Below are 72089 nucleotides of genomic sequence, written 5' to 3'. Positions count from 1 at the left end.
GGGATGTTGTTTTTTATGAGTCCATCTTCCCCTTCTCTCTTTCATCAGTGTCAGCTCCCTCCTCTTCCATGCCTTCTACTGCTGTACAACATGATTGCTTTAATATGCTTCCCTCTTGTCCTTCTTAGAGTGTCATAACTCCTCCAAGGTATTTTTCTATTACACCTACTTTAATGTCACCTAGCCACACCATGAATTCACCTCACACCATGTCCTTACATTCTGTTCCTAGTACTACTTCACCACAAACATCATCTCCATCCACTTCAAGAGTTGATCAACCCTCTACACCTACATTAAGACCTAAACAAAGAGTATCTAATAGAATCTCTAAAGTTCCATCCTACTTGTCTGATTATGTTTGTTCTGTGCCCAATCTGAAACCATCTCAGACTGTTGAAGTCACTCAGACTAACTCACCCTTCTCTCTCAATGCCTTCTTCACCCAATGTAAGCACATAACTTCTAATGTCTTGAGTCTTAACATTCAGCAAATTATAAGAAGTGTTTGTCATGATAGAGAGCCACTATCTTATGAAAAAACAACAAGTAATCCTGCTTGACAACATGCCATGACATAAGAATTTGAGACACTTCATGCAAATGACACTTGGACATTAGTTCCATTACTTGTTGGCAAGCAAGCCATAAGCTGCAGGTGGGTGTATAAGATTAAACACAAAGCAAATGAGAGTGTAGAGAGATACAAAGCTAGATTAGTTATGAAAGGATATACACGGAAGGCAGGAATAGATTACACATAAATTTTCTCTCCAGTATTAAAGATGACTACTGTTAGAGCTTTAATTGCTACTGCTGCTAAGAAGCACTCAGAGATCTTTTAGCTGAATGTGAACAATGCTTTCCTCCATGGGGATCTACATGAAGTTTCCCCAAGGCCTTGCAGTGTCCTCCCCTGGTTTAGTTTGTAGACTGAACAAGTCACTTTATGGTTTAAAGTATGCTAGCAGACAATGGTATGCTAAACTCATTGAAGCCGTGTGTTACAAAGGCTATAGCCACTCCATGCATGATTACTCTTTGTTCTACAAGAAGACTGATAATTATGTAGTTTTTATGGGAGTTTATGCAGATGATGTCCTGCTTACAGGAAATGATCTTGCTGAGATTCAACTGTTGAAAGCTTTCCTGCATGATTAATTCAAAATCAAAGATTTAGGGAGATTTAACTACTTCTTGGGACTTGAAGTGTTCTACAGAGAAAATGGGATTCTAATCTCTCAGAGAAAGTTTGTCATTAATCTTCTTAAAGAATATGATTGTTTACACTACACAAGTCTCTCATCTCCTCTTGACCCCTCAGTTAAATTGAAAGCTAAGAAATGAGTACCTTTTTCTAATCCCACCTTTTACAGAAAGTTGGCTAGGAAGTTAAACCTCCTCACCAATACTAGACTAGATATACCTTATGGAGTGCACCACTTGAGCCAATACATGCAAGATCCTAGAGAGCCTCATCTTCAGGTTGCTTATCACATGCTCAAGTACTTGCTTAGGGATCCTACTTTGGGAATCTTCATGTCAAGTAATGTTGACTTCTCAGTTCAAGCCTATTGTGATTCTGATTGGGCTGCCTGCCCTGATTCTAGGAACTTCATGTCAGGTTATATTGTTTTATTGGGTAACAACCCCATTAGCTGAAAATCCAAGAAGCAAGAGACCATTTCTCTTTCTTCGGTAAAAGTAGAATACAGGTCTATCAGGAAGGTTGTTGGTGAACTTGTCTAGCTGCATTGAGTGCTTACAGAGTTGATTGTTCCCCTTGCTTTTCCTATTCCTGTGTTTTGTGACAGTCAGTCAGCCCTCCATATTGCTAGAAATCTCGTGTTCCATGAGCGGACTAAGTACATTGAAATCGACTGCCACTTTGTGAGATCCAAGCTCTAAGAAGGTCTCATTTCACTTCATCACATAAGGACTGGTGATCAGCTAGCTGACATCCTCACCAAGTCCCTCACTGGGATCAAACATGCTACCGTTCTAGGCAAGTTGGTTGTGCTCCCCTCACCTCCAAATTGGGGGGGGGAGGTATTGAGACTATATTTATTCAAATATTAGTTACTACTGTAGCTGCGACAGTTAGTTGTTAATCTCTGGAGCATTAGCTGTTATCGGTTAGTTGTTAGTTGTAGCTTAGCTGTCATTTTCTAGTTAGTTAGTTAGTTAGTGCTTCTTGTATATAACAGACACACTGCACCATAATGAAGTTGAGTTTCATTTTCCTCAAGTAGAGACTGTAGACCATAGATTTGTGTCAAGAAAATAAAATCAAGACTGAAAATATTGCAACAATCATAGTATTTTATTTCAAATATTTAAGTGTTACAATCTCTATGAATCTTCAGATTCTTCTTTTCAATATAAATTCAAGGGCCTTTGAGCTTGATCTTGAATTTGAATTTGATTTATCCGTCGCGAACGCTTTGACTGTCGCCGCGAATTTTATCACGAACAAGTAGATTTGATCTTGAACGCCTTGTATTTGATTTGACTTCGTTCTTGATCTTGAATACTTGAAAATTGTGTTGAAGTACTTGAATGCTTGAACACTTGCAGTTTGCAGAGAATTGTGGCCTTTGATCCACAAGCTCCCTCGTGTCTTTTTGTTATAATTTCTGGCGTCCGTTTCTGAGTTATGAAGACCCCTATTTATAGTTGTGGGAGAAAAGAGTTGCGATGAGAACAAACTCTTTCCGACCAATGAGATTGAAGCGTGACAAGGTCGTATTTGATTGGCCGGAACTTGTCATATGCATATGTAGCAGTTTCATTGGCCTTTTAATTTGACTTAGCATGTCTTGTCATTTTGACGCATGGTACAATCCTATTGGCTCTTCCGTTTGACTTGGCCTGCCACGTCATTTGACACGTGGCATCAAACATGGCCTCTAGGAAGATGACATATTGGGTCTAATGAAGTGAGCTCATCATTTGTAGCCTAACTAAATGGGCTAACACAATAAATTTGGACTTATTTAATTAACTCATACGTATTGGAACTATATAATTTATTCAATTATATTGGCCCATAATATTTTAGTTGGACTAGAATATCTTAAATTTAAAATACGGTCCAAATTATTTTATGGATTTAAATTTAATAAATTTTGCATTCATACAAATGCCCCTACTTTGAGACTTGTTAGAGTGTGAACTTTAAAGACTAGACTTGAAGTATTAGTAAAAAAACAATTCGTATTTTTCCATTTCCAAATGCTTTCACGGATGCATGCATCTTCCAAATGTATCTTAACGTAACTCATTCTGTCCAATTAAGAAAAGAACTTATGAATGGACCATAAGTATTTGCTCACTTTAGAAGTAGCACCTTGAATAAAATAATTTGATTGCCATGGTCCTTTTTGGTCATTGAATCTAATGACCAAACGTAACCACCTTCTCTGCTTTTGAAATTTTTACGTATTAATTCCTTTAAAGATCACACGTAAGCATTATTCTCTAGCCAATTTGTACAGACTTTATCACATAGTTTGATATCGATTTTTTTTCCCAATTCCAACTCGGCATCAAACTGCTTCAGTTGGCTTCTATTTGGATACGGTAAAGTCAAGCTACCAATTCCATATTGGAAACAGATAGAAGTTGCCGCCTTTAACCTGATCCCACATCGAGAATCTGTTCTCAACAGCTGCCTCGAAGAATCTATATAAGCCTCACGCTTACATATTTATTAAGCATCAATCTGCAATTTCCACACTTGCTTGAATCCATATTTGTCAGGTAAAGCCTTTCTTCCTTCTTCTTCCGCGTCATTACTACTCTTTTTGTAGTCTTCTTTCTTTTGTAGGCAATGTAAGCGACTTCTCCAGGATACCAAGAATATAAAAAGTTCGAGATGAGACCTTTAAAATTCATGGCGAAGAACATCTTTAAAAATGATGGCGAAAACCCTTAAAAGTTCGCGGCAAAGACCCTTAAAAGCTTGCGGTCAAGATCTTTAAAAGTTCACAGTGACGACTTTTAAAAGTTCGCAGTGAAGACCTTTAAAATTTGTGGCGAAGACCCATAAAAGTTCGCGCAAAGACCCTTAAAAGCTTGTGATCAAAATCTTTAAAAGTTCACAATGACGACCTTTAAAAGTTCGCAATGAATACCTTTAAAATTTGTGATGAAATCCATAAAAGTTCGCGCAAAGTTCCTTAAAATCTTGTGTTAGGAATCTTTAAAAGTTGGTAGTGAGAACCTTTAAAAGTTTTCCACAAACACCTTTAAAAGTTCAAGACATATGCCTTTTAAAGGTTCGGAACAAAAACCTTAAAATTCGGATGCCTTTAAAAGTTAGAGACAAACACATTTAAAAGTTCGCAACAAAAACCTTTTTTTAGAAAGGTTTGACACGAGCATACTTTTTTTTAAAATATCTTTTGAACTCATGTGACTGAATTTAGAATAAAACTCTAAGCTGCCTACGTACCTCAGTGAAGAGGATCAAGTCATACCGTAGTTCAGAATGAGTGATTTTTTTTAATTGTACTAAATTTTGCTTGGGCCGCCTCTTTCGAGGTTTTCAACCTAGCAGACTCTTTTTATTTGGTGGGCCGTACACAATTTGTACTCTTGTGAGCCAGGAGTATAGGAACATGCAATTTAGGCTCGTACATCAAGGAGCGTAGCGACTTGCAATTTAAGCTCGTGTTTTGAGGAGATTTGCAACTTGAAGATTTTGATCGGATTTGAAGAGCTTTATAAGTTGAAGATTTAGCTCAAAATTGAAGAGCTTTGCAACTTGAACACTTTGCTCGAATTTGAAGAGCTTTGCAACTTGAAAACTTTGCTGAATTTGAAGAGTTTTACGTTTTGAAGTTTGGCTCGAATTTGAAAAACTTTGCAATTTGAAGTCATTGCTCGACTTTGAAGAGCTTTTGACTTGAGTCTTTGCTCGTATTTGAAGAGCTTTGTGACTTGAACACTTTGCCCAAATTTGAAGAGATTTACAACTTGAAGACTTTGCTCGAATTCGAAGAGCTTTACGCCTTAAAGATTTAGTTCAAAATTGGGAAGTTTCATGACATACAATATATACTCATGTACCAAGAAGCATTATAGCTTGCAGTTTAGGCTCGTACGTTGAGGAGCATTACAACATACAGTTTAGGCTAGTGCATTGAGAAGCATTATAACTTGCAGTTTATGCTCGTGCGTTAAAGAGCGTTATAACTTGCAGTTTAGGCTCGTGCGTTAAGGAGCGTTACGACTTGCAGTTTAGGCTCATGCGTCATGGAGCATAGTGATATGCATAGACTATTCGGTTTGATTCTCGGATGAAAACTTGCCCCCATACTTGCCTTCTTGTTCTTCTTCTTCGTCGTAAGACTCAAAGATAGATAACTCTTGGTCTTCACTTGTCACCATACTTAGTTTCATATCATGAGCACGAGTTGCTAGTTCTTCAAATGTTTTGGGCTTTATGCCTTGTAATATATAGCGAAGACCCTAACACATGCCTTGAATGGACATTTCGATGCTAGAAGTTTCACTAAGGTGATCTTTGTAGTTGAAGTTTAAGCTCCTTCAGCGGTTGATAAAGTCAATAACTGGCTCATCCTCTCGTTAATGAGATCTTGTAAGTTCGATCATGCTTACAATGCGTCTTGTGCTATAGAAACGATTCAGAAACTCTTGCTCCAACTGCTCCCAACTATCGATGGAAACATATTCGAGATATGTGTACCAATCGAATGCATTACCTTTGAGACATCGCACAAAATTTTTGACAAGATAATTGCCATACATTCTAGGATTGTTGCAAGTTTCATCAAAGTGTGCTATATGTTGTCTCGAATTTCCCTGGTCGTCGAATTGTTGCAACTTAGGAGATTGATAACCAACATATATCTTCAAGTTATCAATTTTTTGAGTGTATGGCTTTGCATATGTGAGAGATAATTTGGACGACTCAGGCTTATCTATGATAGCCTCCATGATGAAGTCTTTTAATTTCTCAACAGGAATCAGACCTTCAGCAGAGACTTGAATGTCCTTGGTTGTCGTTGCTTGCTTTTTGGAGGAGTCTTCTTTCTCTTGTGATATTTGAAGATTTAAAGGTGTTTGTGTGGATTCTTCCTCTACTATGCTATCCAATGTATTTATTAGCTTGGAAAGTTTAGCATCTTGATCTTGCACGCGCTTTGATAAGCTTTCAACTGCTTTCGTCAAATTTGTAAGTTGTTCTTCTACAGTATAAGCTTCAATAACCATTGCTTGCATGATCGCCGTAGAGGATAAAGAATAATAAATATCATTGCTGGGATAGAGCTTAGAGGTCGCATTAATGGATATTAGAGGAGATCCAATGCTCAACTCATCATCATCGGCTTGCATGAAAGGTTTCTTGGACTTAGATAAACTAAGTTGAGCAAGAATCTTTTCAACCCTTTCGGCAACGTCGTTCCTTTTCTTGGTCGTTCTTACAGAAGATCTCACTACTTTTGAGGATGAAGATCCCAAAATAGGGGTTGATACAGATGACACTTGGAGTGCTTGTTGTCCTAAAGAGCTTGCTTTGCTCCTTGTAACTGGCTCAAAGCTTTCAAAGATAACATTGAGTATGCTTTCCACATCAGCATAGAACTTGGAATTACCAGCCTTAATGAGAGTTGATCTGGAGTTGATTTCTCTGTGAAGCTATTTCGATGTTTTTGAACTTTGGTGATTGAAAAGTTGAGATGATATAGAGATTGTCACACTGGCCGTGCCATAATTTCTAAACAATAAATTTTCAACATACAAAATATAAACTGCAATCATAACAGAGTAAACATTGTGGGTTACAACTCTGTTTATCCTTTGATTCTTCCTCCGAATTGTTCTCCGTGATTCGAGGGCTGGATCAACATATTCTCGAACGTAAGATGATACAGACCTCTCTGGATTATTTGATCTTCTTAAAGTATTTGATTATCAAGAAGGACATCTATTGATCATTGTATTATTTTATGCCTTGATCCCTTTGTGAATATCCGAGAATTTATGGGGGTTTTGAGACGCCTCTTCAAGGGAATATGCATCCCTTTATATAAGTGTGCGCTATGGTTTAGGGTAGAGTAACCTCCAAGAAACCCTGATAGACTCCTAGGATTTCAAGAGTCTTGTAGTATCTTGAATTTAGGATTTAGCTTGATCCTTTAAAATTTTGATGTCTACAAATGCCCCCTACTTCAAGGTTTGTCGGGGTGTAGGCTTGCCGAAACTTGAAGACGAGACTTGAAGTACTCGACCATTGCAACAAATGATTTTGAAACTTGGAGTTTTCGATTTACAGGAGGAAGAGATGAAAGGCAGAACTAATCCCACCGGGCGTGCCAATTTGTTTGCAATGAATTTCTGTAAGAAAATAAAACTGCAATTACAAACAACTATAAAGAAAAAATAATTTTATTGATAAACATTGCGGGTTACAACTCTGTTTATCCCTTAATTCTTTTCTTCGATTTATTATCCATAATTTGAGGGCCTTAGCGGTGTATTTATCGTATGTAGGATGATATACATCTTCTTGATGTATGATGATCAAGAACCATGTAGCAACACTCCATTTGGATCTTGAATGTTGCTAGAACTTTGAGCAAGACATATTTGACATGTCTTTGATCTCTTAATGAATATTCCAAGGGTTTTATGGAATTTCAGAGATCGTATATTTGATCTCTTTGTGCATATTCCAAGAGTTTATGGAATTGTTGAGATCATCTTTGAAGACCATATGTAACTTTATTTATAGACATGCATTAAGGTTTGGGTGGAGTAGCCACCACTAACCCTAATAGGCTCCTAATATTTCAAGAGTTGTCTTGAAATTAGGATTTATCTTGATTTGCTAAAATTTCAGTATCTACAAATGCCCTTACTTCAAGGTTTGTCGAGGTGTAGGCTTGCTGAAATTTGAAGACGAGACTTGAAGTACCCGACTATCACAACAGATAATCTTGAAACTTGTAGTTTTCGATTTGCAGGAAGAAGAGATGAAAGGCAGAACTGGTCCCACTGGGCGTGCCAGAATTTGTAGACAATCAATTTGTGTCAAGAAAAAAAAAAGACTGAATAATATTGCAACAATCGTAGTATTTTATTTCAAATATTTGAGTGTTACAATCTGTATGAATCCTATGGTTCTTCTTTTCAATATAAATTCAAGGGCCTTTGAGCTTGATCTTGAATTTGAATTTGATTTATCCGTCGCGAACGCTTTGACTGTTGCCACGAATTTTATCACGGACAAGTAGCCTTGATCTTGAACGCCTTGTATTTGATCTGACTTTGTTCTTGATCTTGAATATTTGAAATTTGTGTTGAAATGCTTGAATACTTGAACACTTACAGTTTGCAGAGAATTGTAGCCTTTGATCCACGAGCTCCCTTGTGTCTTCTTGTTATAATTTATGGTGTCCGTTTCTGAGTTATGAAAACCACTATTTATAGTTGTGGGAGAGAAAGTTGCGATGAGAACAAACTCTTTCCGATCAATGAGATTGAAACGTGACAAGACCGCATTTGATTGGCCGGAACATGTCACATGCACATGTGGCGCAGTTTCATTGGCCTTTTAATTTGACTTAGCATGTCTTGTCATTTCGACGCGTGGCATAATCCTATTGGCTCTTCCGTTTGACTTGGCGTGCCACATCATTTGACACGTGGCACCAAACATGACTTCTAGGAAGATAGCATATTGAGCCTAATGAAGTGAGCTCATCATTTGTAGCTCAACTAAATGGGTTAGCACAATAAATTTGAATTTATTTATTTAACTCATAGGTATTGGAATTATATAATTAACTCAATTATATTAGCCTATAGTATTTTAGTTGGACTAGAATATCTTAGAAGTTAAAATACCGTCCAAATTATTTTATGGATTTAAATCCAATAAATTTGGACTCCATGTGTTCTTCCTCGCTTCTCAGTCGATCTTCCGGTGGCTTTTCTCAGTTGTAGCTAGGAAGCTTTTGCATCCTTAGATTCCAAAACTCAACAATGTACGAAATTGACAGAGAGCAATAACGCTAATGTTTTAGGGACAATTTTGTCATTTCCTTGAATAAAAAGAGCGCGTCAAACAAATTCACCACTGTCGTGTCAAGTCAGTGCAGCTTCTTACTCAATTCCAATCTCCGGCTTGATTTCCAACTCTCCAATTTCTTCATGGCTTCTGCTGAGTCTTTTCCTCCTTCATCTTTACAAGCAGACAACCTCATTCATGTATTCTGGGACGAGGGCATGCTGAAACATGATACAGGAACTGGTGTTTTTGACACAGGAATGGATCCCGGTTTTCTTGATGTTTTGGAAAAGCACCCAGAAAATGCAGACAGGGTAAAGAACATGTTGTCCATTCTCAAAAGGGGTCCTATTTCACCTTTCATTTCTTGGCACCATGGCCGCCCTGCTCTTATCTCTGAATTGTTATCTTTCCACACCCAAGGTACCCCACTTGAACTTCCTTTCAGTTTTTTTTTTTTTTTTCTGTATAAACTTTTGATTTCTACAATTCTACGTGTTTTAGTCGAGTATATTGCTCTATCTAGGATAGTCTAGACTAGATTGTTACTCCACTCTCCCAAATTTGACTAAAAAAAAAAATTTCTTTCAAGAGTTGACTAATTTTTGTAGTGAAATATCATTCATAAATATTTGTCTTGAAGATAACATTATATAAGACTTATAAAATCCCAGCTAAAGTTAAATGTGATCGACCATTTGGAAGTGAAAGATAGAATCTTTTAGGTAAAACTTAAACTTTTAGGCATTTCTACCTAAAAACATTATGGGTTGTGAAGAGGGTCCTTTAGGGGATTAAAGTTTATATGAAAGTTGCTACAATTTTGAGATGTGAAATTTAAGTTTACAAATGCAGAATGTCCTGTGACCGAGGAAGTGAATTTCATTCTAATTGGGAATTAAACTGACTTTGCTCCTCATTCTAATTTGGAAACTGACAGGTGTGATAATTCTTAAAGCCAAAAGATTCGTCAAAGATCATTAAGGTAATTACCAGAAAAAATGAAGCATAGTATAGTAAAATTCCACGTCCAGATTATCTTCTAGTGCTTATTTACCACTAGTTTGAAAATTGAATTATATATCAAATTGAAGGCACATGGATTTATTCTAAGCTGCCAAAGCATGTGTAGCACAATCAGTATTGTTAAACAGAATGCAATTATGGAAAAGGAAGTAAGGATAGCACATTATAACCAACTTAAGGGGTTGATTGGTTTGAAGGAATTGGAAGAAACGAATTGATTTAAAGGAATAGAAATAAAGGAAATTAATGCAGAGAGGTGATGTATATTGAAGTTAAATTATTTGAGCTTTATTTACTGTTTCTTTTCCATCCCGACCAATCAATCCCTAGTAATTATGGACTATGTAAGGCACTCTAGCATATTGAATCAGTATGGTTAGTCAAGCACGCAAACCTTCATTAAAGAAACCCGGATAATCTCTCGAGTAAATACAGACCATGAGAACATACACAAACTTTAGGTATATTCTGTCATGAGTTGGCTTTTAGTAAATCCAAACGCTATTCTGGAATTTATTCTCAATCCAAAATTTAAGCCACTAAGCTTTTTCATTTTTAATTTGTCAGAATATGTAAATGAACTAATTGAAGCTGATAGAAATGGCGGGAAAGAAATATGTGGAGGGACATTCTTAAATCCTGGGTCATGGGATGCCGCACTTGTTGCTGCTGGTACTGCGTTATCAGCTATGAAGCATATAAGTGATGGACACGGGAAAATTGCTTATGCATTGGTCAGACCACCTGGTCATCATGCACAACCTACTCAAGCTGACGGATATTGCTTCCTTAACAATGCGGGTCTAGCTGTACAACTGGCTCTAGATAGTGGTTGTAGAAAAGTTGCTGTCCTTGACATTGATGTTCATTACGGGAATGGAACAGCAGAAGGATTTTATCGTTCTGATAGAGTTCTTACGATCTCACTGCATATGAATCATGGTTCTTGGGGCCCCTCTCATCCACAGAGTGGAACTGTAGATGAGCTTGGTGAGGGTGAAGGCTTTGGGTATAACCTGAATATACCTTTGCCAAATGGAACTGGAGACAAAGGGTATGGTTATGCCGTGCAACATTTAGTTGTTCCTGCTATAGAGAAATTTGAGCCTGATATGTTGGTTTTGGTTGTTGGGCAGGACTCAAGTGCTGTAAGTGCACTATCTTATTGCAGTTCAATGTTTTGTAATTTGTGATGGAATTTGAAAGGTATGTTGAAGTGAAGTTCATTAATCAATGCAATACCATCTTAAAAATGTGAAAAGAAGGCATATTCAGACATGAAAGATAGTTGTCGATTTGTGGTTGGTGTTAACACAGGCATATGCTTCGGATTATAGGTTGACCCATAGTAAATAGTTAAAGTTAAGTTGAGAGGAATTAGCAGAGCTCATCGAGCCGTGCATTTCTTGTTAATCTCCTAATAATGCTGGTCTATACTTTCTCAGACATAGGAGCTTGGGTGGCAGGCGGTTAAAGGTTCCTTAACCTCAATTACACAAGCACTCTACTTAGATGCTTAGAACTGCAGATTAGCTGTTTCAATACTCATTTTGACAAAGTTGAATTCTGTTTGAGTCCAAATATTTTAGTCCAAATGTCAAATGTGCATAACATGTGAGCGATGTTTTTGAGAACAGTCAACTAGTTTGCTTTAGTGGTTTTAGATTACTATTCAGTTCTCGAATTTTATCATGCACTAAATCAGCTAGGAGGCTGCAGGATATTCTACAGGAAGCTGCATTAAACTTTCTTATTTTGGCGTAATTTTGGGTGTAGACAAACTACAGTGTTGTTGAGCATATCTTATGCTTTTCTTCATAGGAAAGTTGGAAACTCCCTCAGAAGAGTTATTTATCAAGAAAAGAGTAGTCAGAGTTTGTAATATGAGTGGAATCCCATAACATGCAATGCAGGTATACCTACGTCTAGTGTTAGACGTCTTCTGCCCATTCTTGATGCTTGATTAGTTATCCTTTGCTTGGAGTTGGAGGCTACAGTCTCTTAGCTATCCTTATTTTTCTCATCCTGGCCCTGATGATAAATCGGCAGCTGGTTTTTCTCTCCTGTGAATATGCTTTCTGCCTAATTGCCTTAGACTTTCATCAACAGAACCAAACCATTAACTCCAGCTGATCCACCAACTTTTCTTTTTTCATTCACCTGTTGGTCATACTTCAACGATTCCTTTGACTTGAACTCTATGACCCCCGATGCAGAAGGCTGAAAACTGAATCTATCATCTATGTTTCTTTCATAGTTGATGTTAGTTAGCATTAACGCATTTATATTACTACAGCATGTCAAACTCAAGATAGGAATGTCAGTTCCAAAAGTTCTATGCATTTAATGTTAACTCTTTAGAGATGCAAATAATCACGTTTATTTATGTCATGGTAATAAATCAGGGTGAGTGGTGGATTGTTTAGTTTATAGAGCTATCATATTATGCTAACTCAAGAAACTTCTTCAACTCTGCTTGAATTTTCAGTTTGATCCAAATGGAAGGCAATGCTTGACGATGGAGGGTTACAGAGATATTGGGCGGACAATTCGTGGCATGGCTGATAAGTATAGCAATGGACGGCTCCTGATCGTCCAAGAAGGTGGATACCATGTTACATATGCAGCCTATTCTCTGCACGCGACTCTTGAAGGTGTGCTGAACGTTTCAGAACCTCTATTATCTGATCCTATTGCTTATTATCCTGAAGATGAATCATTTCCAACAAAGGTAATTGAAGCTATCAAAAAGTATCAAAAGGAGACTGTACCATTCCTTAAAGATGCTTAGTTGGGATCTCGTTCGGTTTGCTTATGAGCTCAAGCACTATATGTGTCCCAACAGCCTGTCTCATGTCACTGGATTTAGAACTCGGTAAATACTATCAACTTCTGGTGTGACAGCAACATTACATTTTTCCTGAAGTGTTACATAAAAGATTGTCCCAATAAGTCATCTACATATCAGCAAAATAGCGCGTTCAAATCAATTACCAGTTGATGATTCTTACTCATTTTCTCCTTTGAAAAGGCCTTCATATTCACCATATCAGTTGTTGGTTCTATTCTAATATCACTCTCATTCTGTAATTTGATTTAAAAAAATTAATATTTCAAACCTCTGTTTTTGAAGCTGATATATTGGACCCTCGGAGAATAGCATTGATTACCGTTGCTATTGTGACTTGTAGAAAAGTTCAAACTTGACTTACTCTAATTTTGCTATACTAGTACTATTCTTTAGCTTTTAAAATTCCACAATGTGCATTTCAACAAGGGCCTAATAGTGGACAAATTTGCTCCTTTTTTACTTTGCTTTTAAAAAGTTGAAGACTTTATTAATCATCTCATATGTTCTACTATAAGACTAGATAATAAACGCATTTAGTCCTTCTGTGTCTACTCGAGTGGTATTTACTATTTTCAGTTTGTGTTGAAAAATACAGTTGTCAATAGAATCTACTTTGCTGATTTGCCAACAGGAAAAGTAAAACGAACTCAGAACTTGGTCGAAAAAGAAAAGTGATCACTAGAGATAGAGAAGGAAATTTCCTAATCTCTTCATGTTAGCAGTCCCTTCAAGTATTTGAGATATTTTGGAATAGAAAATGACATACTACATCTCTAATAGAAAAATGAGAACTTCTAAAATAACCTAATTCAAGTTCTTTTCCCCAAAGAAGTATCGTTTTTTTTTTTTAGAATGAAAGAAGAATTCTCGTTCTATCGGAACATATTTTAAACTCCTTGTTCCATAAGTTTTAGGCCAAATTTAAGGCATCAACAGTAAAAGCGACGATATATTTCAAGAGTGAATCCCGAAGTAATTCCCTTATTATTATTAGTAGAAATTAAACATCACCAAATTATTCTTCTTAATTGAAAAATTCGAGAGTGGGCAAAACTGTATAACAACAAGAATATACTACATTTAGGAAAATATTTTTACACTAATGTTTTGAGGAATGTTCATTTTCAAAAAAATTGAGATAAGGAATAGTTCATTTTGCAAATTCTTTTAGGCACATGTTAAACGAAAAAAGAAAAGAAAAGAAACTAGGAGTAACATATACTATATGATAAATTCTATTGATTCATAGGAATTGAAAATCATACATCTTTAGTTGGCTGACAAAATTTGATAAAGATATTTCACCTAACTTTGTCTCCTCAAAAAAGTAAAAACATAAAGAAAGAAAAAAATATCAGCACTTCAGTTGCATGCATACGTAGAGGAATTTGGTTTTGACAGAGACGTATAAGCTACATACATACGTCTCAATAGTATACTCGCGGAAAATCTACAATTAAAGTATAAATATGTATGTATTACTTAATCATGATTAAATATTAAAAGAATATAAACAAAATATAAAACATATATCTTTGCATTAATTTATTGTTTCGATATAAATATTTGGTGCGAGAAAAAATCTTTCGTATGCTAACAATGTAGCATTGTTAGTTTGTTTTGTAAAATAATTTTTTTAGGCAATATTGGTACTTTTATTAGTTGATATTTAGTCATCCTTATATATCTATTAATCTGTCATTATACCTTTCGCTGTATAAAAAATTGTAATATGTTCTGTCAATTGGTTAATAGTGCATGCAGACGATTTTGTTTTCTCGAAATACATGTAGAAGATATTCTATTTATAAGACTCTGGACATCGCCAATTTACAGATTTCCTCATTTGAGTCTCATTTAAATAATTAACCATTTATTTAGAAAGAGATTTTAAAAATATAAATATTCAAAGAAAATGAGCGAAAAAGGTTATCTCTTTTGGATTGAAAACTTAGTAGTAAATAACTTTTTAAAAATCTAATTGAGTAACACGTGAAAATATTTTTTATCTCATCCGGTTAGAGATCTCGCTTATATTCTTATCTTTATTAATAAAGGTAAGTTTCCTTTTTTTCTCAAAAGAAGTTGAAAATTAAATGTACTTGACGCTGAGAGTCAACTAATTACTAATTGAATTAGTAATGAATTCATTTTTTGGTATATACTCGTAAAAAGTAATGCCCCTAGTGACAAGGAGCTAGGCCACCAAAAAAAAAAAGCTTTAAATGCAACCACCAAAAACTTTAATTAATGTGTATGTGTATTCTATGAAGTTGCTAAGGATGCGTGAAATTCCCGTTTTCGGACTTGTTATTTTCATATACAAATAGTCTCAACTTGGGGCGTACAAACTGAACCGGAAAATCACATCAAATCGAAAAGTTAAACCAAATTGATTAAAAAATTCGACTAGGTTTGGTTTAGTATTGAGTAAAAAAAATCCGAACCAAACCGATATATAAATATATAATTTATATATATATATATATATATAAAATTTTATATAGAATTTTCTTTTAAAATATCTAAAAATATTTGAGATTCTCGTACGTAATATAATATTTAATAGAATATGAAGTGCTCCATATTTATTAACCTTAAATAATGGGTTGTATGATCACTTTCTTATCAAGTGTTACTGAAGTGCGTCAATCTCTTTATTCTTCCATATTCATATGTCAAGATCTATTAAATTTTTATATTTTTTTAGAATTTGAAGTGATTATTATTATTTAGGTATCGTATTGATTTTTATGTTTAATTACTAAATTCGATTAACCATAAAAGTGTACATCAACAAAAAAATTATTGTCAGACGACTAAAGAGATAAGTATTATGTGTTGCTAAGTAAATTCTCCCATAAGAATATTTTAATAGATAATATGTTTATCAATTTTTAAAATTTTTACTAAACATATATTTACTTATAAAAAATTTAATAAAGTAATTGAAATAATATTTAAGTAATAAAAACCCGACAAAACCAAACCAATCCAAACCGATATAATTGATTTGGTTTGGTTTTGATAAAAACTGAACCAACTGGGTCCATGTACACCCCTAGTCCCAACATACAAGAATGAGTGTTCCCCTCCCCCTCCCCCAACCTCAACCTTCTATAGGGGTAGAACAAGAATTTGTATTTAGTAACTTTAACTTTTAACGTTTTTATTATTGAATTTATTGCACTTTAAAATTATTAAATTTCAAATTTAATTTTAAATTTAAGTTTAACTTGCGCGTGCATCTATCTTTTAGGTTAAAAATAGTGAAATTAATTGAAAAGTTGAAACCGTTAAAAACATACTATCTTTGCCGTTGCTCAGAAATTTCAGAAAGAAGAAACCTTGAAAAATAAAGAATATATTACTTCGAGAAAAGAATTTTAATCTAAACAGGAAAAAATTATACATACAATTTTGTTAGGTATAGTAACTTTTAAGCCTTTTATTGTTAACCTGGGTGATTTCATCGTAATGTTTCTTAGTACTCAATCTCTACTTCTAGACAACCGAAAAGACAAATATTCTTAACATCAAGGGACATTTTGTCCATAAAAATATTCACTTTTTTTCTGAATTTTTAAAAAATATGTTTTCGGAATTTCACAAATTTTATATCCAAATGCCCACTAAGTAGACTTCAATTCCGTATTGAATTTGGTCAGTTTTCAAAGTCATACTTAATAGTTTTCTAATATACTAAAGTCTTTCGTCGTGATCATATATTATTTCATCCAATTCCTTAATGCGGGCTTATGTTTAATAATGTAATTAGCTAATTTGTAGTTCTTTTTAAGGAGATGGTCAATTTAACTCGGGATAAACAAAGTCAGTCACTCAATTACAGTTTTTTTAAGGATAATGAGTGGATCAATCTATACCCACAATTTTAAATTTGAAATGTAATTGCAATTACACTATAGTCGTTAATCGTGTAAATAAAACTAAAGTAACTCTAATAATGAAAATTGAATAAAGAAATTATTTTTATGTAGAGAGAAAAAGACAAACAGAGAACATTGTCCAAAAAATTATGGACACGTCAACAAGCGACGCTCCAATATGGACCCATGGAAATTGGAAAGAAAATAAAAACATAAAAACAAAAAAGAAGAAGTTGATGTTGTCTCAATGCTGCTCTCATCGTAACTCGTCATCATTGTCCGAAACGCACAGTTGCCGACAACGCCAGTTCCTCCTTTGACCCAAAAATAGGCATGCCACTCGTTTTTCTTTTTCTTAAAAATAAAAATAGAGGGGCAAAGATTTATAAAATAAAAAGAAATCTGTGCATTCTTGCAAACAATGATTTGCAATTTTAATAGCATAGATGAAATCTTTCACATAATAATTAGTGTGAGTTTTAACTTTTCGTCTTTCGCTGAATTAGATAGACTATATAAATCCACGAACAAGAAAAATATTGAGTCCTTTTTTTTGGACCAACACAAACGAATGTATTATATTATATTAAGAATAAAGCCTAAAAACATGAAAAGATCTGCTGGAATATATATGAGTAATATTGTCCCCGTTCATGTGAAGAAATTCCAGGATTAAAGCGCCTATTTTCGGTATGAATTTAGAAATAAATTACTCATTAAAATTTATATGTATATAATGAAATTATATTAAAAATATTATGAGTCAACATAACTAATATAAAAAAAAAATTAAAAATTATAGTAATAAAAACAAACTTTTTGACTTCCAAACAATAAATAGGCAGGAAGAGTAGTATGTAGGGAGTCTATTTGTTGAAAAAAATACATGTGAATTAATTTTTGTCTATTCCATCCAATGAGGTTTGTTTCAACTTTCATTTAATAATTTACATTGAGATTCTTAAGATCTCACATCCATTTACACAATTAACTAGCAAAATCTAGATAGATTTCATGTAACAAAAGGAAAAAGTAAAAGAAGAAAACAGAAGTGTGAGTAATCAAAGGACAGAGAGAGAAAGAGGAACATAGAGTGTCATGAAATTGTACTTGCCTTTAGGGTTTGATCCACATGTAAAGGAGTGAAAACCCCTGCAGCTCAACTGTTCTTTAACTCACTTCTCTTCCAAAATTCACTCACATTCCTCCTTCTGTCCTTCATTCTTTTCTTTTTTTTTTTCTCCAAAAAAAGGTACCATTTTTTACAATTCAGTTATGTACTTTGATCCTTTAGATGATGTTTTTGTATGTAAGCATTTTCAAGATTATTAGTTCATCTGGGGTTTAGAATTCTTGAAAGGAAAGTATGGAATTTTATGATAATCTTGAATTCTCATGATGCATGAATATGGATTTTGATTCCAGAGGAGTTGTTGTATACTTATGTACATTTGCTGTAATTCTTGTAAATGTGGTTTTTTGTGTTACAAATCCGAATGATTTCAAGATTCTGAATGATTTCAGAAATGGATTAGAGAATCCTGAGCTCTTGAAATGGCCATCTAAGGGGAATGATCCATGTGGCCCTCCTGCATGGCCCCACGTGTTCTGTTCTAGTGACAGAGTGACTCAAATTCAGGTTCAGAGTTTAGGTTTAAAGGGTCCTTTACCTCAGAACTTGAATGAATTAGATAAGCTTCAAAATCTTGGCCTTCAGAAGAATGGTTTTAATGGTAAATTACCTACTTTTAGTGGATTATCTGAGTTGAAATATGGTTATTTGGATTGGAATCAATTTGATACAATCCCTGCAGATTTCTTTAATGGTCTTAGCAGTGTTCAAGTTTTGGCTTTGGATAATAATCCCTTTAATAAAACTGGATGGTCTATTCCAACTGAGTTGCAAGATTCAGCTCAGCTCACAGATTTTTCTTGCACGTCTTGCAATATAGTTGGACCATTGCCTGATTTTTTCGGAAAATTGCCTTCTCTTACTACTTTAAAGTTGGCATATAATAGCTTAACAGGTGAGATACCGGAGAGTTTTCGTGATTCAATGATTCAGATTTTGTGGTTGAATAATCCAGTTAATGGTGGTGGAATGACTGGTCCAATTGACATAATTGGTACTATGGACGAGCTTACGTCGTTATGGCTTCAGGGCAACAGTTTTAATGGATCTATTCCTGATACGATTGGTGATTTGGCTTCTTTGAAGCATCTTAATCTTAATGGAAATAAGCTCGTTGGTTTGATTCCGGAAGGATTGGCGAATCTAGACTTGGAAGACTTAGACTTGAACAATAATATGCTCATGGGTCCTATCCCAAAGTTTAAAGCTGCTAATGCTACATATTCCTCAAATTCTTTTTGTCAATCAACTCCTGGTGTTCCTTGTGCTCCTCAAGTTAATGCACTTTTAGATCTTCTTGGTGGTTGGAATTATCCGTCCCAGCTTGCTTCTAAATGGACTGGTAATGATCCATGTGCAGGTTCGTGGTTTGGAATCAGTTGCAATCCTAAAGGTCATGTTACGATTGTTAATCTACAGAAAAAGAACCTTACCGGTACGCTTAGTCCTTCACTTGCAAACTTGGATTCACTGCTTGAAGTTCACTTGGAAGGAAATAGTCTGCACGGTCCAATTCCAACAAACTTGACGCAGCTCCGATTTTTGAGATTGTTGGATTTAAGTGGGAATAATTTTGACCCTCCATTGCCTAAATTCAGGGATGGTGTGAAAGTCATTACAGATGGAAATGCTCATCTTGTTGCTAATGTAACTGTGGGCGCTCCTCCTCCGAGTATTGGCCCATTTCCTCCATTGAGCCATAGTCCTAAACCAAGTAAGGGGTTACCACTGAAAAACCCCTCGCCTAGTGATAATCGGCCAACATTATCAGATACACCACCTTCCCCAGAGATAAGGTCGGGATCAGGCTCAGACTCGAACAATAAGAAAACCGTTATCATTGTAATTGTGAGTGCAGCTTCTGCGGCCTTAATTCTTCTTGCGGTTGTTTTAGCTTTCAAGAGTAGAAAAAAACCAAAGAAGGCCGCTGGTACTACTGTCATCCACCCAAAAGACCCATTCAACAAAGATGACATTGTTAAGATCACGGTCTTAGAAGATCCTATGATGTACACTGCACAGAGTGGTACTACAACTACAAGTAGTGGTGGAACAGAAGGTACTCAATTGATCGATGGAAACCTTTCCATTTCAACCCAGGTCCTCCGAAAGGTAACCAGTAATTTTGCACCAGAAAATGAGCTTGGTCGTGGCGGCTTTGGAGTTGTTTACAAAGGTGAACTTGAACATGGAACTCATATTGCAGTGAAGAGAATGGAATCTGCGATTATCAATAGCAAGGCGTTGGATGAATTTCAGGCGGAAATAGCTGTGCTTTCTAAGGTTAGGCACCGCCATTTAGTTTCACTTTTGGGATACTCTATTGAAGGAAATGAGAGGCTTTTGGTATATGAATATATGTCAAAGGGCGCTCTGAGTAGACATCTTTTCCGCTGGAAGAGCCTGAACTTAGAGCCTTTATCATGGGCTAAGAGACTCAATATTGCTCTAGATGTTGCTCGAGGGATGGAGTACCTTCATAATCTGGCACACCAGAGCTTCATACATCGTGACCTCAAATCATCAAACATTCTTCTAGATGATGGTTTTAGAGCAAAAGTTTCTGATTTTGGATTAGTGAAACTTGCCCCTGACAAAGAAAGGTCTGTCGCTACAAGGCTTGCTGGAACATTTGGATACCTTGCTCCTGAATATGCTGGTAAGTGTCCATTTCTTTGCCATTGGTATCTCTTTCATATACACTCATTTTGACTGTTCTGATAATTACTGTTGTCATTTTAGCATCAGTTATAATTTTTTACTCTCTGGTAACCTGTTACATGAACACATCTTTACCTGAATGGATACAATACACTTTTAGTCCCTCTATATTTATATAAATGCATCAGCTCTCCAATGAGAATCCAGACTGTGCTGAACGGTGCCCTTCCTCCTTAGCGAAAATAGGACAGAGTAACTAATGAAGCAATTCTGTTATTCCTCTATGTTGTCATTGTGCCTACTAAATTGATATGCATCGGACGCTGATATATCAATCTCTCTTCATTCAGTCACATTCTCATTCTTTTCAATATCTTTGTTAAACAGTTCAAGTAGAAGGTATCACATCCTCTCTCCATATGACCATTCATAGCATAGTTATCTTGTCTCGTCAGAAGAAATAGAAACTCCGTCCCAATTAAGATACGTTTCTCTCGAGCCATGGTACTGAAATATGTCGCGTAAAACTGTTCAACAAGCATGGCATGCTGAACAGCTGCTTTAAAACTTCTTTTGAATTTTGGTGTAGAAACTATTGCTGACTCATTATTTTTACATTACCGTATATGATATATCTAAGTTCTCTGTCTAGTTAGTCACCTTTTTGCATCTATCCTAACTCCAATTTTACTTCTCTCCAGTAACCGGAAAAGTCACAACTAAAATAGATGTATTCAGCTTTGGGGTGGTGTTGATGGAACTTGTGACTGGACTAGCCGCCCTTGATGAGCAACGTTCTGAGGAAACTCGATATCTAGTTGAGTGGTTTTGGCAGATAAAATCGAATAAAGGAAATCTCATTGCTTCCGTTGACCCAGCTCTTGATGCGAAGGAAGATATCCATGAGAGCATTTGCACTATGGCTGAATTAGCCGGACATTGCACCGCCAGAGATCCTAATCATAGGCCTGACATGTCACACGTAGTGAATGTGCTTGGCCAACTTGTTGAGACTTGGAAACCTTTTGAAGAATCGGATGAATATGAAGGAATTGACTACTCTCTACCTCTGCCAGAAATGTTGAAGGACTGGCAGCATGAAGACACTGGAGATTTCACCGGTACTAGTCAGGATAGTCGAGGAAGCATTCCTGCCAAACCAACTGGATTTGCGGATTCATTTACCTCAAACGATGCTCGATAAGTGAACTTGGTTCTGAGCTACAAAAGTCATTGCTATTGGTTTTGCTTGAATTTTCAACATCAAATTTGCTTTCTGCTTGTGAAATAACTTATGGAGCATTGCGTCCGGTAAATGGTGAATATACAGATACTGAGTTGCCATGAATGAATGATCAAGTGATCAAACTGGTGTCATCCAGATATAGAGCAAAAACTTGAGAAATCCTTTGGTTTTTAATGTTGCTTATAGAGTTGTTTTGTTTTAAATGCTGCTTATTTTTAAGTTATATTTAGAATAGCTTGGTTCAAACTGTTGTATAAGTTATTTACATGATACTGTTGACAGTCTTTTTTGTTTTCTGAGGGTAAGCTATTGGAAACATATGTGCATGCATTTAAGGAGAGTGATGCTCAAAGTAATTATAATCAAATGTCTATTCTTGGATTTTCTTGATTAGAAAAACATCTTAGTTTGAATGGGCTAAATCATTTTACTAAGGTGCTTTTGAGTATTTTGACTTGAAACTATGATAGTTCCCAATTTACTTTAGCTGCTCTTCTTTTGAATTTGTTTATGAGATTGGGGGAATGAACCGGTACGAACTCATTTTAGTAAGTATTGAACATTTTTTGTCATAGAAAAGTCGGAAGGAATTTTGTTTTAGGACTAAAGTTATGAATAATTTTATAAAGTTACTCCCTGCCAGCATTCCGGAATCTAACAGGATTATTTATTTTATATAAATAATCAATGAGATATTCTATCAAAGGTTTCCGTAATTAACTGATTTAATTGATAGTAAGTTCCAGTTAGAGATTGGTAATTCAACATCAAGATGTGCACACAAATATTTGTGTTTTCCAGTTAGGGACGGGTCCAATGGAGCAGAGTGAATGTATAAAATTCATATAATCGACCTTAACTAATTTTAGGGTGATTGTACCAATAAGAGTTTATAAGTGTCAATTCGGCCATCTACATTTCAAATAAAGACGAGCATCTCTATTATTGTTTACAATTAATGGAATAAAAAGGTAAGCGGACAAGGCACGTGGAGCGGAGTGACACTATGGTATCATGACTTCAACTGTTCCGTTCCATTGTCATCCCAAGTTACAGTAGTTGGCCTAATGTGTAACCCTTGGGCTTAATAGTAGACCTAATGTGGTTCTATTTCAGTCACTTTATATGACAAAATAAGTTAGAGCACGAGGTAGGTTGCTGTTTAATTTGTTGATGAAACAATTGAAAAGGATTGCTCATCCGACAACTCTGATGTCCTTGTGAATGAAATGTTTCTTTCGTTCCATACCATAAAAAACTGTCGGTGCTCCTTTTGATTTGAGTCGAAAGTACGGAGTATTTCGATGAATAATGTTTGCATTTTTATACTACTCCTATTACCTTATTTTATATTACAGGTTAAAGTATGGTATATTTCTTTACTTTTTGTTATTTTTAATTGATGCCACACAAGTAAGCCACTCTATAATCGATAATTTGAAAGAGGAGATAATGACTGTATTTTACCTATTATTTAAAATAATTACAACGATAATTACCTTGAAATTCAGCCAACTTGCTAGCAAACTTCATAGAGTTGTCGGATGTAAAACGAGGAAATAATTAGATGTAAAATATAAGTAAAATACGAAATTGAATAACTGAAGCATGAATATCCGGTGACTCACGGATAAATTTCACAAATGCTCATATAACTATGATTTGTTTTCACTAAAGTTACATAACTTTGTTTTTTCACACAAAAATTATATAACTATGACTTTTTTTCACCAAAGTCATATAAAAATCATAAAATTTTTACTAACTCACACAAAAATCATAGTGATTAAAAAATATAATTTTTGAGTAGTATTTTCTTATTTTGTGATTTTTATTTTCTTATTTTCAGTCTAATAAATAATAATTCAATTAAAATAGGGATGAGTCAACCCGACCTGACCCACCCGATACTTATGTACAAAAATTAAAATAATATTAAAAGTGAATAGTAAATCCTTCAAAATATGATAGTTCTATCTTTTATTTTTCTTTTCAAGATTTTTATTCAAATCGATAATATTTTTGTCAGAATCTCATGCATTTCGAACTAAGTTTCTTATGGGGAAAGAATTCACTTTTAGTATTATTTTAACTTACGTATATGGGTATTGGGTTAGGTTGGGTTGGGTCATTCCTATTTTAAGGAAAAAATATAAAATTAATAGGCCGGTCGAAATTAATTGCATTTGCTAGTCAAAATATATATATAGAATGTGTATATTATATGTATATAATACACATATATAGAAAAATATATTTTATCAGCTATTATTTTTGAGAACGACTAAAAATATACTCATATTTCTCCTATTTTAATTGGATAATTATTTATTAGATTGAAATAAAAAATAAAAAAACGTAAAATAAGAAAATACTACCGTAAAATTTATTTTTCGACCACTATGATTTTTGTATGAGTTAGTGAAAGTTTTATGATTTTTGTGTGAGAAAACAAAGTTATATGACTTTGATGAAAAAAAATCATAATTATATATTTTTTGTGTGAGAAAACAAAGTTATACTTATGTCTTTGGTGAAAAAAAGTCATAGTTATATGACAATTTGTGAAATTTACCCGGTGACTCACTGTCTAGAGAGTGAAAACTATTTTGATAATTATTGGAGTTAAGTCATTTATGGTTTTTATTTGAATTCTGATTTTCGTATTTTTTAGGGGAGCCAGGATGTCTTTATTTTCATGCACAAAAGCTAATCGAACGTTATGGAGAAAAAGCAATGTGTTATAACTTATGTGTGTTGAGTTTTTTGTTTTTTAAGATGAAATAGTTTAAAATGAGGGTGAATGGGAAATGGAGGGAAAATAAAATTTTGAGTAAAATTTTTAAGTTTTCCCCTCTTGACAATGAGACATTGTCCCATATTGGAAGAGGAAAAGATTTTTGGTGGGTATATATATAATTGCTCTTCTTGTAGCTCTTAAAGAGTTAAGAAGAAAGTAAGCCTCGCGCCGTCGTCGTCGTCGCTCGCTCGGCTACGGCTTCGGCTTCGGCTTCGGTCAAACGATTGATTGATTAATTTTTTGGACCAAATTTATTTATTAATAGTAAATATTAACGTAAAATTATCCGCATTTGTAACGGATATTTTTCAATCCGTGTATTGACTATTTGGCAGCCGGATAATGCTCTTCCCACCATGAATGTGCTTGCTCCACAAACAAGCTAATGCTTGCTCTACCATGGAGGGTGGACGTTTGGTCTTCTTCAACACTGGCTGCTATATATATGTGCAGCAGATGTTGAAGAAAGACACTCAACACACAATACACAATTCGCTCAACAAATTAGCTATACATTGCACTCCTTCCTCTCAGCATTTCCATACGATTTTCTGAGTTTATACTCCTTCGTTCTGTATTGTTTTTAACTTCAAACAAAGTAACTGTAAGTGTGATTTGCTACCGAACTTTGTGTTCGCTGAAACACTGGGGTTTGAAGTACCGCTACACCATTGTGCTATTCGTTCTATCCTGGGAGGAAATAATCCATTACCTTGGGTACTAGGAGGGGATTAAATTCCTTAAGGAAACACTGTGAATTCAGTGGGCTCGAATTTATTACTGTTTCATTACGTTAACTTATATTTTGCAGAATTATTATTTACAAATACAGCAATATTGACGGGAATAACAATCTTAAGGAATTTAAATATTTATTTCTGTATTTGTGTTATTCTTATTATTCTGCAAACTAAAACTTTTGTGGTTTTGTGTACTCCCATTTTGGAGAGTAAAGCCTTCGTGGCGTTTAGTTGGAGTTAAAATCTACGTGATTTTTACTCTAGTTTGAAAACGTTTATTAAATGTTTGTTTGTGTCATTCTTTTACAGAAAAAAAAATGATGACTGAAAGCGAAAACCAAGCTGTTCCGATGGTGACTGCCAACGCATCGACAAGCCGAACACTGGCGTTGGCACCGGTAGAAAAACCCGGAAAATTTTTCGGGATTGATGTCAAGCGCTGGCAGCAGAAGATGTTCTTCTATCTAACTACGTTATGTCTACAGAAGTTCATCAAGGAAGATGTTCCTGATCTGCCAGATAAAACTCCAGAGAATGAACGTTTTCTCGTGATTGAAGCGTGGAAGCATTCTGATTTTTTATGCAAGAATTATATTCTTAGCGGATTGGATGATAATCTGTATAATGTATATAGTAGCGTGGAGACATCAAAAGAATTGTGGAATGCGCTTGAAAAGAAATATCAAACTGAAGATGCCGGGATGAAGAAATTCGTTGCCGCAGAATTTTTGGACTACAAAATGGTAGATAGCAAATCTGTTATTACCCAAGTCCAGGAATTGCAAGTGATTATTCATGATCTACTTGCTGAAGGTCTTGTCATCAATGAAGCATTCCAAGTAGCAGCAATGCTTGAGAAGTTGCCTCCGTTGTGGAAGGACTTCAAAAATTATTTGAAACATAAACGAAAGGAAATGTCCTTTGAAGATCTCATTGTTCGGTTGAGAATCGAAGAGGACAATAAAGCTGCTGAAAGGAGAGGCTGTGGAAATTCAACAATAATGGGAGCAAATATTGTTGAAGCTAACAAAAAGAGGAAGAAGGCTTCTGGTCCGAAATACAACCCAAGCAAGAAGCGGTTCAGTAGAAACTGCTACAACTGTGGGAAAACTGGACACAAGTCTACGGAGTGTCGTGCTCCGAAGAAAGACAAGAAAAGAGGTCAAGCAAACATGGTAGTAAACCATGATGATGTTGATAACTTGTGTGCCATGCTTTCTGAATGTAACTTGGTGGGAAATCCTAAACTGTGGTGGTTTGATTCAGGAGCCACTCGCCATGTTTGTGCAGTTAGAGAGGCTTTTGCTACTTATGCTCTTGCTGAACCCGGAGATACAGTTTATATGGGAAATGCTTCAACAACAAAAGTTGAAGGATATGGGAAGATATTTCTGAAAATGACTTCTGGCAAGGTCATGCCTTTGAACAATGTCCTTCATGTTCCCGAAATGAGAAAGAATTTAGTTTCTACTGGACTTCTTGTTAAGCACGGTTTTAAGTGCATTTTTGTGTCCAACAAGGTTGTCATTAGTAAGAATAAAATATTTGTAGGAAAAGGTTACCTCACCGAGGGCCTTTTCAATCTAAATGTAATGGTTGTGGAAAATAATAATAATATTTCAGCTTCTTCTTACTTACTTGAGTCAAATGATTTATGGCATGTACGTTTGGGTCATGTCAATTATAAAACCTTGCGGAAAATGATTAACTTGGAAGTACTGCCCAAGTTTGAATGCGAAAAATCAAAATGTCAAACATGTGTGGAATCTAAGTATGTTAAACATCCTTATAAGTCAGTTGAAAGGAATTCAAATCCTTTAGACTTAATTCACACAGATATTTGTGACATGAAGTCAATACCATCTCGCGGTGGAAAGAAGTATTTCATAACTTTTATTGACGATGGTACTCGATATTGCTATGTTTACTTACTGAATAGTAAAGATGAAGCAATAGACGCATTCAGGCAATACAAAAATGAAGTTGAAACGCAACTTAACAAGAAAGTAAAAATGATAAGAAGTGATAGGGGTGGTGAATATGAATCTCCTTTTGAAGAAATATGTTTAGAATATGGAATTATTCATCAAACAACAGCCCCTTACACGCCCCAATCTAATGGGATTGCGGAAAGAAAGAATCGCACATTAAAGGAGATGATGAATGCGTTGTTGATAAGTTCTGGTTTGCCACAGAACTTGTGAGGGGAAGCCATTCTTACGGCTAATCGAATATTAAATCGAGTGCCCCATAGCAAAACACAATCCATTCCATATAAAAAATGGAAAGGAAGGAAGCCCAATTTGAATTACTTTAAAGTTCGGGGGTGTTTGGCAAAAGTGCAAGTTCCTAAACCCAAAAGGGTAAAGATAGGACCGAAAACCGTTGATTGTGTTTTCATAGGATATGCGACAAATAGTAAAGCATATCGATTTCTGGTTCATAAATCAGAAAATCCCGACATTTATAATAATATGATTATAGAATCAGATAATGCTGAGTTCTTTGAAAATATATATCCGTATAAAAAGGAATATGAGTCGTTTGGTGAAGGATCTAAACAACCTCGGGAAGAAACAAAAGAAAGTACATGTATTCAGGAGAATCCAAGACGTAGTAAACGTCAAAGAACGTCTACTTCATTTGGACCAGATTTTGTGACTTTCTTATTGGAGAATGAGCCTCAAACATTTAAAGAAGCTATGACTTCTTCGGAATCATTGTTTTGGAAAAAGGCAGTCAATAGTGAAATAGAATCCATATTGAATAACCATACATGGGAATTGGTTGATCTTCCTCCTGAAAATAAACCTTTGGGTTCTAAATGGATTTTTAAGAGAAAAATCAAAGATGATGGCACTATTGATAAATTCAAGGCAAGGCTCGTAGTCAAAGGGTATAGACAACGAGAAGGTCTAGACTACTTTGATACATACTCTCCAGTTACAAGAATTACGTCCATACGGATGTTAGTAGCATTAGCTGCAGTGTATGGTCTTGAAATTCATCAAATGGATGTTAAGACGGCCTTCTTAAATGGAGAGTTGGAGGAAGAAATTTACATGGAACAACCTGAAGGGTTTGTGGTTCCAGGTAAAGAAAAGAAGGTATGTAGACTTGTTAAGTCTCTTTACGGACTAAAACAAGCACCCAAACAATGGCATGCGAAATTTGACCAAACAATGTTGTCAAATGGTTTTAAGATAAATGAATGTGATAAATGTGTGTACATTAAAAATGTTCCAAATCACATAGTCATTGTTTGCCTATATGTGGATGATATGCTGATAATGAGTAATGACATTGCCAACATAAATGCTACTAAGCGTATGCTCAATAGCAAGTTTGATATGAAAGACTTGGGAGTTGCTGATTTAATTCTGGGAATTAAGATCCATAAGACTCCTCAAGGTCTGGCATTGTCACAATCTCATTATATTAAGACAGTACTTGAAAAATTCAAGCACTTGGGCTTTAAAGTTGCAAAGACTCCAATTGACGTGAATCTTGCATTAGCAAAGAATAAAGGCCAAAGCATATCACAATTGGATTATGCTCGTGTGTTGGGATGCTTAATGTATATCATGAATTGTACACGACCAGATATAGCTTGTGCTATAAGTAAACTGAGTCGATATACGAGCAATCCAGGCCAATCTCATTGGATGGCAATGAAACGAGTTTTGGGATATTTAGAACATACCCAGAACTTTGAATTGCACTACAGTAATTTTCCTGCGGTGATTGAGGGATACTGTGATGCAAATTGGATCACCGGTTCAACTGATTCTAAGTCCACGAGTGGATATGTATTCACTATTGGTGGAGGAGCGGTATCTTGGAAGTCGTCCAAACAAACATGTATTGTCCACTCTACAATGGAGGCTGAATTCATAGCCTTAGATAAAGCCGGTGAAGAAGCTGAATGGCTCCGGAATTTCTTGGAAGACATTCCATTTTGGCCCAAACCGTTGGCACCAATATGCATACATTGTGATAGTCAAGCGGCAATTGGAAGGGCTGGGAGCGTTATGTATAACGGTAAATCTCGTCATATACGACGAAGACATAAAACCGTTAGGCAATTACTCTCTAGAGGAATTATCACGATTGACTATGTAAAGTCAAGTGATAATGTGTCAGATCCACTTATAAAAGGCCTAACTAGAGAGGTAGTTGAGAAATCATCAAGGGGAATGGGGCTATGGCCGAGAACAAGTCATTGTGGCGGTAACTCTACCTAGAAGACTGGAGATCCCAAGATCTAGGTTCAAGGAGATCAAATAAAGTCATTAATGACGGTTCAACATTGTCAAATAAGATTTTAGTCCGTTCTCGTGATGAGACAATGTTCAGTACCAAGGATAAAGCATTAAGGCTTTTTAATGATTTCTAAATTTGATACAGGGTATATCAAATAGTGTATCTACAGGATGACACGTTTAGGAATCACCTATGTAAGTGTAAAGTGTTAGCCGCTTCAAGGAGAACTTTGTAAGGCCAGTTCTCTACGCTTTTATGAAACCAGGCGGTGTTCATGGCTGAAACGAACACAACAATGAGAACCAAAGATCGATGGTTCAAAGATATCAAATCTACCGATTGACCGAGTATATCCGACATAAGTTTACTACGGAAAGTTCAAAGGGAAACCTACTTATCCAGATGCGATTAATCCTTGCTTGTAAATCACACAGTTTTTCATGCATACTTCCGTGATATAGCCATTCCCCATTCATGTGGGGGGTTGTTGAGTTTTTGTTTTTTAAGATGAAATAGTCTTAAAATGAGGGTGAATGGGAAATGGAGGGAAAATGAAATTTTGAGTAAATATTTTAAGTTTCCCCCTCTTGACAATGAGACATTGTCCCATATTGGAAGAGGAAATTTTTTTTGGTGGGTATATATATAATTGCTTTTCTTGTAGCTCTTAAAGAGTTAAGAAGAAAGTAAGCCTCACGCCGTCATCGCCGTCGCTCGCTCGGCTTCGGCTTCGGCTATGGCTACGGCTACAGCTTCGGCTTCGGATTCGAATTTGGATTTGGTCAAATGATCGATTGATTGATTAATTTTTTGGACCAAATTTATTTGTTAATAGTAAATATTAACGTAAGATTATCCGCATTTGTAACGGATATTTTCCAATCCGTGTATTGACCATTTGGCAGCCGGATAATGCTCTTCCCACCATGAATGTGCTTGCTCCACAAACATGAATGTGCTTGCTCCACAAACAAGCTAATGCTTGCTCCACCATGGAGGGTGGACGTTTGGTCTTCTTCAACACTGGCTGCTATATATATGTGCAGCAGATGTTGAAGAAAGACACTCAACACACAATACACGATTCGCTCAACAAATTGGCTATACATTGCACTCCTTCCTCTCAGCATTTCCATACGATTTTCTGAGTTTATACTCCTTCGTTCTGCATTGTTTTTAACTTCAAACAAAGTAACTGTAAGTGTGATTTGCTACCGAACTTTGTGTTCGCTGAAACACTGGGTTTGAAGTACCGCTACACCATTGTGTTATTCGTTCTATCCTGGGAGGAAATAATCCATTACCTTGGGTACTAGGAGGGGATTAAATTCCTTAAGGAAACACTGTGAATTCAGTGGGCTCGAATTTATTACTGTTTCATTACGTTAACTTATATTTTACAGAATTATTATTTACAAATACAGCAATATTGACGGGAATAACAATGTGCAGGCCTAATCAGGTGATTCTTAGTTTTAGTTTATCTTTTAAAATCTTTTTGGTACACAAAGAAACAACTAAATTGATAATTGAGCCTCTTATGGAGCAATAATGCAAATGTATTTACTAGAAAATAATTAGCACAACAAAAATCATAAATGTGTAGGGGCTCTCTACGTATTATTCGTCGAGATCGATAATTAACTCTCAAAGATACAACTAATGCTACAACACCTCTCGACTATTTTCTTCCTAGGTTAGAATAGGCGTACACCTTTTGGTCACTTTTGGCTTCAGGAATTGAATGATCACTTGGAGTTACGATAAGATGTGTATTAATTTTAATAAAGCTTTCTTAAAATACATAGAAATGGAACTTTTTTTTCTTTCTCTCTTTGGATTTCTAAGTATTAAAAATATATAGTCAAATAACAAACGTATTCAACTCTTAAAAATTGAATAGGAGCTAACAAAGAAACTCAAATGGAAGAATTTAATCAAACTCGATCCACACATGTTGGGTATTCAAATCGAACCAAACCGAAAAATCAAACCAAATCGATTAAAAAATCCGACTACGTTTGGTTTGACTTGGTTTGGTATTGAGTAAAAAAATTCGAACCAAACCGACATATAAATATTTAATTTATATATATATTTTTAAGATTTTATATTGAATTTTCTTTAAAAAAATGTACAAATATTTGGGATCCTATCATGTGTTAACCTTGAAAGCGTACATTAACGAAAAATTATTGTTAGACGACTAAGAAAATAACTATCATGTGTTATAAAAAAATTCTCCCATTAGAATATTTTAATAGATTATATGTTTGTCAATTTTTTTTAAATATTTACTAAACATATATTCACTTATCAAAATTATATCTATAACTTTAACAAAGTAAGATTAGAATAATATTCATGTAACAAAAAAATCCGAAAACCCGAAAAATCCGACAAAATCGAACCAATCCAAACCGATATAGTTAGTTTGGTTTGGTTTTGATAAAAACCGAACCAACCCCGTCCATGTATACCCCTACACACATGACACAACTAGCCGAAGTTGTTAACTAAAACATTGCTGTCATTAAAATCTCGTGCATTTGTACCAAGCAATGCGTACGCCTTAGGAGGTATTAGAGGTGGCAAAATGGTTAAAAGAAAATAGTTATTCATCCATATTATCCGTTAAAAAATGGGTTGGATAATGAACTTTTTAAAAATGGATAGAATATGAATAATAACCGTATTATCCACTTGAAAAATGGTTAACCAAATGGATAACCAGTGTATAACTAATGTGTTTAACTTTTATATATATTTGTAAAGCCTCAAATTGGGGATTCCTCAAGTTTAGGAGACTAGGAATTCTCCCATAAGTAATCATATTCAAGAAGTCGTGGATAATATGGATATCCATATTATCCGCCGGATAACCTGTTTTTTATCCGTCTCAAATACGGATCGGGTCGGATATTTATCTATTTTTTGAATTACCTATTTTCACCCGCTTATATCCGATTTGACCCGCCCGTTTGCCATCCCTAGAAGGTACTCACTCCGTTTCAATTTATGTGATATTAGGGGTGTTCAAAACCGAACCGAAACCGAAGCTTAATAGCTTATTGGTATCAGTTTAACGGACGGGGAACAGATTGAAATTTTTTTATTAACGACTTATCGGTTTGGGGGTGGATTATTTAATTTTCTTAACGGATAATCCGTTAATCCGTTAAGAATATATATATATTAAATAATCAAAAATCATTCTTCCACTTCCAGTACTCTATCTCTATTCTCTATTACTAATTTACTATTAAACATTTAGTTATAAGTTGTTAATAGGCTCATCCCCAGAGATGATTCTACTGGGAAATACGTTGGAATACACATCTCTCTATTTCTTCTATTTAGCTCTCTTCTTAGGAATTTTATTTTGAGTCATAGCGGTCAACAAACAATTCGATAAACCGCCCGATAAGAGCTAAACCGATACCAATCTGCCCGATATCTTATCGGGTGGCTAGCGGATTAATACATTTAAAAGCCGATAACCGATAAGCCAAACCGTTAAGAGTATATAACCGCCCAATCCGCCCAATAAGCAGCCCTATGTGATATAGCTTTAATTGACAGGAAGATTTAGAAGAATTTTGAAGAAAGGTCTGGTCGTTTGGTTAATTGGTTAATTGGTTCGTGTATAGAGGTCCTTGCATTTGAAGTTTAAGACTTTTGCAATTTAATCATTTGAAACTTTCATTGCGTGACTTGGTGACAGTGAATTTGTGTAAATTTGGATATTAGAGAATATTTATGTTTTCCAATTAGGGGTGTCAATGGTTGGGTTGGGCCGATTATTTTATAAAATTTGTACCATATTATTTTTTCGGTTATTTTATTATATATAACCAAAATTAGACTTTTCGAAACCGTCTCAATCATGTCGGTTTCTCTTCGGTATCGGTACAGTTCAGTTAATTTTTGATAATTTTTTTTAAATGTCATGTAAAAGTCACTAGTAGAAGTAGAATGCAATAACATACATACTTTTATAGAACTTAGCAAAACTCTCTCGACATTTTTACAGTTTAAAAGGTGATGAATTAAGAAAACATGAAAGATGGTTATAATATAGATCCATCAACTATTCTACAACAACGTAAAGCAAATATAATAAAAATATAAATCACACGAGTGTAAAGATATTAACCAAACTCGGACTCAAGAATAAAGCCTATAAAGAAGATTAAATATTCAAAAAGATAAATCTAAATTATACGAAAGGAAACATATTCAATACATTGTAATTTGTTACTCATAATCGCTACAATACCTTGTGTCTTGCTAGTGAATATGCTGAAAATAATTTAGTTTCAATAAGAGTAGCATAATAGGTTTGGGAATTAGGATTTTGAGTTTAATTACTTGTTGGCTTGTAACTATTTCATAATTCCAAAGTCCTAAGAAAAAATTTAATGCTTTATTATTTTAAACTTAATATATAAATATATTTTTCACATTGTAAATTTATTCGGTACGATTCGGTATTTTTTCGGTTTATTTTCATAAAATAAAAAACCTACCCTAATTATCGGTACAGTTATAAATTTATATAAAAACCTACGGTTTTATTAAAAAAACCCTAAAAGTTAGTTCAGTACGATACAATTCGGTTTGTTTAATCGGTTTTTAAAAATCCATCAACACCCCTACTTCCAATGATGTGGTGAACATGAAGTTAGTGATGTTACATGCATGGTCTAAGTTTTATTTCTTGTCCTTACTATTGATGTATGGGCCGGAAGATCCAGTTCGAATCAGATTCAGAGGCCCAGTACATAAGGAGGCTCATAGATTATTGGATTGGAGCAAAAAGTTACAGAAATAGAAGTACACAAATAGCCTTAAAAGTGGATGGTTTTGAATTAATTTTGTCCTCACTTGCCGTATAGACGAACTTCAAGTTTAACAAGTATTTCTACTCGCTTATCTCATGAGCAGAATTTTTAAATTTTGACCTTGAAATTTATCCCATGGGACAAGCGGGGTTAAAAGTTAAAAATCACCCCCAAAAATATCATATTCTACAATTTTTTTGGTTTAGGAGGGCACCCAAATGTTCTACAACCAGTTCAGTTCTATTTTTTCTATAGAAAACCCGCAACCTTATCAAAATAGTTCATCCAACAGGCATGATTTTCTTTTTGCTTTAACAGTTGATCTAGCAAATGGCCAGTATTTGTAATAGCTTATCCGCACTTGGTTTTATACCAAAATTATACTAATTTACTATAACGCTATATTATTCACTAATATTTATTTAATAATAAAATATGTAAAAAAACATATGTTATGTATTTTGACAAGAGTGAGTTGCTCTAGTGGTGAGCACCCTCCACTTCCAACCAAAAGGTTGTGAGTTCGAGTCACCTCAAGAGCAAGGTGAGAAGTTTTTGGAGGGAGGGAGCCGAGGGTCTATCGGAAACAACCTCTCTACCCTAGGGTAGGAATAAGGTTTGCGTATACACTACCCTCCCCAGACCCCATTAGTGAGATTATACTGAATTATTATTATTGTTGTTATATATACTATGTATTTATTGATTTAGTGTAAATACCGAGTGCAAATAAAGTCTTACCATCACTGCATCCTGCATGCATCATCAACAATTTGATCACTATCACTAGTGTAATTAAGTTTCCAGCAGAAAATTAATACTATTATATTGTTTTTTTCCCTGATAAAAGATTAATTCCTTTTGATACTCATATACATAGTGACTATCACTCAAATGATGTAAATGGAATCTGTCCAAAAACTGCTTGATGTAGAGTTTCCAAATTGCCGTCAAACTGCATTGATCCAAGCAAAGTTGACATTTGAAGTAACGTTAGTGATGTGGGAAACTGAAAGTTCAATTCTATGTCCACTTGATGTCCTACTTTAATATGTCTAGCTTTCTCCTCTGCACTTGCACTTTTTAGGTCCTATCTTTAGTTTCTGCTTTAAAACGTCATCTTTGCCAAAATCCTGTTACACTAATCTTTATTTGTTGTAGTACGTAATTTATCTTATTTTAAAAATTATAATTAAGTTTTATGCACAATACTTGTAAATCTTCCGTTTTAATTTATGTGAACTCATTTGATTGAGCACGGAATTTAAGAAAAAAAAGAAGACTTTTAAACTTGTGGTGTAAAATGAGGCACATATTTTTTGTGTGACTATAAATTATTGTATAAAAGTAAATTTTTTCAAAATAAGGAAATGAATTATTCTTTTTGGCACGGACTAAAAAGGAAATAGGTTTACATAAATTAAAACGGATGGAGTATTTTTTTGAGTGACCTGATAGTATATTTTCTCCGTTTTAATTATGTGTTAACTTTTCTTATTAGTCTGTTTAAACAATAATGACATATTTCTATAATTAAAAATAATTTAACTTTAAAATTTTATTTTAATTTTAATAGGAAGCTTTTATAGACACACAAATATTATGCTCCCACAAAACTTTTATTCTTTAACATAAGTCTTAAAAGCTCTTTCCTTTTTCTTAAGCTCCGTATCGAATCAAACTACGTCATATAAATTAAAAAAAAAAAAAGAGGAAATAATTCTTTTACATTGTCAATAATGTGTATAAATATGGTATACCCTTTTATTCTTACTCTTGTTTCTTTCTAAAAATTTATATGAATTCTTCTGTTTTGGATGATGTAATACTAGAACTACTGACCCATAGTGTGGAGTGAAAATGACTGTTGCGCCGTCAAGAAGAGTGTCAAGCATCAACTAAGGGTCTGTACTCTGCACAGTCTTTTTCCGGTTAATAATGCGTATCTGATCTTCTTCTTCTTCTTTTCTCTGCAACTATAGCAGTTAGCTGCTAATCATCATATTCTTTACCTCTATCTGTCTAATCATGCATATTAGTGTGTCTGAAACGCTAAAGCTCCTCTATAAATTGCGATCAGTATTCCAATATTTACTTCATCTAGAAAATTAAATTAGTATTTCTTCTGTTTCATATTTGTGTAAGTGGAGTAAAAACTTTAATTCACATGGCCTTCACTAACAAGCACTATCTAATTTCTTTGATGATATTAATGGTAGCCTTGCAAGTGCAATATATATGCTCAGGTATCATTTTCTCACTTTAATTTTGTCTTTCTATTAGTGAGCTTTCTTTTCTGGTTCTGTCTTGTGCAAGACTTCGCATTTACTCTGCTTTAATCTATTTTGCAGACTGTTTATTGCTAAGTGGACACTCACATGGAAAAACCGCCACGCAACACAGCAGAAAGGTTGTTTATTTTGTGTAAATATATATATTCAGAGAGAAAGGTGTACATTTATTGATTTACCCTAATGTAAAGGAAGGGGATTTGATTTATTTATTTGTATTATTATTATTGCAGGTGCTTTACATGTTGAAGGAGAAAGAGACAGAACCAATTACTGTAACTGGAAGTGAAATTACTAAACAAGGACATGGATATGGAGAAACAATAAGCACAAGGAATAATGGGAAGAACAATAAGTTGGAATTAGGTGTGGAATTAAGAGAAGCACCTGCGAGTCCAGACCCTTTGCACCATCATGGGAATAAACCTGGGATTATGCCATAGCTGACACTGCTTACTTTACTTCTACTACTGTAATATTTACTTCTGCACACTAATCAGCTTGTTTAGTTTTCTTTTTAGTTTTCCTTTCTTTTTTGGGTCTGACCTTTCAATGAGGGGTTATAGTTCTAAGACAAATATGTAAACAGGCTTTTAAAAACTTGCAAGAAGCTTTTGCTATGTAAAATATTTCATTTTGTTAATTACCTCTTTCTTGTCAAGAATATTGTCTTCTGTTAATTTTCTCTCTTGTCACTAATTTCGTCTATGCAAAATGGAATTTTTTTTCTTGTTTACTAAGTTCGGTCCATAGACTCGTTGATGTACGACTAGATTCTTTTTCGTAAACTACTTTATGTATATTTTTATTCTATACAATTCTGTTTTACAAAATTTCAACTTTTTGTTTGATATATAGTCTCTCACTACGTTACAAAAAATTAAACAAACTAATACTTCAGCTTTGAGTTCAATCAAACACTGTTTTATTATATAATGAATGGAGAGTACTCTACTTTTTTTTTCCTTACATCTACCTATAGAATCTATGACGTGATCATATACTACTGCCACTAACTAGAAGATTAAGATAGTGGGATACATCAAACCTACTATAGAACTCCCCGTTTCGATGAGTCCGGAACCAAAATAATATATTTTTGGACTCGAGACACAAAAATAGATGAAAAAAAAAGTTAGTGACTAAAATATATGTAGCGCCCTTTAAAATGACGCTATATTTGAATATGAAAAGACGACCAAGTATATCGTCGTTTATTAAGGCGCTATACATATTTTGTGGCCCACCAATAATTATTCTGCGCTTAACTGACATAACAATAATTCAAATGGATATAGCGCCCTTATTTGAGGCGCTATATCTCAAAAAATTCGACCCCCCGAATTGGGCATTGCCTTATTTAAAAACGTTAAGGATTTTGTAAAAATCCATTGAGAAAAATTCTCAAATCTTGTTAAATTTTTCTTCGTTAAGTTGTTTTGCATTTTGTCATAATGTCTGAACACTGAAGAATTAGGGTTTCATTATATTGGGTGGGTGAGGTTGGTGGCGAATAACTCACTAAGTTATAGTTTATCTCAACAGTATCATGTTAAGTTGCCACTTACAATGGAGTATGATAGATTGAAATCGTTGTTATGTAAAAAAAATGAGTGTGAGGAAACGTTCGGTGAACCTTAAAGTAACCGGAAGATATCCGTATTCTGTCACTCCGCAAGTGGTTGCTTGTTATGCTGAGTTTAACATCGAGGATGATGAAACTCTGAGTAATCTTTTGAGGACTCCGGATGAATATCGGGAATTTCTTTTGATAAAAATGTTGGAAGTGTACGTCAAGGCTGAAGACGTTCGCAATAATGAGGTTGCGCAAAGCAGGGATATCCCTCAGTCATCGGGTGGTTATTTTGGAGCAGTTTTAGCCGAACAGGTTCCAGCTGAAAGAGTTTGGCCTGATCTAAACTTATCTCCACGGGCGAATGAGGAGCGAGGAAATAATTTCTCTCCTACTTTACATGATCCACAAGACGAGTGGTAAATTTTAATTTTTCTTTGTGTTACAATGTTTATTTTTGCTGTATTAAATTTGTATTAACACTCATAAATTCCAGAGGGGGTACTAGCTAGATATGAATTTTACAAGTTATGAACCAATTTCCAGTTGGAATATGTGTAGTTCTGGTGTGTTGGATCATGGTGGTCTATCCGGGGAGTCATCACTAACAGGATGATGTCCATCATGGGATGTCAACACATTACGATTTGTAAGTGAAGTGATATAGCTATATGTAAAGTATTTATCAATGTGAGTAACTCATTATTTTGTTGGTTGTGCAGTGAGAATGAGCAAATTGAACGAGGATGATGAAACTCTGAGTAATCTTTTGAGGACTCCGGATGAATATCGGGAATTTCTTTTGATAAAAATGTTGGAAATGTACGTCAAGACTGAAGACGTTCGCAATAATGAGGTTGCGCAAAGCAGGGATATCCCTCAGTCATCGGGTGGTTATTTTGGAGCAGTTTTAGCCGAACAGGTTCCAGCTGAAAGAGTTTGGCCTGATCTAAACTTATCTCCATGGGCGAATGAGGAGCGAGGAAATAATTTCTCTCCTACTTTACACGATCCACAAGACGAGTGGTAAATTTTAATTTTTCTTTGTGTTACAATGTTTATTTTTGCTGTATTAAATTTGTATTAACACTCATAAATTCCAGAGGGGGTACTAGCTAGATATGAATTTTACAAGTTATGAACCAATTCCCAGTTGGAATATGTGTAGTTCTGGTGTGTTGGATCATGGTGGTCTATCCGGGGAGTCATCACCAACAGGATGATGTCCATCATGGGATGTCAACACATTACGATTTGTAAGTGAAGTGATATAGCTATATGTAAAGTATTTATCAATGTGAGTAACTCATTATTTTGTTGGTTGTGCAGTGAGAATGAGCAAATTGAACGTCATTTCCTGACTCAATTGTCCGAAGACGACATATTTAATCGGGATCTGGCAGATGCACAGAGTCAGGAAGAGAACAATGACTATGACAACAATGCCGATAAGTAAGGAGATGACACACCCTTCCCTAATGAGGGTGATGAGGAAGAGGAAGAGAATGCTGGACCTGATTTGACGAGGGAGCATGCTTCACCCCCGTTAGACCAAGACTGTATGAGTCCCACGTGTCGTTTCATTTAAGAGAGATTCCCAACCTTGATCATTTCCCAAGTATACCAGATGTGGATGGCCTCTCAAGGGATACTGACGAAATTCGGACAGTAATGTGGGATGAGTCTAGACCAACGGTGCTGTCAAAGGGCATATTTTTTCCTGATAAAGGGTGCCTAAGCAGGGCGGTGAAAATGTACAGCGTAAAAAAATGTCGTGAGATGACGATATGAGAGTCAACTCCGGATGTATATAAGGTTGTTTGACGTAGATGGTTTACGGGTTATAACTGGATGCTGCATGCAACGAAGAAGAAAACAAATATGTGGGTTGTGGGTAAATACATTGGCACCCACAATTGTGAAATGGACACATTCAGTGGGAATTACTTCAACTTGGATGTTGACTTGATTTCTCTTGTCTTGATTCCACACATTGAAGCATCCATATAGTACAAGATTAAAGAGTGTATTACATCCGTCCACCAGGAATATGGGTGCACCATTACAAAAAGAAAGGCATTTCTCGGGCGCAAGCGTGCGTTTGAAATTATTTATAGTAACTAGGATAAGTCATTTGCATCTCTACCCAGGTACATGGCCGCATTGCAACACTTTAACCTCGGGACTGTTGTTGAATGGAAGCTTAAGAAGAATTCGGGAATACCAGAATATATATTCAGATACGTATTCGGGCATTTAAACCATTAATTGATGGTTTTGTGCATTGCTGACCGGTAATATCCATAGACGACAGTCATATCTATGGAAAGTATGATATTAAGCTGTTGATCGTCGTTGCAGTAGATGCTAATAGAAGTATATTTCCCTTAGCTTTTGCTATTTGTGCCAATGAAATCCAAGAGACGTGGACACTATTTTTGAACCACTTGAAAGAGCACGTGATCAAACAACGTTCATGTATTTGTCTAATATCTTATCGGCATAGTGGTATTTTAAGTTATGTACAGAATTTGTGTGCATGGAAGGAACCGTATGCCTACCACCGTTACTGTGTGAGGCACCTGAAGGCCAATTTTCAGAAGGCATATCCCAATAAGGATTTGCATGATTTAATGTGGATGGATCCAACAGATCACCAAGAGTGTAAATTCAGGAGGCGCATGGAATCTATCAGGCAGGAAGACGAGGGAGCCTATCGTTGGTTAATGCGACATGAGCTTGACATATATTTCGCTGGCCCTAAGTATCGATCTGCGCCTCTAGCCATGCCATATATGTCTAGTCCACCCTCGAACGATCATCCCGCTGGTAATGTGTGATATGCCAGGCGGGCGGTGGAGGTACAAGCTGCGGGCGGCCAAACTGGCGAAGTACTCGCTCGCTGGCATGATTCTCCACAATATCAAGGCACATCAACGGGACGAAAGAGCTCCACATAATTCGGCCGACCGAAGAATAATCGGGCAAACTGGCTATTAGCTCGTCGATGTATGACCTCCAAATGAACTATTAAGTAACAACAGAAAATGTGAGTATACGCAACAAATATGAAGCCAGGCCAAGTAAACTTAGGTATACATTTACCTATGTGCCCTCCAGTAAATCCAACAAATCCCAGCACAAGGGGAGATTATGTCGAGCCTCGTACTCTCGTCCATATCCATGCCTATCAACCCACCTCCTAGCTAGAGGGAGAAACGGAGGTTGGGCACCCGGAGCTAATGATGGTAGAGGTGGCTGCAACTGCAGGAACCACTCCCAGGCCCAAACCTAACATACAAAGTGGACGTAAAATTTAAGGTATATTTTTACTGGGTATGTTATAATGAATAGAGTATTCGAATATGTTTTCACCTGTAGCAACGGCAAAAATCTAGCAACGTCACGCTAGGTGCCCATGCTCTCCCGGCACATCTGGCTGTATAAGTAGCCGAGAACAACAACACCCCAACTGTACTAGGGTAAATCATCTAGCCGCTCAAGATGATGAAGAAATCTTAAGCTGATTAGGTTCCCCGAAGTATTCGGGAACAAAACCCCTCCAAACATAAAGAGTAGCAAGAACCTCATGTACCGGTGAATATGAAGCTCCGGTGTATCGTTTGTGATGTCAGGGTGCAATGCCTCCAAATGATGTCGGACAGTCATCAACTACAGATGACTGGCCCCAACCAGTGTAGTCTCTTTTGGTGGCTATAAACCGGTGAGCCGCTGCAACATTTTCAGGTACTGCAAACCTGTCTGATCTCTCATGGCATGCGGCAGAGCAACATGGTGTCCATCAACGGGCAACCCATACATGACTTCCACATCCTGCAGCGTGATGGTGGCCTCGCCAATGGGCAAATGGAATGTATGCGTCTCCGGTCGCCACCGCTCTATTAGGGCCGTGATCAACGACCAATCGAGCTGCAACCGGCCGATCTCCACAATCCTATAAAAACCCGTATCCTAGAGGCATATGACTATACGGGGATGAAGAGGGTGGTCCCTGAGAAAGCCCTACATGTCGTCTACTCTCCTGGAGCAGAACGTCTTGGCCTGTAACTATCCCTCCCATATGTGGGACGACCTATGATCGCCGTGTAACAACAGTAGCTCCACGCTGGCAAGTCCGGGATGCAAAGGCGGAACCTCCATGTCGTCTACTGTAAATTAAACAAGATTACTTACATTATTTTACTTTAATATGTTAGTTTATTATTTTACATGTTAGTTTTATTATTTTATATGTTTGTTTTTAAATTAAATAATTAATTTTTATAATTATACAAGATTTAATTATTAAATATTCACATATGGGTTTCAGGCTCGATATTTGAGGCCTAGTAGCACTAAGATATCCTGAATTCTTGTGTTCATGATGAGAAATTTTTCTCGATTTATCACTCAACATGTATGTTATTTTAAATGTTAGTTTATTATTTATATGTTAGTTTAATGTTGTATATGTTAGTTTTATTAATTTATATGTTAGTTTTATTATTATATATTTTTGTTTATGACTCACTTATTTTTAACTATAATAAGATTAAATAATTAATTTTTATAATTATACAAGATTTAATTATTAAATATTCACATATGGGTTTCGGGCTCGATATTTGAGGCCCAGTAGCACCAAGATATCCAGAAAATATTATTGTTTTCTCAGGTTATTTTCTTATGATCATTGACTAGAATTGGACAGAGTTTGTGTTTGAACTATCAGATATTTTGACGTAATTTTGGGTATAATAGCTACTTAAATGATTAATTTCAATAACTACAAGGATACTACACTAAAGGGCACTACATTTTACTACGCTAAAATGATACTACATTATAAATACAAGCAATACATTAGGCCACAAGATACCACCAGAGGGAACTATAGTAAGAATTTATCTATTTTACTAATCTTTAACTTTTTAGCAAATAAATAATCTAAACCGGATAAAAATAATAAATAAATTTAATCACAAAATATTCTTTTAACAACTAATATTAATTTCTCTATTTTTACTATTTTTTTTAGCACACTAATATCATAGTCCGGATAAAAATAAAAAATTAGTTAAATCGCAAAACAATCACAAAACAACATAGAACACATTAAAAATAACTAATATGCATTTTTTATACGAATTTTAACAAAAACTAAGTCGGAATACTTCGATTTAAGGTTTTTGGAAAGTTAAAGATTTGGTAATTTGGAGCCGAAACGAACAACCCACAACGAGAGAACCCCTTAGTTAGGATGTGGGACCGAGAATCTTTACTTTTTTTTGGGACGGGTGGGATCCACTTGAGATTTTTTGGTCGTTAATTGGGGGGGGGGGAGTTCTGTTTGGTGGGAGAAGGGAAGGGGACGGATTTAATATGTAGGTATAGCGCCGTTTGTTAAGGCGCTATATTATAACGCCTTAATAAACGGTGCTATATCTGACCGTCTTTTCATATTCAAATATAGTATATTTTTAAAGGACGTTATATGAATTTTGGTCGCTAGATTTTTTTTTTCCACTTAGTTTTGTTTGTTGAGTCCAAAAATATATTATTTTGGTTCCGGACTCCAGTTTCGGTTATATTTAGGTTGTCACTTGTCAGCACTATAATTAATGTGATTTGGATCTCTTTCCAGTAGATATCCTCAGATTATTTGCTTTTTGTTCGAAGCTTTAAGCAACTGATCAAGAATGACAGTCCTGCCCACCTGAGTATTATTATCATTTCGGGCAACCAAATCGAATATTTTCATTAACTTTTTTCAATCTAATAAAACTTCTTTTCATGTAAAGGACACCTGCGCTTCCTTTCTCAGATTTCTCTGCAGTTTTTAAGGATAGTACAGAGGGCAGCACAGCTGGAAAATTTTGACAGTAGCTAGGAGAGTAATGACGGTGTAAATGATGTAATGATATTTTAGTAATTATACATCCAGCTGTGTCCTCTTGAGTCTTGTCTACATATTCCGTCCGTCTTAACGTGACATGTTAACTGGACAAATATTTAAGGAAATACGCAAAATTTATTATCTTAGATATGTTATGAAAATGTTTATAACAATAAAAATGTGTCTTTTTAAAGATGAAATATAAAATATAAAATTAAATTCTTTTTAAATATAAAAATTTATCATTTATTTATAGAACGGACTAAAATAATAAGAGTGTAACATAAAAAAAATATCTTTCACACCATTGTGTAAAATTGACCTATAATAATATATTACTTTCCTGACAATTAGAATGTGACTTTAGATGGGTTGTTGAACATGGATGATACTACTAGTATCAAATCAAAGACTGCAGGACAGAGTGATCAATTACCCTTTTGTAGCTGAATCCTTGTAAACTAAATTTTTTATTTATTGTCTCACACGGCACTAGTTATATAATACCTTTTTTTTATCTCATAATTTTGTCGTCACTGAATTTTGTGATAGCTGATGTATAAGAAATGAATCTACAAATGTGTAAGACAAAAAAAAAGCGTTAGTTGTGTAAGACACACTATAAAATTACTCGTTGTACACAGTTGATCGCTATTTCTTTAGGCGACCTATGCTAAAATTTTCTCCTTCCAATTAAACTACCTAGTTCTACTTCGTAGCCCAAATCCATGTACCCTATGGCGTATTCAGGAGCACTATTATTATGAAGATTTATGATTTACATTTGAAGGGCTCAATTTTTAGCTACAATACATGAGAACCTATAGAAGTTTGGATTTATGGAAAAGATGATAATTATTATACTGCATCTTTTTCCAGAGGAAATGTCTCCTTTTGATTTTGGATGATCATTAAAGATAAGATGTCGGACCATTTTATACAAATTACTTAATTATTTGAAGAATCATATAACCTTTTTTACTACTCATTACGTATCATTATCTTTTAGATGGAGTATTAATTATGCAAGATTAATGTAGTCATCTAACTTTGATACACTGTAGAAGCAAATTGTTTAGTACAGTAAAATGAAATGGGACCTTCTTGCAAAATGAGTACATAAGGACAACAAAACCCATAAATACGAGGCATACATAATTAAGCATAAGTAACGGTTCTACGAACAGTGTTCTGTTGTAAATGAACTACCAGATGCACCTAGCTCCCTATAAACGCTATGTTTTGTTATTAATATAATATAATGTTATCTTTCTGACCAAAAAAACAAAAATACCCGTTTCTGCATAGAGGACATTCCTGATAACAAGAGAAAATTAACAAAATACTAGTAGTACAATATTTTACATGACAAACTTGTAGCAAGTTTACAAAAGCCTGTTTATATGAACATTAACCTTTTAAAGGTCATAGCCAAAAATAAAAGAAATTAAACTAAAGAAGCCGATTTGCATAAGAAAATAACATAGAAAGCAGTATTAACATTTATGGCCGCTTTATTCTTAGGGGATACCCACATGATGGTGCAAAGGGTCTGGTCCCATAGGTGCTTCTCTTAATTCCACATGATATTCCTCCAACTTATTACTAATATTGTTCTTCCCATATTTCTCTGAGCCTATTGTTTTACCATTTCCATGTCCTTCTTCAGTAATTTCACTTCCAGTTACAGTAACGGGTGATGTCTTTTTCTCATTCAAGTTGTGAAGCACCTGCAATAATATACATTTTAATTGTCAGCCCATAAAAGTTAAACTTGATATAAATAATTCAAATCGATCTTCTTCCTTTACAGTAGAAATCGATATATAAGACCTAATTCCTCTCGGAATATTTCCACAAAGACAACCTTTCTGTTCTGAATTCTGTCTTGAGGCATGTTGGCCGCTTTTCCATGTAAACAACTACAGGATTGTGCTTGCATTGGAAAGAGGAAGATGCACAAGACCACCATTAAAATTAAACATGGCTGCAGCTTGTTATTAGTGAAAGCCATTTGATGTTCTTAACGTTAATTAGAAAAACACTCAATGAAGTAAATACAGGGAATAATAATCAAATTTATAGAGGAGCTCCAGCGTTAATTCATAAAAATATGAGAAGTAGGAACTAAATGATTATACAGCGCAGTCATTTAAGGATGTAGACATAAAGAAATGATGATTGGCTGCTAGATTTGCACAGCTAGCTATCTGAAGAAGATTAGATACGCATTATTAACCAGAATGAAATTAGTGCAGAGAACAGAGTACAGACCTATAGTTTTCTTGATCTTCTGCAACGTACGTAACATAGCAGCTAATAATGGACGGCGCAACTATCACTTTCAATCCAGTAGTATTAGTCTGTAACCCCAACTTTTTTTAACATTATATCATCATACTGGAACTGGAGCATGCATATAAAGTTTGAGTTTAATTTTATACATCATCAGAAATGTAAATTAAATCCTTAAATTTTTTAGCACATGAATTGTTTTAAGGTACAATGCAAATTCCAAAACCTTGCATCTAAGTTATACATAGAAATCAGCTGCATGTAATTCGGTCGAAAATTAAGTAAATTAGTCGCAAAAGTCAAAGAAAATATTTCTGACAACAGAAATGGTGGTCTCACAATAAAAAATTAAAATTCCGACCGATTTCGGTCAGAACTTGGTCAATATTTGACCAAGACCTGGTCATACTTGTATATAATCTATAAAAATAATTTTTTATTAAAATTTTTCAATTTTTTTTCGCCCAAGGCAATTGGTTTTTAATATAACAAAAAATATATATATTTAATTTACCAACCGGAATAAGTTATAATTAAATATTTCCGACCGAGTTTGATCGGAAAAATAATTAAAATATAAATTTAATAATATTACCGACTGAAGACAGTCGGTTTTTGTCAACCTTTATATAAATGGCTTTTAAATAAATAATATTTAATACTTTATATATATATATATATATACTATACTATATTATATGTACATCTTATATAGCTTATATACTATACAATTAGTGTGTGTATATATATATACCAATTACTTAACCAATGTACGATATATTTAATTCCGGCTAGTTCATATATTTTTTTTATATAAAACAATTAATGTGTCATTTCAGGATTATAAATGAAATTTTAGAAAAAATAACTAAGCATATTTTTACATTAAAATGTAATCATAATTTTATTCACTTGAAATAATTTTTTATTGATATATGGAATCCTTATTTAATCCACTCATTTTTTATTGATTAGTAAGTAAATATTCCATGGGAAGAGAAGTAGTGGGGTTTTCCATGGGAAAATAATTTTTTATTAAACTTTTTCAAAAATTCCGACCGATTTCGATCGGAATTTGAAATTATGCTCTTGTCCCACGTTGGCTGAAATGGGAAAATAAGTTTTTATTAAAAAAATTTAAAAATTCCGACCGATTTCGGTCGAAATTTGAAATTTTGCCTTGTCCCACATCGGCGGAAAGATGTGAGCTTTTCCATCTTATAAGTTGAGCTTTGATGCATAAAGTCCAACAGTTGTGGACTAACAAAAAATAAGCAAATATAGGAAGGTTTGTAGTTAGTGCTTAGTAATAAGATTTAATATTCTATATTTAGAATTAGAATTCAATAAAATAATAATGATAATATATACTAGTACTAATTAGTAATATAGTAATAAGATATAATATTGTGGTGCTATGATATCTCGAGTTGGGGAGTATACATGCGATACAAAAAAATATATATCTGGAAGATTTCTAAAATTATTATATATTTAAAATTCTGACCGATTTCGCTCGGTATTTGAAAAATAAAAATAAAAATTAATTAATACCGACCGATTTCGGTCGGTAAATGCAGTTTGACTGTCAGTCAACGCATTGAATAAACCGACCATTTTCGGTCGGAAAATTTTGACCGATTTCGATCGCAAAACGTTAGCGACCATCATTTTTCCGACTAATTAAAAGCGGTCGAAAATCAGTTGCTTTCTTTCAATTTCCAACCGATTTCGGTCGGTTTTCCTCGACGAATCTAAGTAGTTTTTTTAGTAGTGGTAGATGATTTGCCAATATAAGCATCATCATTTGTGAACTAAACAACCACCAAAATATTTATTCTCTCGTACTCTCAAAAGACTATCCTCTCAAAAGACTATTTTTCTTCTTATTTTTCCTCGGCAATTCTTTTTTTGTAAAACTCCAAACTTCCAGCCACGAGTGCACGTGTTTGGGAGGATTGTGGAACCTTGGGGAGCAACCAATTTTAACAATTTGCACCCAGCCCGACCGAAATCACTTTCAAGGCAGTGGCTTGTCACGACACAGTGTTTTTCGATAAGTTGGTCTTGTTTCCTTTTTGTTCTTGCTCAATATTATCTACTATTTTCCCCACAAAACTATATATATTTCTTAAAAAATTCATTGAATGTGTATAAATTATTAATTTAAAATTTAGTAACTTAAATGATTTGGAATCCCAAACCCATAAACTTCAAATCCTGACTCTGCCTCTACATGTTACGCTATTACATTTAGTCACTTAAACTTGCATAAATTGAATAATTTTCTGGTGAGTTATGTTGTATCTTGCCTACATTGTAACTATGGGTGCACATAGGTTGGGTTGGTTCAGATTTTTTAATTACCAAACCAAATCAATTGTGTCAGGTTATTAAATCTAAAGACCAAACCAAACCAATAAATATCGAATTTTTTTAATCGCAGTTATTCTCGGGTTTTTTCATTAAGTCTTCATAGCAAAAAATATAGAATTTGTGCTCCAAATATTTCGTTAATCCAAGTAAGACAAAACTATATTAGGTGTTCTTCAAGAAAATAACATAAAATATGAGATGATTCATGACATTGTACTAAAATACATAATAATAAAGATAACAAAATTGCATAAAAGAAATATTATTAATAAGTTATCACGACTCAGAATCCAGCTAGTCGTGATGACACCTATCCCAACCCGCTAGGCAAGCCAATTTAACAATAATCCAATTTCAAATGAGATTTACTGAGAAATAATGATGAAATAACTGAAATTTTATACAATAACCCAATGACTGGTAGTACAAATCATGAGCTTCTAAGATTTAGAGTTTACAAAGCTTGTATGAAATAAATACATCATCTGTTTGAAATATACATAAACAGATTTATAAATCTAAAGCTACCAAGAAAAGGAGGCAGCTATAACCGGAACGCAGATACATCTTCAATGCCAGCTCCCACCATACACAACAACATCAGCTCCAAAATTTGCACGCAACATGCAGAAGTGTAGTATGAGTACAACCAACTCCATGTACTCAATAAGTAACAAACCTAACCTTAGGTTGAAAGCAGTTACAAGTTTGGACAATGGTCAGAGTCCAACACAATTAGCCAAGAACAACTCGTAATAATATAATAAAAGCAACACAAGTAATAACTCAATGATATGATGCTCAACTCGTTCAGAGTCACTGAATAATATGCATGCTTTTCAGGTATAACAGTAAAACCCAAATCTTTCACTGAAATCACCAAACTGTGATTTTTCCCAAAAACTTTCAACAACAGGTAAGATTTTTCATTATCAGATAGCATGAGGAAAGTGCATCTCTATGCCTACATGTCAATGTGCATGTGAAGCCATGAATATCACAATACCGTTTAGCATGAGGAAATGCATCTCTATGCGTACATGCCAAGTATGCATGTCAAATGGAATGCATCACATCGAAGAAATCATGTACTCATACTCTCAGAGTACTCAATCTCACTGTGTCACACTCAATCACTCGGTACACAATCGCTCAGCACTCAACACTCGACACTCAATCACTCGGTACACTCAATCACTCAGCACCCGGCACTCAATCACTCAGCACCCGACACTCAATCACTCGACACTCGGTACCTGCACTCACTGCTGGTATGTCAGACTCCGGAGGGGAGGATCCTACCCAAGCGCTAATATAAACCATCATGTCCTACTGCGGCGTGCAGTCCGATCCCATCATAAATAAATAAAACTTGTTGCGGCATGCATCCTGATCCCATTAATAATAATAATATATATAAAGCCAATATAGTCTGCTGCAGTGTGCAACCCGATCCACAATATCTCTTACAATACGGCCCTCAGCCCCCAACTCAGTCATCAATCTCTCCAGTCTTTCAGGCTCACAAATCTCATGCCAATCAGCCAAAATAATGATACTATGATGTGACAACAATTTATAACAGAGGTTAAGATATGATATGAAAATGAATGAATATGACTGAGTATGTAATTGCAATTTAAGAAAATAACTCAATAGCAGAAATGACCTCGGTGGGTCTCAACAGAACAAGCATGTAGCCTAAACATGATTTCTAACATGATTCATAACTCAAATAATCAAACAAGTAGGGAAAACATGGAGGTAACATGAGATAACAACAAAACAAATCCGGTCATAGTCTAATAGTTGACTAGAATCATGATTTCCTTGGTGCACGCCCACACTCTTGTCACCTAGGTTAAATACTCTCAAATTCAAGTTTAGATATGTTATTTACCTCGAACAAGCCAAATCCAATATCGAGTAAGCCAACCCATACTCTAGGAATTCCATCCCGCGCGTATCAACCTCCGAACGACTCGAAACTAGCCAAAAGCAACTCAAATACATCAATTAATGCCTAAAGAAACAATCCCAAATGATATACGTGGAATCTTAGATCAAAAGCCCAAAGTCAACCAAAAATTAAAGTCAAATACGGGCCCGCATATCGGAACCCATTAATACTTACAAAATCCGATGACCTATTCAATTATGAGTCCAACCATACAAATTTCACTCAAATCCGACTCTAAATCGATATTCAAAACTCAAAAATTCATATTATGATAGCTCAAAATCCGAGCTCCATAGCTCAAAATATGATAAAATGTCTGAAATCTTCGAAATAGAGTACTTAAAAGTCTGCTCCAGGTATACTCTTCTTGAATGCAGAAGGACCATCGCATTCGCGATACACAAAACACTCCGCCACAAAAGATCCTACGTGTTTGCAGCATATATCTCGCGAACGCGATGCGTAGCAGATCCAAACCTCTGCAAACACTGCTGATACTTCGCGAATCCGAAGACATTTCTTCTAGTCCCCAGCTTCTCAACTCAACTCTATGCGAACGCGAGCTGAAGAACGCGAATGCGATGCTCAGGCCTCACGAAGGTAAGTGAAAGCGAGAACACAGTCGCGAACATGATGAAGAAAAAAAGGCCAGCTCCAATAATACACTACGCAATCGCGAAGAAGTTCTGAAACACCAGAAATCAACAGTGCCAAAGAACTTGGAAATGATCCGAAACTCATCTGAAACTTACCCGAGCCCCTTGGGATCGTGTACAAACATGCCAACAAGTCCCTAAATATAACGCGGACCTACTGGAGACTTCAAATCACACACAACAATATCAAAACCACGTATCGCACCTCAAATCGAACTTAATAAATTTTTAAACTTTTAACCTCCAAAACTCGTGCCGAACCATATCAAACCAACTCGGAATGAACTCAAATTTTGTACGCAAGTCCCAAATAATATAACCAAGCTATTCAGATTCCCGGAACCACAATCCGAACTCGATATCATCAAAGTCAACTCTCGGTCAAACTTATGAACATTCCAAACCTTCAAATTTTCAACTTTCGCCAAATAGTGCCTAAACCTTCTTAAAATATCCAAATGCAAGTCCGGGCATACGCCCAGGTCCAAAATCACCATCCGGACCTAACAGAACCATCAAAACTTCGATCTGAGGTCAAATACTAAAAAGTCAAACTTGGTCAACTTTTCCAATTTAAAACTTCCTAGTTGAGAATCATTCTTCCAAATCAATTCCGAATCACCTAAAAACCCAAATCGACGATTCATACAAGTCATAATACATCATACGAAGCTAGTCAAGACTTCAAATAGCTGAACGGAATGTAAATGCTCAAAATGACCGGTGAGGTCATTATATTCTCCCCCACTTTAACATACGTTCGTCCTCGAACGTGCCTAGAGTTGTTTCAAAGCCATCAAATTACCGTGTAACCTTACCACGTACATACCCGGAGGGGGGGGGGGTTGATCCCATGTCACTTCAATCCATGTAAGCCTGACAACACAACATAATTGAAGATCATTACTTTAACCTTCGTCTGTAAGCCTTAGAACCCAATTTCTAACATCCGAAATTCCTTACAAGACCCGAATCTCACATCTACACACTGTATAAGTCTGAAAAAGCTGTATCAATCTATAACCATCATCCAAGATGTAATCATATGGTATACCACACAACTCGCATACTCGTAGTAATAATTCCCGATCATAGTAGCTGCTCAAAACAAACCCGATACCGGTAGTAAACCTACATCAAATAAAAAATTGTTTAAAACTTTCGTACACTGCCGATGATGAAAGAAACACGAAGAAACTCATAACCACTCATCAGATCAACAAGTCATGGAGATCTCTCTCGTCCGACAAGAACCAAAGCCAAATCCTAAGTTGACTTCTAATATTATTCTTCCAAACATACCGTAATCAATTCCGATAGTATCCATTTTAGGTCCAATGACCTTATCTCATCAAACAAAACTATTCTATTGACATGCCACACCAATACAACCTAAAGCCACAACCGTGCAATCTGTGCAACATAAGCAACAATTCAAACGTACTCAAACATGGAAAATGACTCAAATGAGAGAACCATCCTGCAAGCTCAACAAGTGCCACCACAAACGCAATGGTGCAAACACATCACACATAGTAGAACTGAAACACACGAATCTAACTCAAATGATCATATCTCAACATAACTCCACTGCAACACGTGGCCCCATCCAAACCCCGGTCCTATAAAATACCTCAAGCGATAATGCTCAAAATCAATAACCACACGCAATTCGACATCAAGTACACGAAGTGCATGACCATAACCATAACCATGGAGAAATTGATAAAACAATATACCATAGCCCGGAAATACCATAGCCAAGGCGCAATCAACCATTCAATACCCTAATAACCATCTCGCTCGAATTTTGCTACAAGGCCGAAACAGGACCGCATCGGGTGTGCATATAACCAACAAATCACAACCCATCGTGGAATAGGAGAGTAACACATAGAACATATCATAACATGAATAAGATCAACTCTAACCCAATGACACATCTTTCACTAATAATAGTGTTGAGTCAACAAATCCGACCTGGTGTAGAATATACATCCTCATTGGGCCTACCAATATGCCCCCAAATCAACTTTGGTCATCCCCAAATGGATAAATGGCCCTCCAAAAGTCCACAATGACCTAACCATAGCATGTACTACCTTCTAGCTAACCTTGGACACAACTTCACAGTCCACAAACTTGAAACAATCTACTTCTGAGAACTCACAGTCTCCAAATCCATAGAACACATGAATCACCATAGTCGATCCTAACTCCACCACTCGAATGTCTAACACATCTCTCATACATAATCATCCCCACGAGAAATAGTTCTATAATTGTTCCATGCCACATTGTAAAATCTGAACATCAGCAGTCAATCAACCAAGCGAGTACTGCAATACCAATGAATCACCTGTTAGTGAAAACACAGTGTGCCTTCTGAAATACACACACTTCTCAGGCAATACCAAGTAGTAATAACATTCATCGAGTCATCTGAACTGTGACCTTGCACATGCAAATCTCAATCCCACACGACACACCTCATCTATCATGCCATCATATGAAAATACGAGAACTATATTATCGACCATGGCTCACAAGCAAATTACATACTCGATTAGCTAGAAACCTTCCACTTGATCCCATCCAGGAGAAAATCATAACACGCCACATACCCCTCATACCTGTAGATAAATCCATCTCAAGTTATGGCAGAAATCGTTGAGAACACTTCGAAACTCATTTCCACATAACCAAGCCATTAGAATTGAATCCCTCTAACTCAACCAAGCCACGCAGGTCGCCAGTCCCAAGAGTATTGCCACAAAACACCTGTAGAGACTCACCACAACATAAGTACCCAAAGAAACGATCATATCCATTACCGTTCTGATCCAACCTACTACCAAGTTGTCATATTTCTCCGAGTTCCTTCCGAATTACCCTCAACTTGACACTTCTCCTTGCTAGAGCACCACGATCCTTACCCAAAGCTCACCACAAGAGATCCTAACATAAAACCACACTGCCCTAAGGCCCATAAATCGCTATATTCCCTCTTAAGTACCCCAAAAGTACCGCAACCAAGACACCCACTCTAAAGAGACCTTCTGTGAATTTAAAGATGTTCCTTTTACCTTTTTGATACAGAAATGTAGAATCCATAGTGATACAAAAATACCGCAAGTACCGACACCATCCGATGCTAATATCAGATCTTGGCCATTTACAAATTCAAAATTTTCTCAAATACCACATATGAATCTTGAACCCATTAGAACCTTCTAGGGAGTCATCCACTTTATTCAAATCTCATATACACTGCCAAAATGAGCCGAACGACATGTGCTACGTAAGCACACTAACGCCCCAAAGAAGTAATCCGCACCTCTAAGCAACCGAGTGAATCTCTTTTCTTAGTACATTACATCCATCACGCATAATAACCCCAAATCATTCCAAGACTTTCATATATCCATAAGGTATAATACACCATGTATCAAGATAGTTCCTTGCCTATGCCATTCTCAAAACTAGCCTCTGCAGTCATAACCGATCCACAAGTATGCCTCATACCGAAACCAATACAACACATAACCATGCAATCAAATTGCCAATGGTAGACTCCCCTACTTGGCTCAAAGCCATAGAATAAAACATCTAATAACTCATAATACTCATACTCTATTACTGCCATAATCCCGCAGTGGTATTTAACTAAATCCTTCAAAAGCTCATATAACACAAACCATATAATACCTCAAATTATCTACTAAGCTCGCATTCATCCTCATGATGGTCAGGTCAAATTTCTCAACCAATCCAAACACAAATCGTAAGACCTATAACCCACTGGTAGAAAAGAAACCCTCCACACAACATCATAAGGATCATACATTCGTATATTACCCCGCAGGTGATAACCCACCTGCTTAGCCTCAAACTGACATCTCTCTATACCCTTTAACAACCACAACTACTATTCAATTACTTAATCTTCCCAGGTTTAAACTCATCAACAAGTGTGATGACCCGATAGGTCATCTTATATTTTAGAACCTAATTCTGTGTTTTAAGATCTCAAAAATCTCATTTTAGCTTTTCTCGATTTGTGTGCACAGTCTGGGTGTTCTTTCGGAAGGCTTATATGTTAAAAACTGATAAAAATAAGAATTTTGCCTTAGAAATTCATTTAAGTTGACTTCGGTCAATGTTTTGAGAAAATGTACCCGGATCCGTATTTTGATAGTCCTGGTGGATCCGTATTATAATTTAGGACTTGGGCGTATACCCGGAATTGAATTCGGAGGTCCCTAGCCCGAGTTATTGATTTTCGTTGAAAATTGAAAGTTTGAAAGATTTATGATATTTAAGAATCGACTAATGTTTGGGTTTATTGATACCGGGTCCGTATTTTGGTTCCGGAACCTGATACAAGTTTATTATAATATTTATGACTTATCTGTCAAATTTGGTGAGAAACGGAGTTGATTTGACGTGATTCGGACGTTCGGTTGTGAAAATAGAAGTTTAAAAATTTTCTTGAAGTTTTCATTTGATTTGGGTGTTCGATTCATAGTTGTAGGCATTATTTTGGTGTTTTGTTCGCGCGAGCGAGTTCATATGAGATTTTTGGACTTGTGTGCATAATTGGTTTGGAGCCCTGAGGGCTCGGGTGAGTTTCGGATATGCTATGAAAGCTTTTTGCACTTAGAAATCTGTTTTTTTGTGCTTCAGCTGATATCTGGTATGTTCTTCTTCGCGTTTATGAAGGTACTCTCGCAAACGTGAAGAGTAAACTAGGGAAGGGTGATTTACTTAATCGCGAACGCGGTATTTGGGTCGCGAACGCGAAGCAATGGGGGCCTTACCCTTTGCGAACGCGAAGCTTTAGGGACCTGGGGGAGGGATCAATCATTCTTCTACACGAACGCGAGTATGGGCTTGCAAACACGAAGTCCAGGAGGGAGCATCCTTCGCGAACGTGAAGGAGGACTCGTGAAGGCCAATCGGGTTATTGCTTATCGCGAACGCGAAGAAGGCCTGGCTCCCACACCTTAAAACATTTCAAAAATAGGATTTTACCCATTTTTCATAAACTCTCCATTAGAGCTCGGCCTAGGTGCGATTTTGAAGGAACAACTCAACGCCAATTCATAGGTTTGTACTCTTTAACTCATTTTCCTCCATTTCTATCATCACCCATTAAATTCCTAGCCATAATCTTTGTTCTTTCATGGTAGAAAACTAAGGCTTTAGGAAGAATTGGGGGATTTTGCAAATTGGAGATTTAGACCTCAATTTGGGGTCGGATTCCAAAACTAATTATATAATCGGGATCGGGGGTGAACGGGTGAATGGATTTTGGTTCGAACCTCGGATTTTGACCAAGCGGGTCCGAGGTCAATTTTTGACTTTTTGGGGAAAAGTTTGGGGAATCTAAACTTATGCATTGTAATTGATTTCCTTAGAAATATTTGATATTATTGAGTCGTTTGTGGATAGATACGAGTGGTTTGGAGGTGGATTCTAGTGAAAAAGTGATAATTGAGTATTGAGTGGCCTTTGGAGCCAGGTAAGTGTCGTGGTTAACCTTGGCTTGAGGAAATATGACTTGTTTGTCTATTTGCTACATGCTTAAATGTTGGGGAACAACGTATATGTGAGGTGACGAGTACTTATGCGTTGTAGTCAGGTTAAAGCATGCGGGTGGGGCTTGGTTTCGTGCAATTAAAGCTTTCTTTGTTCATGTTATCCATGTTTAGACTAGTATTGTTAAATTGATCATTTTTATCATATTTATGGATCTTCTGGTGATAATTGAGTTTTGATTCCAAAGTTGAGGTTGATATTGTGGAACCAAATGTTGAAGTAAGGCTTGTACTTGTTATTCTATCTCCATATTGTTATTTGTTTTTTGCATTATGGTAAGGGAGAGTGTTAATGCACGAAGGGTGATGTCGTGCCCTATTGTGAGTGTTAATGCAAGAAGGGTGATGCCGTACCATATTGTGAGTGTTAATGCACGAAGGGTGATTCTGTGCCATATTGTGAGTGTTAATGCACGAAGGGTGATGCCGTGCTATGTTATGAGAGTTAATGCACGATGGGTGATGCCGTGCTGTTTCTATTAATTTCTTTGGTGAGGTTGAGAGTAAAAGCACGAAGAGTGATGCCATACATTTTTCCTTTACTGTGTTTACTTGTTCTTATTGATTCATAGTATATTGGTTGTTCAAGTTACCATTTTTCTGTAGTTCTCTATCTCGTATTCCCCTCAGCATGTTTCCCCTCCCAATAGTACATGTTTAGCTATTATTTGTTCATATACTATTAAATTGCACAGGTTTGTTATGTAGGTATCTTGTGATAGCCTCGTCACTACTTCGTCGAGGTTAGGATCGACACTTACCAGTACATAGGGTCGGTTGTACTGATACTGTACTCGGCACTTCTTGTGCAGATTTTGGTACCGACCCTAGCTGATCATGAGGCTTAGAAGCTTGGATTTGCTATCAGGATACCCAAGGTAGATCTGTTGGCGTCCGCAGACCTTGGAGTCTTTTCCTAGTTTTATCATTTATTGTTTCCTTACTTCAAAACAATGTATTTTCCCTTTTCAGACTCTGCTTGTAGTAAATCATAGTAGCTCGTGATTTGTGACTCCAGATCCGGGTGGTAGTAATTAATGAAGTTTTTATATTATTTCGCACTCGCTGTATTTCATTTTAGCTTATTTGCTGTTCTTTCCGAATTTAATAAGGATTGGCTTAATAATTCTCTAATGTCGGCTTGCCTAGCAAGTGGAATGCTAGGCGCCATCACGGTCCCGACGGTGGAAATTTTGGGTCGTGACAAGTTGGTATTAGAGCACTAGGTTTCCTAGGTCTCACAATTCATGAGCAGACTTAGTAGAGTCTTGAGGATCAGTACGGAGACGTCTGTACTTATCTTCCAGAGGTTATGAAGTTTAGGAACAAATTTCACTTCTATTTTTCTGTCATGCGATTTTATTCTATCATTACTGATTGAACTCTTCTATTCTTGTCCTTCCACAGATGGCGAGAACATGTACTGCATCTTCAGCCGAGCAGCATCTAGAGCCTCTAGTGGAAGCTCCTACGAGGGGTAGAGGTCGAGTCCGAGGTCGTGCCAGAGGCCGAGGCAGAGGCAGAGCTCAGCCCAGAGCTCGAGCAGCACCACCAGCGGTGGAGCCTCAGGTAGAGTTTGATGAGGAGGTTCCATCCCAGACTGTTCCTGCTGGGCTAGCTCAGGTCCCAGAGGGGTTCATTACCACCCTAGTACTTTAGGATGCTTTGGTCCGTTTGGTGGGCCTTATGGAGAGTGTGGCCCAGATTGGCGCATTCCCCATGGCACCAGTCGTCTCTCAGGCTGGAAGAGGAGCACAAACTCCTACTACTCATACTCCAGAGTAGATGGCTCTCCAGTATCAGACTCCAGCAGCTCATCCAGTCGGAGTAGTTCAGCCGGTTGTTGCGGCACAAGCCGGTTATGGATTAGCTATGTCTTTTGAGGCTTTATGGAGATTGGATAGGTTTACCAAGCTCTTCCCAGTTCACTTCAGTGGTGCTCCTTCAGAGGATCCCAGGAGTATCTTGACAGCTATCATAAGGTGCTACGGAACATGGGTATAGTGGAGACCAATGGGGTCGATTTTGCTACATTTCAGATGACTGGTTCTGCCAAGAAATGGTGTAGAGATTATTTGTTGACCAGACTAGCGGGGTCGCCTGCTCTTACTTGGGACCAATTCTTTCAGCTATTTCTAGAGAAGTTTCTTCCTATCACACTGAGAGAGGAACATCGCCGTCAGTTTGAGCATCTCTAGTAGGGAAGTATGACTGTTACTCAGTATGAAACATGTTTTATGGATTTGGCCCGTCATGCTCTTCTTCTGTTTCTACCGAGAGAGAGAGAGAGAGGGTGAGGAGGTTTATAGACGGGCTTGCTCAGCCTATCAGATTGCAGATGGCTAAGGAGATTGGGAGTGAGATTTCTTTTCAGGCTGCTGTCAATGTCGCAGGCGAGTCGAGATGGTTCTTGCTCAGGGAGTTTAGGGGTCTAACAAGAGACCACGTCAGCCCGGAGGGTTCAGTGGTGCCTCATTCGGAGGCAGGGGTACTTTTGGTAGAGGCCATCCTCCCAAGCCATTTCATTTAGCACTCCAGGCATCCCACAGTGCCTCAGGTGGTCGTGGCCATCATATGCCTTATTCCGACCAGTAGCCTACGGTGCACGACTAACTCTTATTAGTGAACCTCCGCTCAAGAGTTTTCAGGGTAGTTACTTAGGTCGACAAGTTCAGTTTCAGGGTCAGCAGTCACAACAGCCGAGGTCCTGTTATACTTGTGGTGAACCGAGGCACATTGCTAGATTTTGCCTACGGGCATCGGGCAACTCACAATATCAGGGTTCTCGTGCCATGGTCTCGGCACTAGTTGCTGCACTGCCTGCTCAGCCAGCCAAAGGCAGGGGTCAGGCAGCCAAAGATAGATGCCATACTGTTAGAGGTGAATGCCATCCAGCTAGAGGCCGTCCCAGGGACGTAGTTCAGGGTGATGGGGCCATACCCCGATGTTATGCTTTTCCAGCCAGGCCTGAGACTGAGTCATCTGACGCTGTTATCACAGGTATTGTTTCAGTTTGTAGTAGATATGCTTCAGTTCTATTTGATCCGGGTTCTACTTATTCCTATGTGTCATCCTATTTTGCTATATATTTGGTTGTGCCTCGTGATTCTTTGAGTGCTCCTGTGTATGTGTCCACACCCATGGGAGATGCTATTATTGTAGATCGTGTTTATCATTCGTGTGTGGTCAACATTGGGAGTCTTGAGACTAGTGTAGATTTTCTATTTCTCGATATGGTCGATTTTGATGTTATCTTGGGTATGGATTGACTGTCACCTTATCATGCTATATTGGATTGTCATGCCAAGACGGTGATCTTAGCCTTGCCGACGTTGCCTCTATTAGTGTGGAGAGGGATTCCTGGCCATTCTACCAGTACGGTTATCTCTTATATGAAGGCCCGACGTATGGCCGAGAAGGGGTGTCTAGCTTATTTGGCTTATGTTTCCGATTCTAGTGCGGAGGTTCCTTCTATGGATTCAGTACCATTTTTTCGTGAGTTTCCAAAGGTGTTTCCTGCAAACCTACTGGGGATGCCACCCGATAGGGATATTGATTTCTGTATTAATTTGGCTCCGGGCACTCGGCCCATCTCTATTTCCCCATACCGTATGGCCCCGCCAGAGTTGAAAGAATTGAAGGAACAATTGCAAGATTTGCTTGATAAGGGCTTCATTATACCTAGTATCTCGCCCTGGGTGCACCTGTTGTTTGTGAAGAAGAAGGATGGATTGATGAGGATGTGTATAGATTATCGGCAGTTGAACAAATTCACCATCAAGAACAAGTATCCATTGCCGAGGATTGATGATTTATTTGATTAGCTTCAGGGTGCCAAGGTGTTTTCGAAGATTGATTTGAGATTTGGCTACCTTCAATTGAGGATTAGGGCATCCGATGTCTATAAGACAACTTTTCGGACTCGTTACGGGCATTATGAGTTCCCGGTGATGTCCTTTGGGTTGACAAATGCCCCAACAACATTCATGGATTTGAAGAACCGAGTGTTCACGACTTATTTGGACTCCTTTGTGATCGTGTTTATAGATGATATCTTGATCTACTCCCGTAGTCGAAAGGAGCATGAGCAACATCTTAGGATTGTACTTCAGACTCTGAGAGCCAGCCAGTTATATGCTAAATTTTCAAAGTGTGAGTTTTGGCTAGATTCAGTCGCTTTCTTTGGGAACGTTGTATCAGCAGAGGGCATTCAGATAGATCCTAAGATGATTAAGGCAGTTCAGAACTGGCCTAGGCCCACTTCAGCTACGGAGATCAACAATTTCTTGGGTTTGGCGGGCTGTTACCGTCGATTTGTGGAGGGGTTCTCATCTATAGCAGCCCCGTTGACCAGGTTGACCCAGAAGGGTGCCCCGTTCAGATGGTCAGACGAGTGTGAGGTGAGCTTTCAGAAGCTCAAGACTGCTTTGACTACAACGCCGGTGTTGGTGTTGCCCACATGTTCAGGATCTTTTACGGTATATTATGATGCGTCCCGTGTTGGACTCGGTGCAGTATTGATGCATGAGGGCAGGGTAATTGCATATGTGTCATGGAAGTTGAAGGTTCATGAGAAGAATTATTCTGTCCATGACTTAGAGTTGGCAGCCATTATTCATGCGTTGAAGATTTGGAGGCACTATCTTTACGACGTGTCGTGTGAGGTCTTCACGGATTATCGGAGCTTTCAGTATTTGTTCAAGCAAAAGGATCTCAATTTGACGCAGAGGAGGTGGTTGGAGCTATTGAAAGACTATGACATCACCATCTTGTATCATCATGGGAAGGCCAATATGGTGGCCGACGCATTGAGTAGAAAGGCAGTGAGTATGGGCAGCCTTGCATTCATTCCAGTCGGTAAAAGGCCGCTTGCATCAGATGTTCAAACTTTGACCAACCAGTTTGTAAGGTTGGATATTTTAGAGCCCAGCCGTGTTCTAGCTTGTACAGTCACTCGGTCTTCCTTGTTTGAGAGTATTAGAGATCGGCAATATGACGACCCTCATTTATTAGTCCTTAGGGACACAGTGCGGCACAGTGGTGCCAAGCAGGTTACTATTGGAGATGACGGAGTTTTGAGGATGCATGGTCGTGTTTGTGTGCCTAATGTGGATGGACTTCATGAGTTGATTCTTGAGGAGGTCCACAGTTCCCGGTATTCTATTCATTCGGGCGCCGCCAAGATGTATCAAGACTTGCGGCACAATATTATTAGTGGAGGAGGATGAAGAAGGATATAGTTGCTTATGTAGCTCAGTGTCTAAATTGTCAGCAAGTAAAGTATGAGCATCAGAGACCTGGTGCTTTGCTTCAGAAGATAGAGATTCCTGAGTGGAAGTGGGAGCGTATCACTATGGATTTTGTTGTTGGACTCCCACGGACTCAGAGGAAGTTTGATACCGTTTGGGTCATTGTGGACAGGCTGACTAAGTCAGCATATTTCATTCCTATAGCAGTTACCTATTCTTCGGAGCGGTTGGCAGAGATATACATCTGCGAGATCATCCGTCTTCACGGTGTGCCCATGTCTTTCATTTCTGATCGAGGTATGCATTTCACCTAGCACTTCTGGAGGGCAGTACAATGTGAGTTGGGTACGCGGGTTGAGCTGAGCACATCGTTTCATTCTCAGACGGATGGACAGTCCTAGCGTACTATTCAGATCTTGGAGGATGTGCTCCGCGCATGTGTTATAGACTTCGGAGGATCGTGGGATTGGTTCTTGCCCCTTGCAGAGTTAGCCTACAACAACAGCTACCAGTCGAGCATTCAGATAGTTCCCTATGAAGCATTATACGGTAGGCGGTGCTTGTCGCCAGTTGGGTGGTTCGAGCCGTGGGAGGCTCGGTTATTGGGTACAGACCTAGTACAGGATGCCTTGGATAAGATCAAGGTTATTCAGGATCGACTTCGCATAGCCCAGTACAGGCAGAAGAGTTATGCCGACCGCAGAGTTTGTGATTTTGCAGTAATGGTCTGGGAGAGAGTGTTGCTTCAGGTATCACCCATGAAGGGTATAATGAGGTTCGAAAATAAGGGCAAGTTGAGCTCTAGGTATATCAAACCTTTTGAGATTCTAGAGAGAGTGGGAGAGATGGCTTATAGGCTTACGTTACCAGCGGGGTTATCAGCAGTTCATCCGGTGTTCCACGTGTCCATACTTCAAAAGTACCACGGTGATCCATGCCACGTGTAGATTTCAGCTCTGTCCAGTTGGACAAGGATTTGACTTACGAGGAGGAGACGGTGGCTATTCTAGACCAGTATGTTCGACAACTGAGGTCAAAGAGTTATCCTTCAGTTTGAGTGCGATGGAGAGGTCAGCCCGTTTAGGCAGCTACTTGGGAGTCCGAGTCAGATATGCGGAGTAGATATCCACATCTTTTCACCAAATCAAGTACTTTTCTATGTCCGTTCGAGGACGAACGGTTGCTTTAGAGATGGAGAATGTGATGACCCGATAGGTCATCTTAGATTTTAGAACCTAATTCTATCTTTTGAGGTCTCAAAAACCTCATTTTAGCCTTCCTCGATTTGCATGCATAGTCCGGTTGTTCTTTCAGAAGGCTTATATGTTAAAAACTGATAAAAATAAGAATATTTCCTTAGAAATTCATTTAAGTTGACTTTGGTCAATGATTTGAGCAAACGGACCCGGATCCGTATTTTGACGGTTCCGGTAGGTTTGTATCGTAATTTTGGACCTGGGCGTATACCCAGAATCAAATTCGGAGGTCCCTTGCCCGAGTTACTGATTTTTGTTGAAAATTGAAAGTTTGAAAGATTTATGATATTTAAGAATCGATTAATATTTAGGTTTATTATACCGGGTCCGTATTTTGTTTCTGGATCCCGGTATAGGTCCATTATAAAATTTATGACTTGTCTGTCGAATTTGGTGAGAAACAGAGTTGATTTGATCTGATTCGGACGTTCGGTTGTGAAAATAGAAGTTTTAAAGTTTTCTTGAAGATTTCATTTAATTTGGTGTCCGATTCTTAGTTCTAGGCGTGAGAGAGTTTGTATGAGGTTTTTGGACCCCTGTGCATAATTGGTTTGGAGCCCCGAGGGCTCGGGTGAGTTTCAGATAGGCTATGAAAGCTTTTTGCACTTAGAAATCTGTTTTTTTGTGCTTCAGCTGATATCTGGTGTGTTCTTCTTCGCGTTCGCGAAGGTACTCTCGCAGACACGAAGAGTAAACTGGGGCAGGGTGATTTTTGTAATCGTAACGCGGTATCTGGGCCACGAACGTGAAGCAATGGGGGCCTAAACCTTCGCGAACGTGACCAGCTTCTCGCGAACGCGAAACTTTAGGGACCTGACGAAAGAGCCAATCATTCTTCTACGCGAACGCGAGCATGGGCTCGCGAACGCGAAGGCCACGGGGGAGCAGCCTTCGCGAACGCGAAAGCCACTTAGACTGCTGCTCATCGCGAACGCGGCAAGCCCTTCGCGAATGCGAAGAAGGCCTGACGCCCAGACCTTAAAACATTTAAAAAACGGGATTTTACCCATTTTTCATAAACTCTCCATTAGAGCTCGACCTAGGTGCGATTTTGAAGGGAAAACTCAACACCAATTCATAGGTTTGTCGCTTTAACTCATTGTTTTCCATTTTTATCATCACCCATTAAATTCCTAGCCCTAATCTTTGTTCTTTCATGGTCGAAAACTAGGGATTTAGGAAGAATTCGAGGGGTTTTGCAAATTGGGGATTTAGAACTCAATTTGGAGTCGGATTCCAAAACTAATTATATAATCGGGCTCGGGGGCACACAGGTGAATGGATTTTGGTCCGAACCTCGGGTTTTGACAAAGCGAGCTCGGGATCGGTTTTTGACTTTTTGGGGAAAAGTTTGGGGAATCTAAATTTATGTATTGTAATTGATTTCTTTAGCAATATTTGATATTATTGAGTCGTTTGTGGATATATACGAGTGGTTTGGAGGTGGATTCTAGAGGAAAAGCGGTAATTGAGCATTGAGTGGACTTTGGAGCGAGGTAAGTATCGTGGTTAATCTTTACTTGAGAGAATATGACTTGTTTGTCTATTTGCTACATGTTTAAATATTGGGGAGCAGCGTATATGTGAGGTGACAAGTACTTATGCATTGTAGTCAGGTTAAAGCATGCGGGTGGGGATTGGTTTCTTGCAATTATAGCTTCCTTTGTTCATGTTATCCATGTTTAGACTAGTCTTGTTAAATTGATCATTTTTATCATGTTTATGGATCTTCTGGTGATAATTGAGTATTGATTCCGAAGTTGAGGTTGATATTGTGGAACCAAATATTGAAGTAAGGTTTGTTCTTGTTATTTTATCTTCCTGTTATTATTTGTTCATTGTATTATGGTAAGGGAGAGTGTTAATGCACGAAGGGTGATGCCGTGTCGTTTCTATTAATTTTATGGTGAGGTTGAGAGTAAAAGCATGAAGGGTGATGCCGTGCATTTTTCCTTTAATGTGTTTACTTGTTCTTATTGGTTCATAGTAAATTTGTTGTTCAAATTACCATTTTGCTGTAGTTCTCTATCTCGTATTCCCCTCAGCATGTTTCCCCTCCCAATAGTACATGTTTAGCTGTTATTTGTACATATACTGTTAAATTGCACAGGTTTGTTATGTAGGTGTCTTGTCATAGACTCGTCACTACTTCATCGAGGTTAGGCTCGACACTTACCAGTACATGGGGTCGGTTGTACCGATACTGCACTTCTTGTGCAGATTTTGGTACCGGCCCTAGCTAATCATGAGGCTTAGCAGCTTGGATTTGCTGTCAGGAGACCCAAGGTAGATCTGTTGGGGGTCCGCAGACCCTCAAGTCTCTTCCTAATATTATCATTTATTGTTTCCTTACTTCAAAACAGTGTATTTTCCCTTTTCAGACTCTATTTGTAGTAAATCATAGTAGCTCGTGAGTTGTGACTCAAAATTCGGGTGGTAGTAGTTAATGAAGTTTTTATATTATTCTGTACTCGCTATATTTCATTTTAGCTTGTATGCTGTTATTTACCGAATTGAATAAGGATTGGCTTAATAATTCTCTAACGTCGGCTTGCCTAGTAAATGAAATGTTAGGCGCCATCACGGTCCCGACGGTGGGAATTCCGGGTCGTGACAACAAGACATGAGAATTTACTTCGTTCCACAAATGAAATAACGTGAAAGAATCCCTCTAAACCCTCATAACTCCAGACTATATAACACATCCACAGAAATCGAGCACCCAATAGTCCTTTTCATATTTCAAGCAAACTCTTTTCATCACATTCAAACTATTTGAATATATCGTGCAGTCACATCTTACTCATAATATAACATCCAACCACTCACCGAGCCACGAGTCCCACTCATAGGGACATCACCGAACATAAAAGTTCAAAAGCACATACTCACACAACTGAAATCACCGTTCCCAAGCTGCTGTAAAAACCTGGCCTCAAGTCCTCCAGACTGGCCCATCACCAAAATACATCTCGCACTTCATCCATAGGACCATAAGCCGTTGATGCACAACTGATGCCGAGCGCTCACATACGCATACTAGTGAGTGGAAAGAATTCAAATAGGTACGCTCAAGCTGAATCAATACCGCATGATATGGAAAGAAAGATGGAAAGTTTATCCTAAATGCCCTGTAACCTCTCGAAAATAAGTATGGACGTCATTATACCGATCCGCAAGACTCTACTAGACACTTGCTCATGACTCGTAGAACCTATGAACCTAGAGCTTTGATACCAACTTGTCATGACCCAGAATCCAACTAGTCGTGATGGCACCTAACCTAACCCGCTAGGTAATCCAATTTAACAATATTCCAATTTCAAATGAGATTTACTAAGAAATAATGATGAAATAACTGAACTTTTATACAACAACCCAATGACTGGTAGTACAAATCATGAGCTTCTTAGATTTAGAGTTTACAAAGCTAGTATGAAATAAATATATCATCTTTTTGAAATATACATAAATAGATTTATAAATCTAAAGCTACCAAGAACAAGAGGCAGCTATAACCAGAACGCAGGAACATCTTCAATGCCAGCTCCCGCCATATACAACAACATCAGCTCCACAATCTGCACGCAAGGTGTAGATGTGTAGTATGAGTACAACCGACCCCATGTACTCAATAAGTAACAAACCTAACCTTAGGTTAAAAGCAGTGACGAGCTTGGACAACGGTCAGAGTCCAACACCAATAGCCTAGAACAACTCGTAACAATATAATAAAAGCAACACAATTAATAACTCAAAGTTATGATGCTCAACTCGTTCAGAGTCACTGAAAAATAGCCATGCTTTTTAGGTATAACAGTAAAACCCAAATCTTTTACCGAAATCACCAAAATATGAGTATATTAGAAAACTGTGATTTTTTCTAAAAACTTTCAACAAGAGGTAAAATGTTTCATTATCAGATAGCATGAGGAAAGTACATCTCTATGACTACATCTGAATGTGCATGTGAAGCCATGAATGTCACAATACCGTTTAGCATAAAGAAATGCATCTTTATGCCTACATGCCAAGTATGCATATCAAATGTAATGCATCACAACGAAGAACTCATGTGCTCATACTCTCAGAGTACTCAATCTCACTGTCTCACAAATAATCACTCAGCACTCGACACTTAATCACTTAGTACACTCAATCACTCAGCACTAAGTACCTGCGCTCACTGCTGGTATGTTACAGTCCGGAGGGGCGGATCCTGCTCAAGCGCTAATATAAGCCATCATGGCCTACTGCGGCGTGCAACCCGATCCCATCATGAATCAATAAAACCTACTGTGGCTTGCAGCCCGATCCCAACAATAATAATATATATAAAGCCAATATGGCCTACTGTGGCATGAAGCCCGATCCACAATATCTCTCACAACACAGCCCTCATGCCCCAACTTAGTTATCAATCTCTCCAGTCTCTCGGGGTCACAAATCTCATGCCAATCAACCCAAACAATGATAACATGATGTGGCAACACTTGATAACAGAGATTGAGATATGATATGCAAATGAATGAATATGACTGAGTATGTAATTGCAATTTAAACAAATAACTCAATAACAGAAATGACCTCAGTGGGTCTCAACAGAATAAGCATGTAGCCTAAACATGTCTAACATGATTCACAACTCATATAATCAAACAAGTAGGGAGAACATGGAGGTAACATGATATAACAACAAAACAAGTCCGGTCATAGTCTAATAGTCGACTATAATCATGATTTTCTCGGTGCATGCCCACACACTCATCACCTAGCATGTGCGTCATCTCAATACATCTCTTATAACACAGTTTCCAGGGTTAAATACCCTCAAATCCAAGTTTAGATATGTTACCTACCTCGAACAAGCCAAATCCAATACCGAGCAAGCCAATCCATATTCTAGGAATGCAATCTCGCGCGTATCAACCTCCCAGCGGCTCGAAATTAGCAAAAAATAACCTAAATACATCAAATAATGTCTAAGAAAATAATCCCAAATGATAAAGGTGGAATCTTTAATCAAAAGTCCAAAGTCAACCAAAGAGTCAAACCCGGGCTCGCACCTCAGAACCCGACAAAAATCACATAATTCGACAACCCATTCAATTACGAGTCCAACTATACTAGTTTTACTCAAATCCGACTCTGAATCGATGTTCAAAACTCAAAAATTCACATTATGAAAGTTTAGACAACCCCCCCCCCCCAAATTTCTCTTTCAAAATCATCAATCAAACGCCAATAACGAAGATGAAATCACGGAATAAAATCAATACCGAGTAGAAAATACTTATCCCATTTCATGTGGTAAAACATCGCCCAAATCCGAGCTCCATAGCTCAAAATTTGATAAAATGCATGAAACCTTCGAAATAGAGTACTTAAGGGTCTTCTCCAGGTATACTCTTCGCGAACGCGATGGTCCTTTCGCGTTCGCGATGCACAAAAATACTCAGCCATAAAAGACCCTACGCATTCGCGGCATCGACCTCGCGAACCCGATGCACAACAAATCCAAACATTCGCGAGCGTTGCTAATACTTCGCGAACGCGAAGACATTTCCTCCACTCCCTAGCTTCTCAATTCAACTCTATGCGAAGGCGAGCTGAAGAACGCGAACGTGATGCTCAGGCCTCACAAAGTTACGCGAAGGTCTGAAATACTAGAAATCAGTAGTGCCATAGAACATGGAAATGATCCGAAACTTACCCGAGTCCCTCGGGACCCCGTCCAAACATGCCAACAAGTCCCAAAATATAACACGGACCAACTCGAGACCTCAAATCACACATAACAATATCAAAACCATGAATCGCACCTCAAATCAAACTTAATGGACTTTTGAACTTTCAACCTCCAAAACGCGTGCCGAACCATATCAAACCAACTCGGAATGAATTCAAATTTTGCACACAAGTCCCAAATGACATAACGAAACTATTCAGATTCTCAAAAATTCAATTCGAACCATATATCATCAAAGTCAACTCTCGATCAAACTTATGAACATTCCAAACTTTCAAATTTTCAACTTTCGCCAAATTGTACAGAAACCTTCTGAAAATATCTAAATACAAGTCCAAAATCACCATATGTACCTAACGGAACCATCAAAACTTCGATCAGAGGTCAAATACTAAAAAATCAAACTTGATCAACTCTTCCAACTTAAAGCTTCCTAGTTGAGAATCATTCTTCCAAATCAATTCCGAATCACCTGAAAATCAAAATCGACGATTCACACAAGTCATAATATATCATACGGAGCCACCCAAAATTTCAAATAGCTGAACGGAAGGCAAAAGCTCAAAACGAGCTGTCAGGTCGTTACATAAGCCATAATAAAAATGAACATAATCTAAAATTACAAAGTTGCTAAAATAAGTACGACTTATAAGTACTATTCCTATTATTTACATGAATAAACACTAAAAAAAGTTATGCATTTTATCTAAACCATGAAAAAACTGTAAAATAGATATCGAGCGCTATGGTCATTCCTAATACGATTGAACTGAATGTCTTATTTTAGCATTAATATTGATTTGATTTTGGTTTGGACTTTATTTGAGTTACTAACATTTATGGAGTATAAAACTTATTGAAGCATTCAAAAATTATAAGTTCAAACTTGAAATAATACGTTAAAAGATAAAACTATAAAAATATTTAAGAAATGTTTATAAATTACACTACAATAAATACTTTTATGTATTAAATATATTTAAAACTTCTATACATGTAATGTCGGATTGGTTTGGTTGCGATTTGTTTTTTTTTTTAGTTAAATCCACACCAAACCAATTAAGGTCGGGTTTATTTTTTCAACGCCAAACCAAATCAAATTGAACCATAGTCTAGTTTTTCTTCTCGATATGACTCAAATTATCGATTTGATGTGATTTATTGATTTAGTTTGTACATCCTTATTGTAACCTCTAGTTCAGTCTGTTGAAACAAGAGCGTGTACTTTACTTGCTAATTAGAAGAAGAAGAAAAATTTGAACCTCAATTTAGCAAGTGTAACAGGATTTTGGTAAAGATGACACCTAGCAGAAACTAAAGATAGGACTAAAAAGGGAAAGGGCAGAGGAGAGTGCTAAATAAAGTAGGACTTCCAGTGAACATATACTCCTGTAACCAAAATCAGCTCTGTTTTTTATGCCATTTCGAATGTCAACTTAGCTTGGATCTTGGCAAAATGGTTAATAAAACCATATCTACTTATATTATTCATTAAAAAATAAGTTAAATAATAAATTTTTAAAAACGATTCAAATATGAATAAATATTATATTATCCATTTACAAAATAAATAACCAATGGATAATTGAGTTTAACTTTTCATTTGTAAAACCTCAAATTGAGAATTCTTCAAATTTGGGAGACCAAGAATTCTTACGAAAGTGATTATATTCATGAAACTATCCATATTATCCACCGTTAACCCATTTTTTATTCACATTAAATATAAATCGGATCGAATAATTTATCCGTTTTTGTATTACTTATTTTCGATCGGCCCATATTCGGCTTGACCCGTCCATCTAGGACCCTTTTATGGGTCAGAATGGCAGATTGACGGCATGTCTCTCAAGAGTGATTTGGATATACTCCACATCGAGCAGTTTTTTTGAGGATTTCGTTTGCATCAGTGGAAAGATACGATGCCAGCAAAGGAGGAAGGATATGCGAGTTTCTTTTTCTTGTTTTTGATCATTTGATAATTCACTATCCAATTAATTTAGATTCACGTGGTTATATTTATGGTTTATCTTACAGGAAACAACATTCCCTACCAAAGTTTCTCCATTTCCGGGATATTATATGAAGGAATTAGACCTCATTTAAAAAAATAAAAAAATATTAATTGAAACATGATAACTTATAGCTGGGAAACTTATAGCCTGATTGATCGAGTTTCTTTTTGGCCAAAAGTATTTTTTTCGAAGTTAATATGTTTGACCAAATTTTTAGAAGAAGAAAAAGTGTTTAGGAGTAGAAGCAAAAATAATTTTTGCGAAACGAAAAAATGTAGCTTCTTCTTAAAAGATTTTTTTTGAAACATACTTTTAAAAAAATACACTTATAATTACTTTCTAAAAGCTTGATCAAACACTAATTACTACTTAAAAATATTTTTTAAATTAATTAGCCAAACATAAATTGATTCTCACAAAAAATCTTTTTTCAAAAAAGTATTTTTCAAAATAACCTGATTTGTAACCCGTGTCAAATATGGTATTAAATATCTCACCAGTGATAGATTGATGAGGGCTGCGGGATATTAATGATAACGATTGTTATTTACCAGATGAGAGCCCCAAATTGTTTTTTTTTAAAAAAGAAGCCAATTCATGTTGTAACATTCTGGAAAGATTAGAGGGGTGCCTCCGTCGAAGAAGTTCAACTGGATTTGTACGTTGGGTCAAAATGAGGGTGT

The 72089-nt window shown here is 36.6% G+C and overlaps 2 protein-coding genes and 1 long non-coding RNA gene across 5 annotated transcripts; all 3 read left to right on the top strand.

The window, feature by feature from the left end:
* The first annotated feature begins 8932 nt into the window (after positions 1 to 8932).
* On the top strand, positions 8933 to 13203 carry LOC104116437 (histone deacetylase 8). Of its 2 annotated transcripts, XM_009627289.4 has the most exons (4): positions 8933 to 9463; positions 10634 to 11214; positions 12555 to 12720; positions 12798 to 13203. In XM_009627289.4, the coding sequence occupies exons 1-4, from the start codon at positions 9184 to 9186 to the stop codon at positions 12803 to 12805; spliced, it is 1035 nt and encodes a 344-aa protein (XP_009625584.1). In that variant the 5' UTR covers positions 8933 to 9183; the 3' UTR covers positions 12806 to 13203. The 2 variants fall into 2 exon arrangements, with proteins under 2 accessions (XP_009625584.1, XP_009625583.1); XM_009627288.4 differs by having other exon boundaries at positions 12555 to 13203.
* Positions 13204 to 18074: 4871 nt separating this feature from the next.
* Positions 18075 to 22224, top strand: LOC104116438 (receptor-like kinase TMK3). Its single transcript, XM_009627290.4, has 2 exons — positions 18075 to 20595; positions 21299 to 22224. Exons 1-2 carry the CDS (start codon positions 18207 to 18209, stop codon positions 21799 to 21801), a joined length of 2892 nt encoding a protein of 963 aa, XP_009625585.1. The 5' UTR covers positions 18075 to 18206; the 3' UTR covers positions 21802 to 22224.
* A 14058-nt stretch (positions 22225 to 36282) lies between these two features.
* LOC104116439 (uncharacterized) lies at positions 36283 to 37427 on the top strand. Of its 2 annotated transcripts, none has more exons than XR_011409167.1 (3): positions 36283 to 36394; positions 36842 to 36900; positions 37015 to 37427. It is a non-coding gene; the product is annotated as an uncharacterized lncRNA (long non-coding RNA). The 2 variants fall into 2 exon arrangements; XR_011409166.1 differs by lacking the exon at positions 36283 to 36394 and adding an exon at positions 36418 to 36736.
* Positions 37428 to 72089: the final 34662 nt, after the last annotated feature.

This window comes from Nicotiana tomentosiformis, chromosome 6, assembly GCF_000390325.3.
Source record: "Nicotiana tomentosiformis chromosome 6, ASM39032v3, whole genome shotgun sequence".
Lineage (NCBI taxonomy): Eukaryota > Viridiplantae > Streptophyta > Magnoliopsida > Solanales > Solanaceae > Nicotiana > Nicotiana tomentosiformis.
Note: the sequence above shows the minus strand (reverse complement) of the source record. Positions and strands in the feature narration are given on the sequence as shown.

Bases quoted from the DNA above. Each gene is read 5' to 3' on its own strand.
- LOC104116437 (XM_009627288.4), top strand. From the start codon at position 9,184: ATGGCTTCTGCTGAGTCTTTTCCTCCTTCATCTTTACAAGCAGACAAC. The intron at 9,464-10,633 runs GTACCCCACTTG...TTAATTTGTCAG, and splicing joins GTTATCTTTCCACACCCAAG to AATATGTAAATGAACTAATT. The intron at 11,215-12,554 runs GTAAGTGCACTA...TTGAATTTTCAG, and splicing joins TTGGGCAGGACTCAAGTGCT to TTTGATCCAAATGGAAGGCA.
- LOC104116438 (XM_009627290.4), top strand. From the start codon at position 18,207: ATGAATATGGATTTTGATTCCAGAGGAGTTGTTGTATACTTATGTACA. The intron at 20,596-21,298 runs GTAAGTGTCCAT...ACTTCTCTCCAG, and splicing joins CCTTGCTCCTGAATATGCTG to TAACCGGAAAAGTCACAACT.